This window comes from Impatiens glandulifera, chromosome 9 (assembly GCF_907164915.1).
Source record: "Impatiens glandulifera chromosome 9, dImpGla2.1, whole genome shotgun sequence".
Classification (NCBI taxonomy): Eukaryota; Viridiplantae; Streptophyta; class Magnoliopsida; order Ericales; family Balsaminaceae; genus Impatiens; species Impatiens glandulifera.
The window spans coordinates 23,871,681-23,943,769 of NC_061870.1; the positions used below are offsets into that span (position 1 = coordinate 23,871,681).

The 72,089-nt window shown below is 29.2% G+C and overlaps 5 protein-coding genes across 5 annotated transcripts; 3 read left to right on the plus strand and 2 right to left on the minus strand.

The window, feature by feature from the left end:
* Nucleotides 1-289: 289 nt before the first annotated feature.
* Nucleotides 290-2,869, minus strand: LOC124916496 (putative HVA22-like protein g). The gene is made up of 6 exons (XM_047457217.1): nt 2,616-2,869; nt 2,484-2,529; nt 2,307-2,405; nt 1,027-1,083; nt 684-747; nt 290-591 (listed from the first exon to the last, which is right to left on the minus strand). Exons 2-6 carry the CDS (start codon nt 2,513-2,515, stop codon nt 373-375), a joined length of 471 nt encoding a protein of 156 aa, XP_047313173.1. The 5' UTR covers nt 2,516-2,529; nt 2,616-2,869; the 3' UTR covers nt 290-372.
* Nucleotides 2,870-16,724: 13,855 nt separating this feature from the next.
* On the plus strand, nt 16,725-17,608 carry LOC124915380 (transcription repressor OFP6-like). The gene has a single exon (XM_047456085.1). It carries the CDS (start codon nt 16,795-16,797, stop codon nt 17,353-17,355), a length of 561 nt encoding a protein of 186 aa, XP_047312041.1. The 5' UTR covers nt 16,725-16,794; the 3' UTR covers nt 17,356-17,608.
* A 10,477-nt stretch (nt 17,609-28,085) lies between these two features.
* LOC124915305 lies at nt 28,086-31,657 on the plus strand. The gene is made up of 12 exons (XM_047455999.1): nt 28,086-28,347; nt 28,527-28,624; nt 28,699-28,785; nt 28,866-28,980; nt 29,070-29,597; nt 29,763-29,905; nt 29,992-30,192; nt 30,284-30,374; nt 30,629-30,797; nt 30,887-30,997; nt 31,087-31,183; nt 31,337-31,657. The coding sequence occupies exons 1-12, from the start codon at nt 28,162-28,164 to the stop codon at nt 31,389-31,391; spliced, it is 1,881 nt and encodes a 626-aa protein (XP_047311955.1). The 5' UTR covers nt 28,086-28,161; the 3' UTR covers nt 31,392-31,657.
* Nucleotides 31,658-36,376: 4,719 nt separating this feature from the next.
* On the minus strand, nt 36,377-37,406 carry LOC124916594 (transcription repressor OFP15-like). The gene has a single exon (XM_047457328.1). It carries the CDS (start codon nt 37,231-37,233, stop codon nt 36,442-36,444), a length of 792 nt encoding a protein of 263 aa, XP_047313284.1. The 5' UTR covers nt 37,234-37,406; the 3' UTR covers nt 36,377-36,441.
* A 28,724-nt stretch (nt 37,407-66,130) lies between these two features.
* Nucleotides 66,131-66,595, plus strand: LOC124916051. Its single transcript, XM_047456785.1, has 2 exons — nt 66,131-66,180; nt 66,274-66,595. Exons 1-2 carry the CDS (start codon nt 66,131-66,133, stop codon nt 66,593-66,595), a joined length of 372 nt encoding a protein of 123 aa, XP_047312741.1.
* The last annotated feature ends 5,494 nt before the right edge of the window (nt 66,596-72,089 follow it).

A 72,089-nucleotide genomic window follows, 5' to 3' on the forward strand; every position in this document is an offset into this window, starting at 1 on the left:
TTAATGATGTGCTATAAAATAGTCGTTTAAACCTAAGTTAACAACAAATGCAATACAAAATTACGAGGACTTAATTTGTCACTAAACACACTCGAACACAACGAGATTAATAATGTGTGGAACGAAAATAAAAACACAAGTAAAAATGCTCAAATATAGATAAAGTATAACATTAATGATATTGAAGATTTAAAAATAAAATGAGTTACCTCCACCGATTTTGTCAAATATTTTTTTTTCTAATCTACATTATGATTAAGAATCAAGGTCTCATGGGTTTCTAAATATATTGAAAATTTGAACTCTTAATAAACTTGTTATGGTTATTGTTACAAGATTATGTACAAAAATGAATAAGTAAATGGACAATTATCATCTTTTCTTGGATTTTGCTTGTTTTTCGGGCTGAGAATTAGTCAATCGTTGTAAGATTTGTGAGGTTGCAGCTTCCCCCAACTCAGTGCAGTTACGCCAATAGTAAATGGCTAAATCCCACACCTTGACTCTCAATACCCGCAAGTTTCTATCGAAATCGAGCTCATGCCTTGAAACATAGGGTTGCACGATATTACCGTAGATGTAGTCACTTCCCTATAGCCAATTGTAAAGAAAGTAGAGAAAAAAAGATTGTAAGCTTGTATTTTGGATTTGATCAATGGATTAATTGACTTTAAAGTCTTTACCTTAGTTTTGGGATACCATAAGTAGATGAAGAGTGCCAACTTGAGTTCACCATACATTGGCAACCTTTGAAATAGAATAAGAATCAATGCCCATTTTAAAAAATTGTTATTTAAATTGTGTTCATATCTAAAAATGTATAATTTGCCAGACAAAAGTTTTAATATTGGGACAATGCCTTCATTTAAATATAGAATTGAACTAAAATAGTCACTAAAATGTTTTACTACCATCTTCAAATTGTCCGAGTCTCTCGTTGACAATTTACCCGTAAATAAAATCTCGCTTATAACTAAATCGAAATAAAAGAATAATGAAAGAAGAAGTTGAGATTAAGAACAATACCATGATACGAAGATATCCCCAAACCTCTCCAAGATGGTCAATACAGCTACAATGACCCTGCAAAATTTAATTTTTCATTTTCATTTTGTTATCTGGGGCTTGTTTGGTTTAAGAGGTAAGTCTAACAATGCACAATCTAGTAAAAGTTCTAATTCTAAAAAAAAAACTATTCCTCATTATTATGTTTTTATTTTATTTTCATAAATTTAATACATTTTTTCTTCTTTTAAAAGGTATAATATATCAAAACCAATTGCCATAGAATTGGATTTCAAACGAGGACCAATATTAATTAAGGATTTCTTATACGTAGATGACCAGTCAAATGGTTGCCTTTAATTGGGAGTTATCTGAAAAGACAGATTCTTAACTATCAAAAAGATAACGACTTGTTTGATTCATGTTTTTGAAATCCTAGGGAGACAAGTCATTATGTTTCTAATGCCTGTCCTTCCTAGAATCGACACCAAACAAGTCTTCTTTTCTTTTTCTCTTTTTTTTTCTAATTTTATTAGAAAATTTTCATTGTGTTTGGATTTTAAATAGATACATTTTTTTTATGCCCTTAAAGTTACTTAAAATAAACATTAAAATTTAACTAAAATAATTTATAAAATAAAATTTTAAATAACAATTTTATAAATTTCGACCCAACACTTTTATGTTAAAAATTGAAACTTGAATGAATTGACAACTAATTTAACTTATAGATGCAAGTCCATAAATTATCCAGTTATGGTCGTTCATTTATTTCAAATAGTAAGATGCTTAGTCAAATTTATTGTATTTTTAAATATAAAATATGATAATTTATTAGTTTAAGATAATAAATTAAAGTTTTTATTTGGTTATGAATTCAAATCTCAATAAAAATCATTTTTTATCACTATTTTAAACCAGACTTTGGACAACAACAAATATTTTCAAGGGGACCCAAAACTTAAGTTTCTTATTTAAAGTTAGACGTGCTTTTATACATTTATTGGCTAAACTCTAACTAAAAATCTTAAACAGAATTATTATTATTATCAATGTAAGATTTGGAAAGTATTTTCGTGCATCAATGTTAGTTAAATCAAGGCAAAATAATAATTATGTCTACCCAAAAGTAAAAAAAAAAAAAAAAAAAAAAAAGATAGAAATAAGGTCTTGTTTGAAATCCACTTTTTTTAAAGGATGAAACCAATTCAATTTGAACACCATCTTGAAAGGAAAGAAAGTAAAATCAAAGAATAACAAATAAAAATTGCTTAAAGGTGGATTAGGTTGTAACTAATTACCAATATTGACACCAAAATCTGAGTTCTTCAATGTTAGGTTTCCTTTTCTCCATTGCTTTGAAGCATTCAAGGGCTGGATATGCATAACCCAGTACCATCCTGCATAATTTATACACAGACAGAGATCAAGATCGAAGCTTTAACTAAATTTCATGAATTTTTTTCATGATTACTTACAAGAGTCCTCTGGTGATTGCCTCTCCAAGCATATTAATTAATTTCTCTGTATTATCCAAGATGAACACAAATCTTCATCATCAAGATCCTATATGAATAAGAAGGAGAAAGAGAAGAAGAAGAAGTAATTACTTGAAATGAATCAATCTGAATGATGACAGACTTCAGATTGATTGATCTATCTGAATTGTGGGTTTGTATATGATCGATCTTTCCAGCCAGAGAAATAGAGGAAATTGGATAGATAGATATAGCCGATTGATATCCTCAGCAGATGGTTCCTTAAACGTGAAATGAGTGCAAGGAAAGTGAAAAACAGGGGGAAAGTCAAATGATTTATGCGTGCTGAGGAGGTGTTGATTGTGTCTGAATCAATGATAAAACCAGGATTTGAGTGGCTAAAACTTGCAAGCCAAAGAGAGATGAATTAATAGATGATTAAAGCCAAAGGAGGAGAAGAGGCTTTTGCTTTTTAAACTGCCATTTCTTCTCATCAACGCTTCCTACTCTTCAATTCTTTTTCTGCCATATTTTATTTTATTTCGTCTTTCATTGTTTTAAGTAAAAATAAACCCATGTAATTTGATCTCTTAAGTCGATATTTTGACCATGTTAAGGTTCTGTCATATTTTATTTAAATTTAAAATCACTCAAATTCTATAATTTAGTCCCTGGGTTTGGATGTGATGACGGCCCTCATCTCTTTTTACATGATAAGGGTGTCGCTAGAATTTGAAATATTACTTGTATTCATTGGGTTATACCCGGAACTATTGGTGTGTGTTGCGATGTTGGGAAACGTAGATTGAGCCAGATAGATTTGCGGGCTTAGAACAATAGGGTTATATCCCTATTATTTTCTGGTGAAAATTTGGTTGGAGAAAAATAGTAGAACCTTCAACAATCTCAAGCGATCGTTGCGAATACTTAACAATGTTATCATTCTAACATTATATGAGGTTTGATGTGGGAAACTGACAAATTCAGTCGGAGAGCTCATTAACTTTTTGAAAGATCTCCACACACATTAATTTTATATTATTTATGTGGTTTTTTTCACAAATATAATATTTTTCAGCTGTGCTTAAACCACTGTCAATTTCATAATATAATTGCATGATCATTTAAAAAAAAAGTTGCATCCTCTTTGTGTGTGTCTCAACATGGTTACGGGAAGAATCGGTCTTTAATTACATATATGGCCATTTGTAAATTATTCATGACATTAATTAACTGGTCAACAAACACGTATCTTTTGGCCTCATTTCCTTGTTGTCATTTATTTGATTAGATGCAGAATTATGTCTTTTTCAATTTAATAACTTAGTAAATTATCAACAAATGTATGTAGTAGTAGGATCACATGCAACAATATAACATTCAATATCTCAAGACTGAAAAAAATATATAATTATTGCATTCACCACTACCAATCTGAAATTTATTGTGGATATATTCTATAACTTGACTAGTACTCTGACCTAAGTCGTTATCTCGGCGGTGCTAACCGAGACTCAAATCTGAATAATACTGACTATAGAAGAGCACTCTAAAAGCTTGAGAAGGAAAAAATAACTTAGTTGCGTTATGTTAAAGCGCTCAAGAGACAATTTCGTAGAATTGTCCTTACTTTTATTTAGCAGGATCAACATGACTTCGTCGGGTTGGTCTGATTGGGGATCAAGTCATTTTTGGAGGCATTGAAAAGCCTAGATCTATTATGCAAAAGTATTGCGACAAATAAAATGTGGTTATCGGTCTTATATTTAAAAAGAAAACTAATATAAATAAGGTAACCACAATAATATTATTATTTTTGTGGTGGGTATTGTGTTATATTCCTAAAATTTAAAATAAAAATTATGTTAGAGGGTTAAGAACATGTTAACTATTGGGTTATACAATAATAAATATCAAATTGGTGCATATATTATAAATAACCAATATCGTAATCATCTATGTCACATTTTGAAACTAGAAAATGACTCAATATAAATATTTATATAACAACTACTACAATACCAAATATCAAATACCTTTCTTTGTAGAATAGATCATCCCCACATTTAATTACTATATATATTTTTTTAGGAAGGGGACAACCAAAATAGTTGTTACTGTTAGGTCAACTATATATTTATTTATTTACCAAATACATATTCATTTCATTATCTTAAAAGAAATTGTTTTATATACTTTCTTACATGGGTAGGGTATGACAAGAAAGTATTCGAAGAATTGTTTCAAACATTAACTTTAAAATATTGATTGTAACCTTAATTTTTTTTTTAATTTTTTTTTGTAATAACTTACTATTAAAATAATTAACAAATATTTTTTTTTAATGAGAATTAAACCTACTCTATTAAGGTCACTAAAATAGTTCAAGTGACAAGAGTGATTCTAAAAAATCAAATATCACACCTTCGATTGTAATTAGAACGTTTTAAGTTGAAGTGAGTTGAAGTGAATGTCATGACAACCGAGACTTTTATAATTTATTATTTAAGATTTTTTTAATTTCATTTTAACTCAAGGTTATTGAGGGGGTATAACTAGTACAATCCCGCACGTATGACCCTCCTTAAATAAAAAAAATGTTAGTAATCTATATATATATAATGATGCTTAATTTTTAAAGTGTCCGGATTGCCGGGTCGAGAGCTGTGGTTAATTTGGATACTTGGGTCGGATTGTGGGTTGACCCGTTTTTAAATTTTAAACGGTTAAAAATAAAATTAAAAATGCTAGAGGTATGTTTCGAACTTGCAACCTAACAAAACAAGTACAACTCTTTAACCAACTAGGCTACAAAGACTTTATATTTTAAATTCAACACCAAGTTTGATAAACGCGGGACGTTTGAATATTAATATAAGTTCAACTTTTTAACTAACTAATCTATATATATATATAATAATGCTTAATTTTTAAAGTGTCCGGATTGCCGGGTCGAGAGTTGTGGTTAATTTGGATACTTGGGTCGGATTGTGGGTTGACCCGTTTTTAAATTTAAAACGGTTAAAAATAAAATTAAAAATGCTAGAGGTATGTTTCAAACTTGCAACCTAACAAAACAAGTACAACTCTTTAACCAACTTGGCTACAAAGACTTTATATTTTAAATTCAACACCAAATTTGATAAACACGGGACGTTTTAATATTAATATAAGTTCAACTTTTTAACTAATTAATCTATATATATATATATAATGATGCTTAATTTTTAAAGTGTCCGGATTGCCGGGTCGAGAGCTGTGGTTAATTTGGATACTTGGGTCGGATTGTGGGTTGACCCGTTTTTAAATTTAAAACGGTTAAAAATAAAATTAAAAATGCTAGAGGTATGTTTCGAACTTGCAACCTAACAAAACAAGTATAACTCTTTAACCAACTAGGCTACAAAGACTTTATATTTTAAATTCAACACCAAATTTGATAAACGCGGGACGTTTTAATATTAATATAAGTTCAACTTTTTAACTAACTAATCTATATATATAATGATGCTTAATTTTTAAAGTGTCCGGATTGCCGGGTCGAGAGCTGTGGTTAATTTGGATACTTGGGTCGGATTGTGGGTTGACCCGTTTTTAAATTTAAAACGGTTAAAAATAAAATTAAAAATGCTAGAGGTATGTTTCGAACTTGCAACCTAACAAAACAAGTATAACTCTTTAACCAACTAGGCTACAAAGACTTTATATTTTAAATTCAACACCAAGTTTGATAAACGCGGGACGTTTTAATATTAATATAAGTTCAACTTTTTAACTAACTAATCTATATATATATAATGATGCTTAATTTTTAAAGTGTCCGGATTGCCGGGTCGAGAGTTGTGGTTAATTTGGATACTTGGGTCGGATTGTGGGTTGACCCGTTTTTAAATTTTAAACGGTTAAAAATAAAATTAAAAATGCTAGAGGTATGTTTCAAACTTGCAACCTAACAAAACAAGTACAACTCTTTAACCAACTAGGCTACAAAGACTTTATATTTTAAATTCAACACCAAATTTGATAAACGCGGGACGTTTTAATATTAATATAAGTTCAACTTTTTAACTAACTAATCTATATATATATAATGATGCTTAATTTTTAAAGTGTCCGGATTGCCGGGTCGAGAGCTGTGGTTAATTTGGATACTTGGGTCGGATTGTGGGTTGACCCGCTTTTAAATTTAAAACGGTTAAAAATAAAATTAAAAATGCTAGAGGTATGTTTCGAACTTGCAACCTAACAAAACAAGTACAACTCTTTAACCAACTAGGTTACAAAGACTTTATATTTTAAATTCAACACCAAATTTGATAAACGCGGGACGTTTTAATATTAATATAAATTCAACTTTTTAACTAACTAATCTATATATATAATGATGCTTAATTTTTAAAGTGTCCGGATTGCCGTTTCGAGAGCTGTGGTTAATTTGGATACTTGGGTCGGATTGTGGGTTGACCCGTTTTTAAATTTTAAACGGTTAAAAATAAAATTAAAAATGCTAGAGGTATGTTTCGAACTTGCAACCTAACAAAACAAGTATAACTCTTTAACCAACTAGGCTACAAAGACTTTATATTTTAAATTCAACACCAAATTTATAAATGCGGGACGTTTTAATATTAATATAAGTTCAACTTTTTAACTGACTAATATATAATGATGTTGAGTAAATGGATAATTAGGTCGGATTGTGGGTTGACTCACCCATAAACTTAAAACGATTAAAAATAAAATAAAAAATGTTATCCGTAATTTTTTTTCACGGTTTTTATATTATTATTCGTGCAAATGCACGGACTAAATGCTAGTAATTATTAATATTATTATTCAAACTTCAAAAAGTCTAAACTACCGAATGTGACACAAAAAGTAAAAATATCAAAATCGATCTAAGTTTTAGTTTGGCATATGGATTGAACAATAGCAAAATCAATGTTCCCAGTATGGGACTAAATAGCCCAATGTATTTGCATATGCCTAAAAACTAAAAGCCCAATAAAACTTAAGGTTGTCAATAAATAGAGTAGGCCGGTAGTATGAGAAGATAGAAACTGCATAATTATAAATAAATAACTGTAAATCTTCTAAAACTAGTAGTTTAAGTCATAAAGGCCTTAATTAAGTTGTACCACGGTTAAAAATAAATAAAGGTTTTGAGTTCGATTTGATAAAAACACTATAATTTTTATAAAAAAAAACATGATTGTGGGTCATACTAGCGACCCGAAACTAAACTCGGGTCACAGCAAGAAAAGTAAAAAAAAAGTTAAAATAGTTAAATCTTGTTTATAGCAGTTATTTTGAAGATTAGTATGACCTATGAAAGCATAACATTTTAAAATAAACTTTGAATAATTTGAAATAGACTGCTTACACTTTATAGAAACTATTAGGAAGCATTACATACTAATTCCTATAACCTAATTAATTAGTTTGAAATGAGTAAATTAATGTAATGTTTGATCTCTATAATACAAAGTCATAGATTGATATGTATAATTCAAATATCTTAAGGTATAATAAATTACATGAGTACTGTTTATAATGAGGGAGGGGGGGCCAATCCATTACTGCAAGTCTGGTATGAATCTGCAAAAAGAGATTAAAGAGTCTTTATGAATCACATCTTCTTGACAGTGGATTGATGGTTGAATGTTGAATGCTGATCATGACAACAAAGAAAACCAAATTGTTGAAATATGTGTCATCAATTTTACCCTAATAATAATAATAATAAATATCAATATTTTACCCTCTCCATTTCGAATTCATTGACCTGTTTAACCATTTCAGGTATATTTATTATAAATTTTTATTTTCAATTTACAAATATGTTCCTAAACTTTGGCTGGATGTGTAAATTTGTTATTGAACTTTAAAAAGATAGAATAATATACAATAATATTTGTATAGGTGTTACCGCCATCCATTCTTCACAGTCGATTTAATTAGCTCTTATAATTTGTATTGATTTGGTTATCTAATATGTCTTATATTGTGATAATTCATGTCATTACTTATCTCTTATTCTATATTTGTTGTTATCGAGATTGTGGTTTAAAATTTTCAAAAAAAAAAAAGTTTGGATTTAGATAATGAATGAATAATTGGTACTAGAAGGTTATAACTTGGCTAAAATAATTGGGAAGTGATATGGAGTCCTTCGGAGAGTTATCATTCTTCTTGATAAACTATAAAGCTCGATTGTCTCCCCTTTTTCTTCTTTCTGCATTGTCGTGAGTGGCAAGCATTTGAAGTCTTCATTGGAGCATGACATAAATTCAATGAGTGATGCTAAGTCTCGCATTAGTTGTTGGAAGTTTGAATTTAGACAACAGATATGACAAGTCTAACTCGTTGTGTGACTATCTCTATTATTTTTTTAGTGGATTATTTGGTTGGAAAAAAATCGGTATAGGTTCAATGATTTTATTGATGCGTGTAATTCATAACGTTATTATTACGATACTATCTGAAATTCGTACTGAAAAATCTGTGTAGTATTCTTTTCGTGTTTTAGTGACTTTTTTATTTTATTTTCTCATGTTTTTAATATACATGTATCATTTTAAAAAATAATTACTAAAATAATTAAATTTACGTTCTTTAATTACAAATGTGTTGGCTACAAATTCTTTTTTGAATTTGCTAAGCAATTTGGTTACAAATTCATAAGGCTTACATTTTTACAAAAGGGTTTCTTTTAACTAAGGGATTGTTTGATTTTGGGTTTTATGAGTTTTTTAAAAGACAATTATTTAAAAAAAAAATGAATTATTTGAGATTTTTGATAAATTATTAAAATATTTGTTTATATTTAATGTTTAAAATAAATAAAAATATTTTAATATTTTAATTGATAAATGAAGTTAATGATAGCAGTTATAACATGCGATTATTTTAAAAAAAAAAACTAAGAAAAAGAATCAGACAAACCTAAAGTACCCTGATTCGTATTTTTAAAGGGTTTTACAAAAAATAAAATTGGAAAGAAAAAATTAAGATTCTTGATTTTTTTTTTCACATTGGTCCCGTTTATAAAAAAACAAAATAGTAAGATTTAAACAAATTAAAAAAAAAAATAGTTTTTTGTTTGGACCTGGATTAATAGAAAAATAAAATTAGGAATTATTTCCACCACCCACCCTTTTTTCTGCAAATGCATGCATTTCAGGTGGCCTGTGGTTAGTGGTCATTGAGCAGTTAAAGAACTTTTTTATTTATTTATTTATTTTTAATTGTGTCTATGATTGTCGTGTGTAGTATATAAAGTTTATTTACGGAATATATGTTTAATTCGCGGGAATTATCGGAATTAAAGAAAAAAAATATATATATATATATTAGTGAATTCTTTACTCTCTTACGCATTCCACCTCCATCGCCGCCTAAGGTACCATTTGCCGGCCAATATACGGCGATCAAGATTTCTCCAAATTTGTACACTTTCAATAACTAAAATAGGTAGAATCTAAATTAAAATAATTTAGGAATTTAGGGACTTCATTATATAAAACTCAACTTTTCAAGGCCTATTTTTCAAATAACAAACTTACCCAATAAATAAATTATTATTATTTTAAGATATTTGTAATAATAATAGTATTGTACTAAATCTATCAAGGTAGTCTAGTGATAATAATCACTTAAGAGATTAAAATATTATGAATTAAATTCCATCTGAAAGCGTTTTGAGTTTAAGCGAAAAACTATAACTATGTTCTTAAATATTAAAACTTGAAAAAAAAAAAGTAAATATAAAAATCAAGGTTTCACTCAAATTAATAAAAACTAAAAATGAAGCATTTTTTCTATCCCAAATTATATTGAGGGAGAAAATATATTCGTACTTACTACTAGGTTCAGTGGTAAATTGAGGTAGACAAAAGATTATGGGAGAGCCGTTCGTTTGAAACACAAATAATCAAATAATAATACTGCCAAGTAAAATCTCATAATTGCACTTCAAAAATCTATTCAAGATTGACCTATTCTCACCCGTGATACACTCAATATATTAATTATTGTCTTTTTCACTCTTATTTTATGAACACGTTATTAATATTAGAAAATCAAACTGGGCCATTATTTATTAGAAAATCAATCATCCTCTAAAAATAATATTTATTTGTTTAAAATACTTTAAATTTAAGCCCTCTTCTAACTTAACAGCAACAAGGTATTTATCTCAAGCTTCTTTGTGAGGTTCTGAGTTTGAATCCGTTAGACGTCAAATTCTGCGTCTAGTTAATTGATTATAAATGTGTTTACGGGCCATATGTTTACCCCTTAAAGCCACATTTTTCTTTATTTGTTTAAAATTACTATATTTTAGGTTTTTATTTTGCTAAAATAAATAATTTATTTTTTCGATCACCATTATTCATTTCTCTCTAAAAACAAATAAAAAATTATACATATTCTACCGTACCAAACAACGTATCATAGTAATTTTTTTCTAATATTTTGTTATCAACCTATCTATATAACTGATAATAAAATGAGATTTATGCATAATCACTAGTCATATTACTGTTTATAAATTAACAGCCACAAATAAATATTGTTCTTATGAGGTTTTTTTTAAACTATTATAACGGAATGTGAAAGCTTACATAAATAACATAATTTTAATGTGATTCGATAAGATAAAACTTAATTACCATTTAAAAGAGATGATATTATTAAGGAGATTAAAACAGGATCTATGTTGGAAATTTTTTTTCAATAGTAACTACGGAATAGTTGTTAATTCCCTCTTAGAGACACGTCAATTTTAGCGTGAAATATTCAATAAAAATAAAAATTACGAAACCCATAAACATTTAAAAAATTTTTTATTGATTTACGCCAAAGTCTTCTCTATCACCTTAGAGGTTCACTAATACAAATTCTCAACCCTTAATGGTGGAATACAAACACAATAATAAGAAAATATTTCACCGAAGTAGAATACTCAAACGAGTATCGTAGAAAAGTTCATAAATAGATCTAGACTGGTTAAATTGTAGAAAACTCTACGAGGATTCATCGCCTGTAATTCTAACCAAAACCGATGTTATTCGACTCTTCGATAGTTTCACCGAATTTTGAATATCTAATCCTTATTTTTATTTATTCTCCCTATGTGTGTTTCTTGTATCTATGTGACGAAAAACTCTTATTCTCAATTATATAATATAAAATAATATATTATATATGAATCTAAGCACAATAAATCGATTACCCAACCCCCATCACATAAACGGGACTAGAGATGACAATGGGTACCCATATGTCCGATACCCGTGAATACCCGATAGTCAGATTCAGGTATTTTAAATCGGGTTTGGGGTCGGGTATGGGGAGAAGAGAAGGTACCCGATCAGGTACGGGGTCAGAGATGGAGAGTGTGCGAAGCCATAACCCGATACTCGATACCCGATTATATTAATATTAATATTAATATATATATATTAATTTATTTATTTATTGCTAAATATTAATATAACCTTTCACATCCCATCATTATCTTTATAATAATTACATTAATTGATTTATTTTTATTCACACTCCACTCTTACCCATACTTCATCATTTTCCGTACTTCTTTCCTCCTTAATCACTCTTTTGTTTCTCTCTTTATCCTCAACTATCAAAAATTATCTCTCTCTCATCCTTTTTTATTTTCATCTCTTAATATTTTTCAATCTTTCTTCTTCCATTATAGTAACTAGCATGTATCTCGTGCATTTGCACGAGAAATAATATAAAAAATTGTAAAAATAATATTACGGTAAAAATACCTATAGCATTTTTAATTTTATTTTTAACCGTTTTAAATTTATGAGCGGGTCAACCCACAATCTAACCTAAGTATTCATTTACTCTCACATATATATCCAAATTAATCACAACTATCGACTCGGCAATCCGGACACTTTAAAAATTAAACATCATTATATATATATATATATTAGTTAGTTAGTTAAAAAGTTTAACATCCCGCGTTCATCAAATTTGATGTTGAATTTATAATATAAAGTGTTATTAGTTTAGTTGGTTAAAAGTTGTACTTGTTTTGTTAAGTTGCAATTTCGAACCATATTTATAACATTTTTAATTTTATTTTTAACCGTTTTAAGTTTATGAGTGGGCCAACCCACAATCCGACCCAATTATTCATTTACTCTCACATATATATCCAAATTAATCACAGCTCTCTACCCGACAATCCGGACACTTTAAAAATTAAGCATCATTATATATATATATATATATATATTAGTTAGTTAGTTAAAAAATTGAACTTATATTGTTAAAATGTCTCGCGTTTATCAAATTTGGTGTTGAATTTATAATATAAAGTGTTAGTAGTCTAATTGTTTAAAAAGTTGTACTTAATTTGTTAGGTTGCAAGTTTGAACCATACCTATAACATTTTTAATTTTATTTTTAACCGTTTTAAATTTATGGGCGGGTCAACCCACAATCCGACCCAAGTATCCATTTATTCTCACATATATATCCAAATTAACCACAGCTCTCGACCCGACAATCCGGACACTTTAAAAATTAAGTATCATTATATATATATATACTAGTTAGTTAAAAAGTTGAACTTATATTTTTAAAATGTCCCGCGTTCATCAAATTTGGTGTTGAATTTATAATATAAAGTGTTATTAGCCTAGTAGGTTAAAGGGTTGTACTTGTTTTGTTAGGTTTCAATTTCGAACAATACCTATAACATTTTTAATTTTATTTTAAAACGTTTTAAGTTTATGGGCGGGTCAACACACAATCCGACCCAAGTATCCATTTACTCTCACATATATATCCAAATTAACCACAATTCTCGACCTGACAATCCGGACACTTTAAAAATTAAACATCATTTTATATATATATATATATATATATATATATATATATATATATATATTCTTCATCCTCAACTATAAAAAATTCTCTCTCTCTCATCCTTCTTTATCTTCGTCTCTTAATCTTTTTCAATCTTTTTCTTCAATTATAGTAATTGTTATGTCTTTCGACATCTATAACATCTTATATAGGTAAATAATGTTTCTATTTTTTATATTTCGTAATACTACTATAAAGTTATTTATTGTTTAGTTATTCATAAATGTTTTTTTTATAGTAAAATATATAAATTTAGACTTTATTCGGGTAATGGGGTACCCGTCGGGTATCGGGTACCTGACGAATGGGGGATGGGGAAGATATAAAGATACCCGTCGGGTTTGGGGTCGGGGTCGGTTAGTAAAATAGAAATCGGGTACGAGGACGGGTACTTCACTACCCGACAGATAGAGTACCCGTTGTTATCCCTAAACAGGACCCAACAAACTCATGTCTCTTTACCGATAAGTTTCAAGCTTTTCTTTTTATAAAAGTTTGGTTATCGTCGAATTTATTCTTATTCTCATTCGTGTATAATGAACTTTCTTTTAATTCAATTATTTTGTCTCGACTACGTTTCGAATCCAGTATTTTTTGTTTAGACTATCAGAATTCAGTATTTTTTTTTTTAAATAATTGAAGTACATAGTGTATATAGTGATAGCTAAACACAACTTGAAAATATTATCACATATTTTCTAGCAATTCCTTTTATTTAACTTGGATTAGTTACAAATTAAGGTTTTTTCAAATTATGTGAAAAAAATTGATTGATGGTAATTTTGATCAAGTGAAATACATTTAATAACAAATTTGAAAGGTATTGATATAATAATATAATATTTATAAAACAAAATAGTTTAGTATTATATATAGTCAATAAATTCAGTCATTTAATTAATGAGAAAATGATAAATAATATTTAATTATATTGTGATTATTTAAAAAAAATCTCAGCCAAATAAACTTCATCAATATCTTCTTAAAATAAAATTTTATTTCAGTTTGTACTATTTTTTCTCTTGAAATAAAATGATGGGTAAATATTATACCATTTTTTTATATATTTAGAAGTAAAGCATAAAGAGTAATTCGTTTATAACTTTAATTTAAGATATTTTAAATAAGAATAAAATTTGTAATTTTTTTTTATAAAATTTATTGATATACAATAGAATTTATGATATTTTGAAACGTAAATTAAACAAATTATAAAATTCAAGATTTGATAGAAAAGATTTTTTTTTTGCTAAAAAAAATGCCTTTGAACCATATCAAACAAGCCCTATGTCAGAAAATCAAGAAGCTCCGTCGAAAGGGGATCTGAGCCGTCAATCGTATAATCCAGTGGTTCAGCTTTTATAATAGATCCCCAGGTCATCATCCCTTCTGTCATTGTCAGAGATTGGCGAAATAATCTAAAATGGGGCTTCATCTTTAATCAGAAACTCAATTTATGACTTCAACTTTGTTTATAATCAAAGTAAGATTTAAACTTTATATATAATTAAATCTACGCTTTTAAAGTAGAATTTAACATTATTTCAAAGGAAATGATTACATCTATTAGTAACCAAATTAGTGAATAAGTCGTTAAATTACAAGTCAGTTTATTTAAATTTTATTTGAAAAGTTCAATTATAATTTAACATTGTTATACAAATATAGTCCGTTTTAATTTGTTGATCCCTATTCTCACGTGCAATTGTATGAGTATCAGTATAAAATAATTTTAAAATGTATGCATGTGACACTAGAATGTAAATATTGTTGTTAATTTCTGTCAAAACATAATGAATATTGCTAATCCCTATACAGCAATGTGACAAAGAAACTATTTTATATTGTTTGTAATTTAAATTATTTGAATTGTTTTTATAATCAAAGTATCTCAAATAGTGTACCCATTTATTGAGTAATTTAGCACATCTATTTAATGCCTGGACTCTCGATCCTATCATCAATTAAGCTATTTTGAATGAGCCTATGAGTATTAATTGGGATTTAGTAAAATTAATGTATATTATATATATAATTTATCTTAAATAAATATTTTTTATTTTTGCTAAATTATACTTAAACTTAGTACAACTCTTAAATAAGTAAATAAATTCTTACTTATTTGATATAGTAAGAATAATAAGATTTACAAATGTGGTATATTGATAGTTATAATATATGTGAAGCTCTTCATAATTTATTTTTTTAACTTGCTTTAGACATAAAAGAAATCAAACCATTACAATTAGCCCCTATCATTTTACCTATAGAAATTAATTTCTAGATCATTTTTCATTACTTGGTTTTTAAATTGATTTAGACAACTTTCTTTTATTTGTTCTTTTATCCAAAATTTAGGACATTGTAGAGTTGATTAAATATTATTTGCTTTTATGTCTAATTAAATTAAAATTTATGGAAGTGATCATGTTATAGTGAGATTTTTTTTATAAAGAAATAATTATTTTAATTTGATGTATATATATTCTGGAATTATTTTAATTTATTAGAATAATTCGAGAAACATTTATTGAAAACATTTAAAAATGGAGTGAATGTAATAATCATGTTAATTTTGAATGAAAAAGTATTGTGAATTTATGGGAGCTCATTTGTTATTAGTTTGTTTTTTTAATTAATTTAAAAAATATATATTTCTAGAGACTAATCTACATGGATTGAACCTCACAAAAAAAAATATAAATTATAATTTATCAAGTCTATGTATATCTCAGTCTTTTATTTTAATTATTATTATTAATATTATTATCCGAACAAATTTTTTAATTCACAGTTTAGGTTCATTTCTCCCCTGTTAATATATAATTTTTATTTTCTTCAAATCATCTACAAAATATTTTTTCATTATTTTTAAGCTCCACTACAAAATTACCTTTTAAGTAAAAATTTACTATCTCATTAAAAAATTATATTGTTTAATTAATATTTAAAATTTATAACAAATATAAATAAATTACTTGATTAATAATGAGATAACTCCTAGTCAAATAAGCTCACTCAAATAATTTAAAAACAATTATATATATAGACAAATAAATTCAAACAAAACATTTTTTTAATCAAATAAAAATATTTAAAAATAAATTAAAATTTATTTTCTGACCATTTTAAGTTAACTAGTACAGCAGAAAAAAAAAAGGAAAAAAAACAAAAAAACTTTAGAATTTCAGAAAACAGGTGGATCATTCATTCAATAGTTATAGCCAAGTTTTACCCTAAATGTACCCCACCCATCCATTCTCTCTCACACACTCCATTAACACACACAAATGAACATTTTTAAATACCAGCCATAACCATCTTCTTCAATTCACCATCTTTCATTCTTTCAATCTTCCCCATTACCACAAGTCAACTTCTTCACTCTCTCACTACAAACATGTCTTCAATCCACAGCCGGAAAAAGGTCATCAAACTAAACACAGTCGCCGTAGACCTAGGTTGCAGTTGCCGCCGTTCACGTCTCCTCTCCGCCATTTTCCGGCGCCGACCCAAAAAACAACCCACCACTAGTCATGACTATAATAACTACAATCATAACAACTATTACTATTCCGATTACACTACTCCGACCACCGCCACCACCAATTCCACTTTCACTCCCACCGGACCCAGCTATTTCTCCGACGAAAACTACGAAGAAGATGAGTATTCCACCGACATTAAGAGCCTGAAAGCAGTTCAGGGTTTTGGAAGGGTTGGAGGAGAAAGCGTAGCTGTTGAAAAAGATTCCGACGATCCGTATCTTGATTTCCGCCGCTCGATGATGAGGATGATTGTTGAAAAAGAGATATATTCTAAGGATGATTTAAGAGAACTTCTTAATTGTTTTCTTCAACTTAACTCTCCTTACCACCATGGAATCATTATCAGAGCTTTCTCGGAGATCTGGAACGGGGTTTATTATTCCGGCGGTCGGAATGGAATGGGACCCATGTAGGATGATGACACGTGGCGGGTTTTAATAAGCTAGCTAGAAGTAACGTTAATTTCTGTGTTTTTTTTTTGGGTTGTACGAGACTGATGCGATTGATCAATCTTATTGATGAAAAAAAAAAAATCTAAATGGGATTGAACAATCGCAACGGTTGAGAGTAGTTTTTTTTTTTTACTAATATTAGAAATGTAGGCTGAAAAAAAGCTTGTATTTTTAACTATGTTTTAATGGATTAAGCTTATTTATTGTTAATTTATTTGTTTATTTTTGCTTAAATTAATTTACAACAAATTAAAATGTTTTTTTTGACTAATTTTTGGTGATTTTAAAAAGTAAAATACATCATCATTATGTGTTTTTATTTTATTTTGTTTTTTCTTGTTTTGCTTTTCACTTTTTAGTATTTTACAATTTTGAATGGTAACAAAGGTAATTTTATAATAAAGTGAGTTATGATTAGAATTTTACTTTTTTTTTTTTATAATAAGATTGTGGGCTATGTCTATTAGATTGTAATCAAAAGTGCTTTTTTCTAACAATGAGTTAGGCCTAGATTTGATTGGAGTTTATTTAAATAATTTGATTTTGATTGGATTATGAAAATGAGTTATTGGGTGAATTAGTTTAAAGAGGGAACAAATAATTTAAAATAAATTAACTAATAATTTAATTGATTTGATTATGATAGAATGTGTGAAAAAAGGCCTATTATATATTTGATAAAAAATTAAACTAAAGACTTAAACCAATTACATGAATGTCTTGAAAAAAGGTTATTTTATGAAATGATGGTCAATATCATATTTAATATATATTTATTAGTAAAGAAAATCAAATTCAAGATATCATAATGATAAATTAAATTTACTTTAATTTCATTGTCTATCGGTGCTTTTACTAAAAGATACTCTCTAGTATAATAAGTGGGTAACTTATTTTTTGGGGCTCTTTATTTAGATTTCATCTAAAAAAACTTATAAAAATAATATAAATAGTTTGGTTGAATCAAACAAGTTCTTATAATGTGGTGGTAAAAGATAGACGTTGAGATTTGGGGTGAAATTAATGATGATATTTAATTATGATAAAATTGATGATCGAGTGGTAGATAAGGGGGAAGGATGGGAGGTTTAAATGCGGGGTGGATTTTAATGAGATGAAATGTTAACTCTATTTGCGTGACTTGTCAATTCTTGGTTTCTTTATATTTTTGTCAATTAATATTTTTTGTTTTCAACTAGCCCATTTTCATCTAGCTTTAATTAAACAACCAAACAAAATTGAATTTAAACATATACGTGTACTAGTTAGGTTTTGCTTGTTTTTGGCAGCCACTCTAGTGTTTTCTCACATTTACGGGTAAAATTGTATTTTTTTAATCATTATACCCCTTTGTGAGGGGCACATGGGCGATTCATTCACATAGAACCTTACCTCCGTTTTTACAAATGAGATCCTCTACTACGGATCCCACATGTTCCTATGATCCCTTCAGAGGGAGAGGGCGAAACGGTAATATATATATTTTTTTACCATTTTACCCCTTGTGTGAGGGGAATAGAGGAAACAAGTGGAATCCGTAGTAGATGATTTATTTGCTGTTTTTGGACAATTTTCTATCTCTTCTATCATCGTCTTAATTTATGAGTTAGGTTACGTCTGGTCGTAAACAAAATTACTTACTTTGCTAGTATAAAAAGGATTGAATGGTTAGGGGTAACTTTTTATGAGTAGTTTAGGAAGATTGATTTTTGTATTGGTGGGGGACATCTTTTTGTTGCCACTAAACCAAGCATTGATAACATGAAATAGTATAAGGGCACACCAAAAATACATAAAGGAAATGACAATAGACAGGATAACGCTTGTTAAAGGAAATCATCATTAAGTCCACCACAAATTTAAGGATAAACAACAAATAAGCCCTTCATCTTTCATTAAATATACTAATTAACTTATATATGTATATATATTTCAAATGTTTCATTAGTACACCATAACCAACTCAAATGTGACACATAAAAGAGAATTGCAATAAAATGAACCATCAATAAAACCCAAACAACAAAGTTGAAAAGAGATACAACGGAGGTAAATCCGATAGCTAGAAGTACGAAACACCGAAAACCTCACAAACCAACATCTCAAAAACTATAAAAATTCTCAGAGTTTCATTACAATAGCCTCTTAAATCTGCAAACCTAATTCCATTAAAAATCATCTTAGCATAAACATACTAGCCTCTGGAACTTATAATAAAGAAGAAAAAAAAGTACTCCATATTAACATCAAAGTCAGAGGAAAATTAAAGACTATTAAACAGTAGCTGAAATTTAATATTATATGGAAATGTACAAACAATCCATCAAATTTTGATTAATGATTCTCATGAGTCATGAACACCAACTCAAAATTTTGTAAATGAGATAGAATCATAGAAATCAACCAGTTATAATGTTTTTTCTTCTTTTTATCAATCCATTCCATTTTTTTAAAAAAAAATTCTCCTCATCCTATCTCAAACTAATTAAATTAAATAACATAACTTCTTATAAACTAAAATTATATTCATGAACTTTATACTATATATGTTTTACTAAACTTATTTTAATCATTTAAATTGGGCTTATGATTTGTCTAGGATCTATGGAAGATGATGTCTTTTTCAATCTCCATATCTATGTTGAATTCAATGATTTGAAAAAAAAAATTAATTTATAATGCATTGCAACCTGAAAAAGTAATAAGACATGTCTTACAAGAGAAATATGAATATAAATTAATGATAAACTTTTAATAACATAGTTTAACGATTTGGACGACAATTTAAATAAAAATAAAATAGATGACAACATTTTTAATACTCATTTCCTTATACCTAACATGTTATAAATTAGGTTTTCAGAAATAATGGTATATTTCTTATACGATAAGTTTCTCAAAATTAGTCATCTTGTATGTTCTGATTCCAAAATCTTTACCCCATTTTAATTTATGTTGTTTTCATTTAGAATCAAATCGAACACGAGACCACATTAGTGAGTTTATATGCATTCACTCGTATATTTGAAATTGTAAATAATTCAATTTTCCAAATATATGTAATGTTTTTTAGAACTTTAAAAAATTGAGTTCGATCAATGATCGAAACTTTTCCTTAAGTATCTGTTACAAACACTTTCGTAAACAGTTGAATTCCTACTTGATCGCTTTCAACCCATAGATAAAAAGCTAGATAAATAGGAAATAAGTTCAAGATAAACAACTTTATCAAATAGAAGTACCAAAAACAATGAAAGAAGTGACTTAAAGATCAGTTGGCTATCAAATTATAAGTGATAGTTTAAAAAGCAAATATATATTATTCGCATTGTTTCCTTTTAATGCATGTTCAAGAGTCCGGTTCTTTACTTAAACTTTTTTTCAATGTATCAAAGATGTGACATTGAATTGATTAAGAACTGGGCTTGCAGTTCATGTGTGGTTCTTAATCAATATTTATATTTTATCTTAACTAATATGTCACCCATATGGAATACATATGCATGCCTATTTTCAATTAATTATTAATGTGACAAAATATATGCACACCAAAAGCAACTTACAATAATCTATTTTAAAGTATTTCAAAATTTTGTTAGTCCTTATCAAACTTTAACTTTCTTTATTTATTTAGTTTTTTGAAAGCAAGATAAGAAGAAGTTAAAGTTTGATTATGACTAACAACTTTGTTTTTTATTTAGATCTATTAATAGTTAATATTTAAATAGTTTTGAAATAACCCTTTTTTTATTGAAGCAACTTAATTAATGAACTAAATATTTCATGGTATTTTATTTTTTTTACTTTGTGGGTATTTTTACCAAAGTAGATTTTTTTTAGTATATTTTAAGTTAAATAAATTAATATAAGTTAACTAGTCTAGTTTTTTTTAAATATCATATTAATATTTTCAAATCTTAATAGTGTATTATTTAGACTGAATAAATATTTATTTATTTTTTTTGTTAAAAACAGTATGGTTGAACATGTACACCCAATTCTATTTTTCTAAAGACATGTTAAATTATATTTAATAAAAAAAATGTAAGTTGATTTTTAAACTGGATAAAGAATTATTAGTCATTATTTCCATTATTATTTTTCATTAGTTTCTTAGGTATCTACAAAATTAAAATTTTATTATTATTTTAATATATTATATACAATTACAGTGATAGTATCATTCACAACATTATTATTATTATTATTATTATGTGTATTTTAAGTTTCGTTCTGAAAAAACTATAAAATATGTTGAGGAGTTCTTCGTCCTTTTTTCAAAATTTCGTACTCGTTAATATCTTGTTTTCATGGACTTAAATTTTGAACTTCTTTTGACATAGTTCTTATTTTGTCATACTTAATGACTGTCATAATTTATATATAGTACATGAACTAATCTAATTTACATTAGAGTTAAGTGTGGTTAAAATAATATAGAGTTAAAAATGAATAATATTAGAAAGTTTATAGGCAGAAATATAATTTTACCCCTGTTATAAATTATTACTTGTCTTCCTTCCCAACAAATCCGCAATAATTAAGGAATCTCATTTATAAATGCCCTAGTTTTTGCGGTCAAACGTCACATAAATGTTGGGCAGTTTGGTTAAATTAATGTACTTTAATTTCTCTTATTTATCACTCTTTCAATTTCCAAAACTGCACGCTATCATTAGATGCCATTACTTAATTACCCACTCCCCTTTCTATCTTTTATTAGGGCTCCTATCAGGTTGGTAAGACCAAATAAAAGAACATGTATTAATTCATATGTAATCGACCAAACATGAATTTAGGATCTCATCTTTTTTGGGTTATTTAGATCTAGTCTTCATGTTTAATCATGTTCAATTTTAAGACTCAACGAGTTTTATAACATTTGTTTAATGTAATTGACATAACCCTAAAATAATCTCATCTTCTAATCTAACGACAAAAGATGTGGATATTCTCAGTCTCTCTGAGGTCTTGACTTCGAGTCCGTCAGACGTGTTTGCGACTTATGTGCTTAACCCGCGAAGATTGATCGCACTTCAAAAGCAGTGAAAATCCAGTGTTCTAAAAAAATTTAAAAAAAAATTATAAAAAAATAGTATGTAAAGACCCTCCATGAGAAAAAAGAACCCATTTTTTTTTATTTCTGTCAAAACTATTTAATATAATTGTTTTTAAAATTAAATTAAAATACTTATTATATATAATATGAAGCCTAAAGTATCTTTTAACATATCCATGTATTGCTTTGATGGCAAATATCTGTTGATGTGGACCTATAAAATGAAAGTAATTGATTCGGAATCCAAAAAGCAAGGAACAAGTGTTTTTTTTAATTGATTTCTTATTAGACATAAAAAAAGAAATGATTTTTTTGTTCATCTTTTCTTCTTTTTGGTAGACAGAAATGTTTTTCTTTGTTACAAAGACTGAAACACATTAAAAGATCATACAAATACATAGAAACCCAACACAGCTCACATTGACAAAGCTAAAATGTGAGACATTGAATTATTATTTAAAACTTGTATTAATATGATTGTTCTTAACTACAATTTCAATTATTGCAAGGAACTATTTGTGGGAAGTACAAATAAAAAACAGAAAAATAATAATTAATTAAGTACAATGGAAGTTACTTTACAAAAATTAAAACAAATACTGAAATACCATAATTAAAACCATACCAAATATATCTGGTTGATAGTGACGATTTAAAAATATACTAAAATTTCAAAAATATTAATTTTAATAAGGTTTGACAATAGAAATAATAAGTTGAGTCTAGTTATTTAAGATCACCACCAAATGACAATAAGTTCATCAACAAAAGATAAAAGTACAAATTCTTAATAAGAACAAACGTAAATCTGTTTTCGAAAAGAGTATTGGTTTATTTTAGTATATAAGAAATACTTTCTAATATAATTTTGTAGCAAAAATGATTGCGTAATATTTAGTAGACGATGAAATTTTTAGAAACGTAAAATTTAAATTAATTGTTAAAAATAATGAACAATGAAATAAATTAAATTAGTATAGTTTTAAAATATGTATGCTATTAATGAATAATAAATATATGATAATGATAATATATAATTGAGGAATTTTATATATTTGTTTAAAAAACGGACAATAAAATAAATAATAAGAAGAATAAGAATAATAATGAAAAAGACAAAAATCTAGTTTGTTAATATAGATAGATTAATCTTTTAGAGGGGTTTGTAATTTTTATTTGAAAATGTTTTTCATTAATGGGCCAACATGTTGAAGTTTAGCCTTATTATGTCGGGTGCAAAATGAGGCCCAACAAATTAATTAAAGCCTGCAACATAATTTCATTTCCAAATAAATAAAATAAAAATTCAAAGGGTTATGTATGGACTATGGACTGCATTGCACTGGACTTAAGTCCAGCCCTAAAAACAATATATATATATATTTTTTTACATTTATTAAAATATGTAACATATTAGTCATTTAGTTTTAAGATATTTTTTCCTTAACATATGCATTTGCACGGCCCCACATTAAAAGGACCTATTAAAAAAAATTAAAATATATTTTTGTTAAGGTTTGATCACTAAAACATATAATCACTATGTTAATAAAAAGATAACCAACAACTGAGCAAAAGACAAGAAAACACAGCCAAAATGAGGTTTTCAAAACTTCAGAAGTTTGTCGAGGATCGACGAATTCGGTGGTCCCAAATTCGAAATCGATGCCCCGACATTTTTCCTACTACGAGAAGGGATTGACAAACACAAAAATGAAAAATCTAACCCCAAGGGTCATTATTTGCATTATAGTTATGACCGACCCAATGGTAATGCAATATATGCATTTTCATAACACACCCACCTTAGAGTCCCCTTAAAAATATTAAAATATATTTTTGATAAGGTTTATACACTGAACCTATAGTCACTATACTAATAAAGATGATAATTAACCAACTAAGCAAAAGACAAAGAAATCTCAACAGGAATGAGGTTTTCAAAAATCCAAAACTTTGTCGAGGTTCGACGAAATTGGGTGGTCCAAAATTCGAAATAGATGCCCCGATGCTTTTCTCTACAAACAAAAAATGAAAAATATGACTCTCGATAGTCTCTGTCTGCATTATAATTAAGAACGATCCAAGGGTAATACAACGTATGCATTTGCATGGAGTTCCCACCTTAGAAGACCCTTAAAAAATTTTAAATATAATTCTTTATAAGGTTTAAACACTAAACATATAATCACTATGCTAATAAAGAGGATAACTAGCAGAGACAAAGAAAACACAACAAGAATGAGAATGAGGTTTAAAAAATTCTGAACTTTTATAAATCACTGGGTTACAATTAACAAAAGAAATTAACAAATTAGTGATAGAAGCTGGTGTACCAGATAAGACGGCTGCTTCGTTAGGGGAGAAGCCATTGATGACATTCTTGTAGCTGTAGACAATAGAAGAAGATTTAGCTTGGGATCTTGACCCTTTTACAGAGTGAAGATAATTGTGATGAATTTCTTCTATTTCCTGCTCTGTTTTCTCTCCATTGTGTTCTCCCAGATACACTACATACACCTGCATATTAATTAATTCAATATTATAAGCTTAGTTAATTTCATGTCATCAAATTAATGTGAGTCTAAATCTAAGAACATGTTTCTTCTGTGCAAATGAGGTGAGAAGCTGGGAAAGGAGAATAAGAGATATAATAAACTTCTTCATTGTGATAATCTATTTACTAATTTGTGTAGCTGATCAAGTTTAAGATGGATTTCTATATATATACATTATAATTTTGCAGATGATAGATCTAGAGAGATATGTTTGAATTAGTGGCATGTTTCATTGTTGCGTTTTCTTATGATGGAAAAAAGTCATCACTTAGCAATGGTTGCTTACAATTTAAGCAAGATTTAAGAATAAGATGGATTTTTAATTGGAATGTTAACCTCAAAATCCTTTAAATGGTCTCCCTCATTTGATCTAATCCAATGTGTTACATAATATTATTATTATTGTTTTGTATTAATAGATGATCATTTCCATTCTTTAGTACATGTTAATTTTATTTTTTATTTTTTATTTTATTATCATTTTACAAAAATCATTATTTTCACTGCAATAAGCTCAACGACAAAAATCAAACAAAATGAACAAATTTTAGCGTGCACGGAGATTTTGAAGAAGATCAATGAGTTTTCAACTGGCTCAACTGGTTTATCCAATGAAACCTTCCCGAATGTCATAATAATAAAATTACGAATTAAACTATAATGAAGTATATGGATAAAGATACTTGAGTATTCGTGTTTTTAAAAATAGACATTTTATCTTATTTTAAAAAATACCAAAAAATAATATATGTTTATCTACGGCTAAATTTCTAATGACCAACACTGGCGTGACAACTTTAAGTCAATAATGATACATATGAGTTTATAAACTCTAGCCTCGAGAATTTACTGATTCTTTTTTAGTCGGTGATGTTACTCATAAATTCGTGTTATCTTTTATTGATAATTTAAATAATTCTTTGAATGTTCTCATTAGTGATGGCCTTAGCTACTCTAATTTTCACCTTATGTATAGTTTATATCATCTAGAACTTATTGCAGTTGAAACTATATATATTAATAAATGTGAAATTGATATTAATCTACACCTTTCACAAACTCTCAATCTAGCCTCTTTCTTTGTATGAGTAGTTTTCTAACACCAAATAAGTTGATTTTTTATCTGGAATCTCAAAAATAACAAAGTGAAATGTCAACGGCATCATTTGATTTTTTTTCTTCATTTTCAGTGAAGAACTCATGTCGACAACAAAGAATTTTTCATTGTGAATTTTCTACGGGAATTAATAGATCAAACTCTATGTTGTCACGTCATGGTGACATGTTAGTACTAGTCACCGAAAATTTAGACGAAGGTAAACACATGTAATTTTTTAAATATTTTTTAAATACATGATAAAATATCTATTTTCTAAAGCAAATGGTACTAAAATGTATGTATCACTCAAGTAAATTATGAACTAACATTTTGCTTGACTTTTTTTTTATAAATATATATAACTTGTGAGATTAGATAACACCCTTCCCTCCATTTGAAAAAAAAAACAAATCCTCCTGCCTCCATTTATAAAAAACACACTTTCTCAACTATTAAATTAGTTGACTTTGTACTATAATAAAAATATTTATCTACTTTGATGTATAAAATTATTAATTCATTTTATAGATTCAATCAATCATAGTGGTACCCATATAAAATATAATTTCACAAAAAAGTATGATCTTAATTCATGTCTATCATGATATTTGTTTTCTTTAATGTTAATTGTTTTGATTTTATTAATGTTATTTTATAAATTAATTTTGTATGTGTATTTTTAATTCGAAAGTAAGAGAATTAATTACTTTCCAAACAAAAGAATTGAGCTTTACAGTGATGTTGTTGAAAACTATTTTAAATAAACTTGAAAAATATATAAGGAAAAAATTAAATAAATATTTCAATTAATTCATATCAAAGAAAATTATTGTTTGGTTGGACTTAAGCCTACATAAGCCATAACATTAAGCCCACATAAGCCATATAGCCCATATCTTTATGAAGCAAATTGTTGAAGAGAATCCAAGGACTAGAATGACAAGAAACCACATGTATATCTTAATTAATTAATTAATTAATGTTATTACAAATATGTTTATGCATATATTTTTGGTAATGTCATGAATTAATTAATATATCTTAATTTTAATAAATAAAAAATTTTAAACTAGGACACCATTATTATTTACAGTTAAATATACTTGATTAATAAATAAGATCCTAAAAAATATAAAAATAATAAACACTTTAGAAGTTGGTATTGAGGTAAGAGAATTGGAAGATTATTAATTTGTATTTAACATTTTTTTTTATGTTTTTTAAAAATAAAATAATAATTATTTATTATAAAAAAAATAACTTAGCTAGGAAAGAAAACACAAAAAAATGTTTTGCGAGTATACCCTCTTTCAAAATTTAAATATTTAATTTAATTTACATATATAATAATAATGTTTAAATTTAAATAATTTGAATACTTATATGATACAAAATAGATATATTATTTAATTATTAATTTTTATTTAATAAAAAAATATATATTAAAAACTAAGTAAACATAATTTACTATTAAACTTAAAATAAACAGTATAAAAAAAGTAATATATTTTTTTTAACTTTATTTTATATTTTTTAATAAATAATTATGTATATATAATTATATTTCTATTAATTATTTTATAATCTATATAATTTATATTATATACATAACAAAATTTTAAATAATTTTGTTTTATTATTTGTTATATTAATATTTTTAATTTTCTCTATATTTATTATATAAATTATCATTTTAACTCTTTTTTATTAATTTAATTTTTTAACTTTTATATATATTTTCTAAAATATAATTATAAAAAATTAAGAAACTAAACAATTTCCCTAAATAGAATTAACAATTTAATAGTTTAAAAACAAGGAAAATAAGTGACTGAAAATGAATTAATGAAATTCCTTTTTCAAAGTGACAACAATTTTCATGTTCGCCAAAAATTTCAAATCCCGGTCAATTCCATAATTTGAATTCCCGCCATTTGAATTCCCAAATTCTAACATGTTTTCCTTCTCCCACCATAAAATGAACTGGTAGAACGATTACAAACTTGTATCTTTGAACGATTCCTTTAGAACGATTCTACAAACGATCGGCCATGGCAATTTCTCCAACCCCTGTTTCCCAACAGGAACCTTCGTGTTCGAATCTACCTCAAGAACACGCCTCATTGCAGTCACCAGCGGACGCGTTGGAGAAGAAGAAGAAGAGAAACCAGTCTCCCGGTGTTCGTGTTATCGGCGCTCGTATCTATGATTCCCAGAATGGGAAAACCTGTCACCAGGTTCGTCAAACTAAAATAGATCTTCTTAATCTGATAATTTGATGTTTAATTTTATCTGATTGGTAATAGATCTAGGATTTGATGTTACTATAAAAAAATAGATCTTCTTATTATGAATCGGATATGAAATAGGTTATGCCTTCCCGATCTGTTTATTTGATGAACCATTTTCTTTCCAGTGCCGTCAGAAGACGATGGACATTATGGCACCTTGTAAAAATCACAAAAAGGAAAAACAATGCACTATCAAATACTGCCATAAGTGCTTGCTGAACAGGTTAGATCTTGATTCTTTATTGGTGTTATGTAAAAATGTGTTCTTTCAATTGACTTATATAGTACTTGAATCAGATATGGAGAGAAAGCAGAGGAAGTGGCAGTTTTGGAGGATTGGTTTTGTCCAAAGTGCAAAGGCATTTGTAATTGCAGTTTTTGCAGGTTATATATCTTATGAATTGTTGTTCTTTATTGGAGGTTTAGTTGTTTTTTTAACAGTAAATATTTCCATGGAATGGCAGGAAGAAATTGGGGCAACAACCTACTGGTATACTTTCATATACTGCAAAGTCTACAGGTTTTGCATCTGTTTCCGAGATGCTTCTTGTTAAAGGTCCTGATGTTCAATCAGCAAAGGTAATTCATTAGTTGATGTTCTTTTCTCCTTTGTGCTGCAGATTTCTTATTTCTGAAATGTTTTATTTTGGGGTTATTTTGGTTTTCAGAAATCTACCCATGACAATCCGAAAAAAGGGAAGGAAAACCTTAATGAAAATTCTGATATGAATCTTGTTGAGCAAAAGGCTAAGAAGGTGAAAAAGGGGAATATGCTGGAGGAAAAGGATAAAAAAGATGATAAAGAGATGGATCATGGAGTCATCATATCCAAGAAAAGAAAAAAGAATATCAACACAGATATGGAGGGAATGAGTGATGTACCAGATGCTAAGAAGCTTAAAGTTGAAGGCCAAGTGGAGACAAATCCTATTTGTTCCTTGAGTGATGGAGTCATCATATCCAAGAAAAGAAAAAAGAAGATCAACACAGATATGGAGGGAAAGAGTGATGTACCAGATGCTAAGAAGCTTAAAGTTAAAGGCCAAGTGGAGACCAATTCTATTTGTTCCTTGAGTGATGTTGAAATCCCACTACCTCAGGGATCTGAAATGAGAACTGTGGCTGGAATTGAACTGCAACCTAAAGAAGTTGGTCATGCATTGCAGTTCCTTGAATTTTGTGCTGCTTTTGGAGAGGTAAACTGAACTGCTAAATTTTCCTCAAATGTATAAAAAAGAATAGAAGACACTTTCTTTTCTTAGCAGTGATGCTTGTTTCATATAGGCATAAAACCCAAGTAGTATATAAAAGATGTTGATTTTATTTTGTAAGATTGTTTGCTTATTACTTTTCTTTGATAGATTCTTGAGCTCAAGAAAGATGAGCCTGAATACATCCTATACGAACTAATTCGTGGGGGTAGTGGATGTATTGGACGGTCTTCTCCAGTTGCCCAGTTTTTTGTTCGTCTGTTATCACTGATACAAACAGATTCAGCAGATAGGTAAAGTATCTATGTAGATTAGCTATAGAGGAAATAATTAGGTTAGACATGCTTATGAATTGCTTGTGTATTTTTTCTTATTGCAGCTCTATTGTGTTAACTCATAAACTTAGCCACAAAACCTCATGGATGCTTGCACTCCATAAATGCATCTCTGGTTCAACATATTTATCAGGAAAACTGAAGTTGGATCAACTTGATGGGGGAGTTGACAGTTACAAAAGCTTAAACTCCACAGAAAGGCTTACACTGGTAAACTTTGTATGTGATGAAGTTCTCTGCACCAAGTAAGTTAAAAAATATTCTGCACTTATATCCCAATTCAATTTGCATTCTTATTTTGGTCATTTTCTCAATAACAAGTAATTTCTCTTGCAGTAAGGTAAGGAATTGGATAGATGAGCAAAAACTGAAATGTTCTGAGAATGTGAAGGAGACAAAAGAAAAAGTTGTAGCTGCTAAAAACAAGGTAGTATGAAAACTGCACTATCTTGGGCCTAGTTTGATGAAGGATTATTTGGATTTAATTAAATAACCCTTATCACATCATCAACTAAATTACCCTTATTTTTTTTATAACATTTAAAATATTAAACACAGAAATTATTTTAGTTATTTAAACTAATCAATTCACTTTTTAATCAAGCAATATTTTTTTTCCAAGTAACCCTACATATCTTACATTAGAGATTCATGTGTTCAATCTAAATGGTATTTGTATAGGAAAAACAATTGAAGCAAAAGATGCATAGTGAGCTGGCTGAAGCTATGATTTCAAAAAATGGTGTTCCTCTATCAATTTCAGAGCAAACAGCCATAGTATCACAAATTAAAGTGCAAATAGCTCAAGCTCATGCTGAGATGCTGGAATCAAAAGAGATGCTATGCATAGGTGAATATTCATTATTTTACTATCATGATACTTCCATTTACTAGTTTATCAAAATGATTTCTGAAAATGTTTTATGCCTTTTGCAACAGAAAAACAACAATGCATTTCTGTTAGAACAAAGCCCATCCTCGAGGATAATGGTGGTCGCACATTTTGGAGATTGAAGGGTTGTGGTGCTGAATCTAACATTTTACTTCAAGGTATTGCATTCAAAAATTTGTTCTTTAATTACCACTGAAAATTACATATGAACCCCTAAGCTTAGTTATGATTCTTTTTTTTATGGTAGAAGCAAGTCTCCCAGATGAATCTGAGTTTCATGAAACATGGTTCACCTATGAAGAAGAGGAACAGGCAGACAAGATTAAGAAATACATATCTTCCAAGTAAGTTTATTACCTTAACTAATTTATTCACAATCCTTATTTTGTGACATTCTTGATAAAAAATATGGTTTGGTTAAAATTGCAAAATAATGGACTTCTTTCCTAGATACAACATTAAAATTGATTATTGTATTGAATGGTATGGTTTGACAGGGGAAAAGTGAAGAAGGAGCATAAAAGATTTAAGCCCAAGCTTATAATACTCTGATTATACCTTGTGCCTGGTTTTAGGGAATTGGCTGAATTGAATTAGACTAAAGTTACCAGATAATAAACTTAATTCATTTTAATTTGCAATGTTTGTGTACTTTTGAGTTTGAAATTGGGGAGGTGGTAAAAACTTGATTTTTTTTACTTTTTACTGTATTTGTAAACATTTATTCTAAACAAAATGCTCCATTAGGAAGAAGTATAAATATTATACTGATCCTTAGTGCTTGGGATACATTTTAGAATGACAATTATCTGTCTTAATCTATTGCCTTGAGTTGTTGATTTTGATTTAAAATTGCAATTATTTATAAATTAATCTGAATTATGATTTAAAACTAATATTTTATTTTAATTCTGATGATTTTTTTTATAAGATTACAATTTTGATAATTTGTTTGAGAAATTTGGATGATTCTTTTTACTTTAGTATTTTAGTTTTTATTTATTTATTTATTTATTATATTTTAGTATTATTCTGATTATTTAGTCTTAATTTATTTTAAATTTTAAATTAAAGATATTTTAGTACTTAAATTAATTCAAAATTTAAATCAAATACTTATTTTTTATTTTATTTTATTTTATTGTGTTCCTTTATTATATCAATTAATTTATTAATTAAAATATTAAAATATCTTATATTTTAAATTATTAATTTTAATTTTATTATTTATATATTAATATTTTTTCAAAATTCATATTTCTTTAAAAAAAAATTATTATTAATTATTACTTTTTTTTAAATAACTTAGATTATAACAATCATCCAAATTCAAAATATCTCAACTTTTTCTTTTGACAAAATCTTAAAAAAAATACTTTAAAAGAAAGTTCCACTGATGAAAAATTATAATATAATGGTTTTATGTAGAGAAAGTTCTAGAACGTGGACTTGTTTGGCAAATAATTCAAATATTTTACTCTCAATAATTAAAATATATATTTTTATGTATATACTTTTTATTATATTAATAATTACAATTTAAAATTGACAGTCAGTAAGTTTAACCATATATGTAAATGGGACGTGTTATTAAATAATAGCATGCAACTGCATATAGAAACAAAATTATGGAATTATATTCTGTCTTTTATTGATGTTAAAATATTGGTCACTGTTCCTTCTGAATTTCTGAGCTTACATAATTAATTACATATTTTGTACTCATTTGGTTTTATCAAATAGTGGCGCCAAATTTGAAATAACTAATGCTTTTTTTGAAAATTGTGCAAATCATAGATTCAAGTTTATGTAATTATAATAGTTAGTTCTTCAACTTCTTAATTGTTTCAAAATTAAGTTGAAACAAAAAAATAGATTATGATCTTACTTTAATATTTGTTCCTAAAAGAATCTAGTATAGTATGTTTAATTTTCTTGTTAATTTTGTTTTTTTCTTAACATTAGATTATGACCTTACTTTAGTATTTACTTGAAATAGAATTTCAATATAGTATGCTTAATTTTGTTTTTGCACACCTTATTAGATTGCGAACTTTACATTATGACCTTTTGTTTATACTATTATAGCAAATTTGTCGTCCAAATGCATTTTCATGTATTTGATTATTGTCGTATTACTAAAATTATTTTTTAATCTTCATGTATTTGCTTCTTTTGTCGTATTATACAAATTGCTTTTAATCTTTATGTATTTACTTCTTGTCGTATTACACAAATTATTTTAATCTTAATGTATTTTCTTCTTGTCGTATTACACAAAATAATTTTAATCTTCATGTAATTGCTTCTTGTTGTATTACACAAACGACATTTAATATAATGATTTTAGTTCAAAATTAAATAATAAAAAAACAAAGGGGACATTTTCAAATCACCTCTTACAAAACTTAATAATAATAATAATAATAAAAGTAATATAATGGAATGTTTGCTTTGGTTGATTTAATATTTCTTTTTTTAAAAAAAAAATCAACATTATATTAAAATTATTCTAATTATCAATTCACTTTTCATTAACAAACTAATATCGAAATACAATTACGTTAATTTTAGTAAGTTTAAATTTTAAATACGAAAAATATTTCAATAAATTATCTTAAAAAATCTCAAATAATTTACAAACAAACAATTTTTTTTTTAAAACCCATAAAAACTTTAAAGAAACCAAGATCAAAAGTGTTAAAAAATTCAAAAGTAGTAACAAGTATGATAGATTCTCTATTTATGTCATTATCATGTAATCAGAAATAAAACATTGAAAAGTATAATTTTACAGTAGCTAGCTAGGACCATCACTTGAAATATGCCTATTCTCTTTCCCTTTAGCCAATTGCCACCAAAATCATGTATGTTTGCTTAATCTGTCTTTTAGTCATCTGTCACACACATACATACACACAGAAGAACAAAACAAATAATTAAAATGAAATGAAAGAAAGAAAGTAAGTAAGAAAATCAGTGAATCATCAGAAAAAAAGGCAGATGGGAATCTGTTTTTATTTATAAGGATTTTAGCATTCAAACACATATTTTGAAAATTAACCTTTTTTACATTTAAAAAAATAGTTTTTACCTATATTTTTTTTTTTAATTAGGTAGCAACAACAAACATTCAAAATTTACACATTGAGAAGCAAATTATCCAACAATTAAAAAAAAAACAACAGAAATCATATTGGAGTATGATTGAATTGGTGTTACAAATTTTAATTTGACAGTATTATTTCGATTATACTTTATTAACACAACCAAAGTTTCGACCCTCTACATAAAAATAAAAAATAAATTCATATTCGACATAATTTTAATTCATTTATTATTAATCAAACCAAATTAACTAGAAAACACCAACATAAATACATAACAATTTCAATATATTATGCCAAATTTATTCGCAGTTATTTAAATAAACTAAGTATGTATTCATCAAAATATATTGATTTTTAATTATGAAAACCCTATTTTCAAAAAAATTAATGTTTTTTTATTTGGATTGATTGAGATCGGTTCAATTTTAATGTTTTATTTTGTTCGGATTAATCGAGATAAATTTGAATGATGAACTTATTTGATTTGCTTCTATCCTAATTATCTCTCACATTAATTGTGAGCTGTTTATATATAGAAAATGGATGGTTTTCATTTTTTTTATAGGCAACTCATATATGATAATAATTAAAATTTGTTTTCATATGAATTTCAGTAATTTTTAAGATATGAGATAATGTTTGCAGATATGGGATTTGGACCACTCCATACTTTCTCCATAGAATGGTAGCTATCAAGATTTTAGATCCAAATTATAATCATGATCATCATCTTCATCATCTGGATCTAGTTATATATGATCATCAACTATTCTAAAGGTTAATATATATGATAAGGTATGACCAGATGCAGAGGATTATTTCTCTTGATCATGTAAAAATTAATTACTCATAACCAACCAAACTTACCGAACCCACTTTGGATTCATGAAGCCATAAATGAATACAATGCCGTTGAAGCAATCTCTCTCCTAACATTAAATTTAGAGTCATGAAAAGGACACACACAAAAGGAGTGAGAAGATGCAAACTAATTTAATTGATTTGAAAGGTGAATAGTATTTTTGTATATTTCAAATAACCCATTTTTAAAAATAAACTATTTTGTGTAAAATTAATAGACCCATTTAAAAAAATTGTATATGTTTATCATATTTTTTAAGTCTATATCTATAGAAGCATATCTAGATTCAAGAATGTGTTTTGAAATTGACCCATTATTCTAAAGACAAATGCTTAATGAAGTGCTCCATGTTATATTTTATACAATGATACTATTATTTGAAAAAAGAAAAAGAAACTTTTTATTATTTAAAGAAAAAAAATCAAATTTATATGTTAATGCCAGTGTATGTATTGTCAGTAGTATGTATCTTTGTGTTGCATTGATGTGATTATGGTTTGTTTGTCTTTCCTAACAGCTCATTATTTTTCATTTTTTTTACTTGAATGGGAAATAAAGACAAAAGCATAAGAGAGGGAAAATGTAATTGACAAACTATTTCAAATTCTACTTACAATTCTTGACATGTATTGTAACACAAATAATGGTATGTTTGGAAACACCAAGTTGACATGTATTGTAACACAAATAATGGTATGTTTGGAAACACCAAGTTTCATATATAGAGTTGGATTTTGAACGATGTTTTAAAAATATTTTATTGAGGTATTGATTTATATGAAATAATGTTATGAAATATACTTTAATTATATATAGTAAGAAATTTAATAACATTTATTCGTTCAAATTCAGATGAAACTCAGCTGCTTCTATGTGTTTTCAAACATGATCAATATAATAATTAATAACATTTGAAATTAAATTAATCTATTATTAATAATAGTTAATATTTTTAATAATTTATTAATAAATCTTTAAATTCATAATATTTTCTCGTTATTATTAGTTTAAGGTGTGTTATGACATTATTTATCATTATCGGTATAAGGTTATAGTTTTTGTTAGTTTAAACATTTTGTCAGTTTAAACGTTTTGACCGATTTCAGTAGCATTGAATTGTCAAACCTGTTAGAATTGTTCGGTAAAAAAGAAACTATAATGAATTCGATTTGGCTAAATCAGTCTGATATACGATTTGATTTGAGCGATTTCGGTTCGATTTATTTACTTTCTTAGTCAAACAATTGCTCAACAAGATATGCTTTAACTATTAGTTTTATATCATCGATCATATTAGTATAAATGCGCATATGTCATCTAACAACCTTGTAAGTAAAAATGGAAAATCAACATAGTAAAAATTAATATTCCAATCCCACGCAATCCACACGTTTATGTTGATTTTAGGTAAATTAAACTCAAAGAAGCAAATGTAATGTTTAAAAATTCAGTTAGGTATAGAAGGATATTTAAGCAAAAGTTAATTTTCTTTTAAATAAAGTAATTTAAAAAAATTAAAAAAATAGGAAAGATTAATCTCATCCAACAATGGAAATGCTATCCTTTCACTATTCCAACCAAAATTATTATTTTTTTACACATCCAAAAAAAGTTACTCCCATTAACTAAATTACTGATGTGATGTTGAAGCCGATGATGCTTTAATCTGAATCTCATCATCTTCATCATCATCAGGTTCAATCAAAGCCAAACTACTCTGAACATTTGAAGAACTTGAAGAAGACGAGAACGACATTGCAGATGTTGGAGAACATGACATCGATGTCGACATAGATGAATTACGCCGATCATCTTCTTCCTCAGAACCTATTCTCAACGATGACGTCATCGCCGGCGGCGGCGGCGGCGGCGACGACGACGACGACGGCGCGAAGCAAATCCCGATTAGCAAATCGGCAAAAGCACCTACGATATACCCATGATTTGACTTTTCATTCACAGTCAAATACAAACCCAATAATTCTTCAAGCTTAGTCCAATCAGTCAATCCATGAGCTTCCACCATTTCCTCCATCGATCTCCGGAAATCATTCAAGGGTTCCATCGAATCCATGGGTGTTATTAAACTACCCTTGATCAGAGCATCATCATCATCATCATCATCATCAGCCGGTGAATCTTCCACCGGTTCATTCTCCATCACTGGTGGATTGAGAATCGAACTCGTTTCTTCTGGTTCGAAGAACAGCCTGTCTTTTGCCTTGAGACCTCTTAACACCGCAGCCGCATCTTCATCAACGGAATGCCCTTCGTCGATGGTAAAGTCAGCGGCGGGGACGACGGCGACGGCGGGTGCGGCGGCGCGGAAGGATAGGGTTTTGGGTTGACTGGAACATAAAGGCCATGAATCGGAAGAAAGGGTCTTGAAGAAGAAAGGGATGAACTTGAGTTTCTTCCCCATTGAAAGATTATGATAAAGGTTTGAATGAGAATAGGTTAATGAATGTATATAATAATGGGTTGGGTTGGGATGATCTTGAATTTAATTTTGAAGGTGGTGATTGTTGGGCGAATGAGAGATTCTGCGCTTAATCTGGTAAGCATTCAATGCAATTCATATGAGAGAGATTTTAAAAAATGTGTAAAAGATAGTGAGAGAGTAGAAACAAGGGAAGGATCAATATATAAAAAAAAAATTATTTGAAATTGACTACTTTGTTTTGAGTGTGAGACAAATGTAAGTCCCACAAATTTAATAATTAACTTCATTTATGTAAATATATATTTTATTATATTATATTATCTATATAATAAATAAAAAGTAAGTTATAATATTAAAGATTTCAATAATATTTAAAGTCTTCAAAGTTATTTATTTGAGAATATTAAATAAAATAAAAAAGTAAACTATAATATTAAAGATTTCAATAATATTCTGGTCTTCTATATTATTTATTTGAGTATATTTAATAAAATAAAAAGTAAGTTATAATATTCAAGATTTCAATAATATTCTGGTCTTATAAATTATTTGAAAATATTTTTATTATTTATCTATATTTTTAATTTTTAAATGTTAAAATACTTTTACTTTATTTTTTAAAATTTTTGATTATTAAATAAATTAAAATTTTAAATAACTAGTAAAAATTCTTAAATAAGGAAAATATCAAACAAGCCCATTAAAACTCTCATATGATCACTAAACTAGCAAAACTTATGATATATCATATGATGTGATAAATGAGATTAGCATTCTAAATGAAAAAAATTATGTATACAATTATTGTTTTTAACATTAATATTTGTCGTACTAATTTAAAATTTGAGGCGTAGATAAAAGAGAATGTTAGAATATTTAAAGGTGCGACGTGAACAAAATATACTTTGTCGTTTGTCAAAATTAAAGATATTAATATATATTTTGTCGTTAAAGACATTAATGAAGAATATAATTTTATCGTATGTCAAGATCATTACTAACCGACTACGCACGTGGGGATAAAATCGAACATGCCAACAAACATGGCTTACTTCCGCCATCCAAAATAGACAACATTTTGGAGATTTCATAGAATCTTCTGTTATTCCTTGACAAACCTTAACATGGTATGTGTTCAAGTCGACTTATAGTTGATATGATTGTTGTGTATTCACACATGTATTTATTTTAAAGATTGTTTGATGTGGGATCATTTAGATTTAATCTTTATATTATCTATTTATTTATCAATAAAAATTATATACATTAATCAAACCATCAAATTATCCCTAATTATTAAACAATACTTTCAACTAATCCTAACTAATCTATTTAAAAGAGCGACGACGTCACCAAGCTATGTCGTATGTCAAAATAAAGATATTAACATGTATTTTGTCGTATGTCCAAATAAAGACATTAACGGAGAATCTAATTTCGGGGAAGTTTTTTTCAGATACAAAGGAAATGATTTAAATCCAGAGTCAAAGATCGCATGTCAAAATCATTGCTAACCGACTACGCATTTTGGTATAAAACGAAACATGCCAACCAACATGGGTTACTTCCTCCATCCAAAATAGACAACATTTTGGTAAGAATTTATCACTTATTCGATTCTTCCTTCTACAAACCTTAATATGGCGTGTGTTCAAGTCGACTTGTATAGTTGACTGTTAGGACCTGCTGCAACAATAGAAGGGGGTTGAATATTGTTGAGCTAAATATCACTTTCAATTCGATTTTAATCCTGTTAGAGAATAAAATCTGTTTCTATTCTTCACAAATTGTCACAAGCTCTTGAACGGATTCAAGTGCGGAAATGCTTGCTAAATTTGAAGCGGCAGATGCAAGACGGAAGATGCAGAAAAGAAATAACACAAGAGTTTTATGGATGTTTGTAGATAAAACTCTTACGTCACCCCTTCTTCTATTTTCAGAAGGTTTTTTACTAGAAGATTTTGATTCGTATAACAACTACACAAACCCAGTTAGAAACATAGGACTTAACAACTGTCTGTTTTTGAACTCCTAGCTATCACTATGTTGAGCAGACAACCTCTGTTCAACTTACAATATTGATGATACACTTAGGTGGTATAATAAATTAACGCCCAGCTTAACTTAGTGAATTACAAAGAGATCTGAGAGAGAGTAAACACAGATCTTAGCAATTCGTAATTCGTGTAGAGATTGGAGAATCGAGAGATTCACCGTTGTACTCTGCTGCTCTTTTATAATGAAGTGTAACAATAGTCGAATTCATCTATTAGATACGTGTCAGCTTTTTGATGTATGTATGTCAGGTGTACGAGATCATACACAAGAATACATTCGTTGAATCGTGGCGTACCGAATTGTACTGCGAAATATTTGGTAGCACGTTGTGTACTAGAAGATACAACGTGTTCTAAAGGAATAATTGAGTACTTAACATTTAAGTGTATTGAGGTGACTTGACAGACGACTGATAACGAACACTGCTGTTCGCTATGCTGATGAGCTAAGCAGATAGACAAACGCTTCTTCAAACGACTGTTGAAGCAAGATGTCTACTCGCGCTTCTTCAGACCAGGGGGTCTGTTGAAGTGAGACGTCTGCTCGCACACTTCTTCAGACCAACACGTCTGTTGAAGCAAGACGTCTTCTCGCGCTTCTTGAAACGTACATGCGCATACATTTACACAACTTAGTTTTGTCCACGAACACATCATTACAACTATGTCGTATTGATTTAAACTTATTCACCTAAGTTCATTTAAATCAATTAAAGCATTTTTCCTTAATTAATTATTTCTCTAATAATTAATTTTCATTTTTTTATTTAACTTAATCTAACAATTGGTATTAGAGCCAAGTTTTCTATTCTTAAGCATCTTTAGATATCTAAATTATGTCTATCCCAAGAAAAATCCCTATGTTCATGAAGGAAGACTATGATTACTGGAAGATAAGAATGCAAGCTCATTTGGCTGCTCTAGATGATGACATGTGGTATGTCATCACCGATGGTCCAATGAAAATTATGAAGGTTAGCACAACCACAACCTCAACCGATGGTGCTCATGAGATGAAGGAGAAACCAAGATCTGAGTGGACTGCTAAAGAGAAGAGGAAAACCAACCTCAATAATATGGTCAAAGGCATTCTTTACAAGACGCTGGACACGAATATGTTCAGAAAAATCAAGTCATGCTCTTCTCACAAGGAGATTTGGGAGAATCTGAATCAACTATGTGAGGGAAACGACCAAACAAAAGAAAACAAACTCATAGTTGCCACACAAAAATTCGATAGCATCAAGATGCACCCTAGAGAGAAAATGATTGAATTCGATGAAAGACTCAGTAACATTATCATTGAACTCTCCACTCTGGAAAAGACATATAGCAACATAGAGGTTGCAATTAAAGTCACGAGAGCTCTTCCCAAAGAATGAGACATAAAGACGATGACGATGAGAGAATCTAAAGACCTCAACAAAATGGAGTTGCATGACCTGTTCGTCGATTTGAAAGCCTATGAGTTTGAGATAAACGCAAGGAATGAAGAGGAGCCATCCACATCTGCCATCTCAACCAAGGCGCTAGTGACTGCTGAAGAGCCACCTATCGCGACATCTATCAAGTCGGTTGAGCAGATCAACAACGATGCCATGACACTCTTTGTCAAGAAGTTTGACAAATTCATGAAGAAGACTCACTCTAACTCTAATTCTAATAATAATAATAATTATAAGAATGATTCCAAAGCTAACTTGAAGTGCTTTAATTGTGACAAACTATGTCACTTTAAGGATGATTGCAGAAAGCCAAAGAGGGATGATAAAAAGAACAAAAGAATCAAAAGGCTCTCCTAGCTGAGGAAAGAAAAAGTAAATGGGTTACGACATCTCATCAAGCGAGAGTGATGATGAAGTCGTTAAATGCTTCATGCTGACGATTTTGAGGTATTTGACTTCTCCTCAGACGAGTTCACTAGAGATGAATTAACCACTACACTCAATGACATGGTCATTGAGTACACGAAGCTATTAGACTCTTTTAATGAACTAAATTTGAAAAACAAATCTGATAACACTTCTTCATCTCAGAACAACGAACAAGAAGTTTTGAAAATAACTGAGCTCTCATCTGAGGATGAGAAGCTCAAGGAAACAATTAAAACTCTTTCTGCTTAAAACTAAAGACTAAACTATGTGATTAGTTATTAGACAAAGTCTAGAGTAGCTGTCAAACAGATGATCTCTCAGTAAAGACTTGCCAGATACAAATTTGGTCTAGGATTTGATAACAGTTGTTCAGATGAGTCCAACAAAAAGTTGAACCCAGTAAAAGGCGAGCTTAAGTGCATAAGCTTTGTCAAGGGACATTTAATTAAAAGTGGAACTAATCACATCTGTGATAATTTAACTTCAAAAGATGAGATTAAATATGTTAAGCCAACTTCAAGCTGGATTAAACCCAAGAAGAGAGTAGTCATCAGGCCTGGCAAGAAAAAACGTTATATAAAGTCAAGAAGTTCTTTTTCAAAACTCATCTTCTAAAGTTAAAGGATCAACAACAGGCAAAAAGACGTTTGCCAAGCCTAAATCATTTGCTTTGTTAACAACTCAAAATGGGAGATCCATAAAAATAACCCAAATATGCATCTCCAAAGGACTTATCAACCATGGACCCAAGTGAATTTGGGTACCAAAACTGTAAATATGTTTATTTGTAGGTAAATTAGGACAATTTCCTAGAGGAGTCTGTATGGTATCTAGACAGTGGCTGCTTCAAACATATGACATGCAATAGACGACTACTAACTGACATAACCAAATGCACATGACCTAAGATCACATTTGGTGATAAAAAATAAAGGTAAAATCGTGGGTAAGGGTAAAATTATCTATGGTAATCTTACTATCAAAGACGTGCTGCTAGTAGAAAATCTTTGCTATAACCTAATTAGTATTAGTCAAATATGTGATAATGACTATACTATAGACTTTCAAAAACATGCATGCATAGTTAAAGATCAACATGGGAATACCCTACTGACAAGAAGTAAAGTAGGAAATTCTTATAAGATGAACTGGAAGAATAAAACGTATGATCCTGTTTGCATGTTAACTAAAAGACTAAATCATCTTAACTTTAAAACCATTAACAACATCTGTTCAAAAGATTTAGTTACTGGAATACCTAAATTGAAGTTTTCTAAAGATAAGGCCCGTCCTACTTGTCAGATGGACAAATAGGTCAGATCAACTTTTAAAAACAAAGGGAATACTCAATCCGACAAGTGTCTGGAATTATTGCACATGGATCTATTTGGTCCAATCCTAGTCACTAGTCTAGGAGGAATGAAATATACCCTTGTTATTATTGATGATTATTCTAGGTTTACTTGGGTTATATTTTTAGTATCTAAGGATCAAACTATTGAAAATTTGATTAAAATACTTAGAAGACATCAAAATGAAAAATCTTTAAGTGTTATAAATAATAGAAGTGACAGAGGAACTGAATTTACAAACAAACATCTACCGTCTTTCCTTGAGAAGTCTGGTGTTAGACACAAGTTTTATAGTGCTAGAACTCTAACACAAAATGGTGTTTCTGAAAGGAGAAACAGAATACTGAAGGAAGCAACGAGATCTATGCTAGCTGACTCCGGTGTTTCTAAAAAATTATAGACAGAATCCATTATAACATCATGCTATACTCAAAACAGATCAATGCTTAATAAACTTTTTAATAAAACACCTTATGAAATTTATTATGCTAAAATTCCTAAAATTTTATATCTTAGAATATTTGGATGTAAGTGTTTTATTTATAACCATGACAAAAATCATTTGACTGTTTTTGATGCTAAAGTAGATGTTGATATAATGTTAGGCTATTCTTTAGTTAGCAAAACTTATAGAGTGTTTAATAAATAAACTCTAATTGTTGAAGAATCTACCAATATTGTCTTTGATGAATCTGTTGAAAGCAATTCTAACAAAGTCATTGAAGTAGCTAACAGGTTGGAAGCTGCTACTCTCCAATCTGATAGTGACGATGAAGTTCATGTCATCAGAAGAAGCACGTCTGGTCAGCCAACTGATCCGGTTGATGTCCAACCAGACAACTAGACTATAAGTTAACAAGCTATTGACAGTCCGAATATCGCAGAGCCAGCTGACCAGTCGTTTGACCCTTTGGGACCAAACTTCAAATGGAACAAAAACCACACACCTAAACAAATAATAGGTAATCCTAATGCACCTCTTAGAACAAGAAAACAATTAATGGAAGAACTCGCAAACTCTGCTTTTATCTCTCAAATTGATCCAAAAAAGATAAATGAAACATTGCTTGATCCATACTGGATCAATGTTATGCAAGAAGAGTTCAATCAATTTGAAAGAAATAAAATGTGGAATCTAATGCCAAGACCGGATGATCAATCGATTATTGGAAATAGATGGGTTTTTAGAAACAAGTTTAGTGAAGATGGCTTAGTTGTGAGAAATAAAGTCAGATTAGTAGCTCAAGGCTATAGACAAGAGGAAGGAATTGACTTTGAGGAGTCATTCGCCCTTGTAGCTAGACTTGAAGCTATTCGAATATTCCTATCTTATGCAGCTTTTAAAAAAACTTTAATGTTTATCAAATGGATGTTAAAAGCGCTTTTCTAAACGGTTTATTGAATGAAGATGTGTATATAGAACAACCGCCTGGTTTTCAAAATCACTCTCTACCTAATCATGTTTTCAAACTAGACAATGCTTTATATGGTCTTAAGCAAGCTCCCAGAGCTTGGTATGACATCTTAACTAAATTCTTGTTTGAACATGATTTTATTATTGGCACAGTAAATAAAACACTCTTTAGATTTGTTAAAGATTCTCATATTTTACTTGTTCAAATTTATGTGGATGATATCATATTTGGGTCAACTAACCCCAAATTATGTGAGAAATTCTCTAAGTTGATGCATGATAAATTTGAGATGAGGATGATGGGTGAGCTTGCGTTCTTCTTGGGTCTTCAAGTTCGTCAACTTGAAGATGGAATCTTCATCAATCAAGCGAAGTATACCAGGGAATTACTGAAGAAATTCGGCATGGAGAACTGCTCAGCTGTTTCTACACCCATGAACTCGTCTAGCAAGCTAGACAAGGATGAAGATGGCCAGAATGTCGATATAACTACCTATCGTGGAATCATTAGATCTCTGCTATATCTAACAGTCAGCCTACCAGATATCTTGTTTGCTGTCGGCGTCTGTGGAAGATTTTAGGCTAATCCTAAACAATCTCATTACATAGCTGCTAAGTGTATTTGAAATATTTTAAGTGAACTCAAAATATTGGATTGTGGTGTCCGAAGGATTCCAGTTTTAACTTAATCAGTTACTTTGATGTAGACTATGCAAGTTGCAAGATCGATCGAAAGAGCACCAGTGGAACTTGTTAGTTCCTTGGTGATCGTCTGATCTCTTTGTTTAGCAAAAAACAAACGTTTATCGTCACGTCTATAGAGAAAGAAGAATATCTTGCCGTAGACAGCTACTATACTCAATTGTTGTGGGTACAACAACAATTGAGAGACTTTGGCATCCAGACAGACGAATCTCCCATCTTCTACGAAAACTCTAGTGCTATCGCGATCACATATAATCCAATGTTGCACTCTCGGATGAAGCATATCATCATTTCATCCGGGATCATGTTGCTTATAAACATATTTGGTTGGAATATGTGCCAATGGATCAGCTAGTGACCGACATCTTCACGAAGCCACTCCCCGATACTAAGTTTTCTTCTTTTAGAAATATTTTGGGTCTTTTAGATCTAAATTAATTTAATTTAGTATGCACAAATTGAGAGGAAAATTTGTTGATAAAGTGATAAGATAAACGCGTTAAGATGGATGTCTCAAATCATGCTGAACAAAACAGTCATCTGAAGACACTGTGCATCAGATGGACTGTGATTAAGCAGCTTGCAATTTATGCATAGACAAACGTTAAGTTGTTGGGTAGACGTCTACTGACACTGTTGTTGTTATAAGTTAGTAGACGCCTTCCGAACAGATGTCATAATTAGCCTAAATGCAAGGTATGCGGACAACACAAACATACATTTATCTACTAGTTCTTTTTAGACGCCTCGTCTTAACTCGAGTGGGACAACTGTATTAAGTTTATGCGCTGTCGTTTTATATTTCCTCTCAGATAGTCAAACGATCACATTTCAAATTAATTGGAGGGAAATATTTATTTGATCTTATCTTATAAATACCTTCAATTACGAATAACATGAAGACACATGTCTATCATGTCATTAAAATGTGACATACACGCCTGCCGGTTCATTACTACACGCATATCCTTAATGATGTCTTTTAATTTTTAATTAGTGATGTCTTTTAATGATGTCTTTTAAAACATGTGTCCGTTAGATTCTATATAAAGGGTGCTCTGCACGCCTAAAACGCTTTACTATTCCCTTGCGTTTTCTAAACCCTAAAAGCTCTATACCTTATTTCTAGAAAATCAGTCTCTTTCTTCTTCATCTAATCTCTAAACCCTAAGATGTCTAAGGTAATCTCTTTTTCTCAAACACAATGCAAGTAGATTTCGAATTGGTGTATTCGTTAGGGCTGCCGGCAATGGTGGCGATGTTTAAAACCCTAGAAGCCCTTTTATTCTTCACGAGCAGGAGGTTCGTGAATTCTTTAAAATGGAGAAGTTGGTCGAAGACTCCATTATAGAAACGGTGAAGGATGCTGAAATATCTATCTCTAAAGATCTCTTTGCCCAGATTCTTGGGCTTCCGAAGGAAGGTCTTACTACTCTTGAAGAGATTCCTACCGAGGACATCTCGGAAATGCAAGTCGTCTTCTCAAACATCTATGGTCTCGTTGATACTCATGGGAAGAAGAAGTATCTTAAATGTGAGTTATGTCTTCTTAATGATATTGTATCCAAGTCTTTTTAGGCGAGGGCAGGGTCGTTCGATGCCTACACCCAAGAGAGATTTGAGATTATGGTGAAGTCAACTACAAGTTCAACAAGCCATAAGAAAACTTCTGTCGGAGAAACCGCTGAGGTTGTCTCTGTTGCGAAGAAGGCTAGATTGGAGGAGTCTCTCGCTACAAAGGTGCCTCCCTTGGTAGCCCCTGTTTTGCCTCTGGTCGTAGCACTTGCTGAGGCGTCTATTGTGAATCAATTTGAAGATTCAGCGTCTACCGAGCCTGTTGGTCAGACTATTGTTATTCCTACAACAGAAACCTCTTCTAAGGTAACCTCCCAACCTATTTTGGCTGTAGAGCATACTGCTGTTCCCATTGTGGAACAAACTACTGAACCGGTTGCTGAGTCAGCTAGTCCTATTATTGTTGATAAATCTGTTGAGGCCTTTACTGAAGAGCTATTCAAGGAGCCAGCCGGTCCTATAGCCGAGATAACAACTATTCATACTCCTACTGTAGAGTAGACTACCGCCCCTCAACTTGAAACTATTGCTTCGAAGGCAGTAGTTCCTTTCTCCTACTTTTCTCCAGCAACAATTTTGAGAGAAGTTCGAGCTGCACAGGGTATCGTCTTCAGGGAACCTGTTCCTACTGCCAAGCCTGTTGAAGTTGTAGGTAAAGGACCCTTGGTTGATATTCTCGAATCTCTCTTAGAGGTAAAGCAATCTCTTGACCTTATAATGGAGGAGGTTGAGTCTACTGCCTCTGAGAGAATAGAATCCTTAGACAAATTATGCAGCATAAAACTCCATACGAAGTTCAATGAAGTTATTCAAGGTGATAATTTGAGTAAGTAGTGGAAGGCGCTGCTCAAGTTGGAGAAATTAGTCATCATTTGGACCCACACCAAGGATGTTCATGAAGCTCTTAAGAGAAGAGAGCTTGTCGATGTAGTCATCAGAGGGTATGCTCTATTTCCAATTCTCAGCAAAAGGGAAGCCCACTTCAACCCTCTAGAGAGAACGACTGAGGTAGACAGAAAAGTTAATAAAAGTTTGCAATTAAATTTGGACTCCTACAGCTCAACAACTCTGTGCTTTATTCATTGCACGGAGTCGTCCAAGATTGAAAAGCTTCGTAAGAAGGCGTCCAATGCCGAGCTGAATAACGGGGGGATAAAATTCATTGAGAAATGGCAGCCTCCTCCTGCTCGGTCTGTTGAGGAGATTCATATTCTATATCTTCTCACTGCTGAGCAGCAACAAGCTCCTTTAGTTGAAGAGCATGGAGCTCTTCACACTGCTGAGCAACATCTTCCTATCACTACTGAGCAACATCATCTCCCTATATTTGAAGAGAAACAAAAACTTCCTTCTATTGAGAAGGAGTTGTCTCAAACTACTGAGCATCAGCAACTCTCCACCGTTGTTAAGGAGCTAGTTTCAAAAGCTGCGGAGAAGGAGTTCTCTTATACTCCTAAGTAGCTCATCCCGTTTGAGTAGAAGTTGTCTGCTGAGAAAGAGCCTTCCACGGCTGCTGAGCAACTCTCAACTCCTGTCTCGGCCTCTTTTGTTCAATCAATCTCATCAGACAAGAGACGTCTGAAGAGAAGCGAAATTCTCCTTATTCATTCAAGAAATCCCTCCCTAATAACTCTCTTAGTTCTGAAGAGGCGTTAGGATTTATCAAGGATCTATATACTGAAACTGAAGGAGTAGACGACAAGTCTCAAGCTATAATCAATGTGCCTTTATGCTCATCTCCCGATAAAGAACCATAACCGTTTTCCATTCAAGAAAGTATTCGAGCCTCCCCTATTCGCTCTGTTCCAGATGGCTCTCAAATTGTCTCCTCAGATCCCACTTCCCCTAAGACGTCCTCTAAGGGAACCATCAATCTTCGGAACTTCATTATGGAATCTCTTGCGCCTATACAACAGAGAATCAATTTAATCTTGAATAAGTTGGAGACTCTGGAAGAGCAAACTTCCTCGAACGCAAATGCTACTACTGATGTAGCCCTGGCTTATGGAAATACAATTAAAGAGTCATCGAGGACTTTGGGTGAAGTATCGATGATCATTAATTAGTTGACCAGGATGAAGACCACTCTACTCAGGAACAACTTCGACCTCCATAATGAGACAATGTCAACAATGAGTATGTTTGGCCATCAGATGCTCGAAATATCTAAATCCCTCAAGATAGCAGAAGTTGAGTGAATCGAAGATATTGATGCAGTCGCTAAACGCTTTCAAGCTGAAGAAGATAATGCTAACCCAACTGTTAATAATGTTAAAAAGGGGAAAGTAGCAATCGAGGAGGAAGAGATGGTTAGGGTCGAGGCACTCGATCCAAAAGGAAGCCAGACCAAGGAATTCGAGGAGGTGGCCGAGGAGGAGGTCAAGGTGTAGACCGTGGAGGAGGTCGAGGAAGAAAAAGTCGATGGCAAAGTCTTCTCTTCGGCGAAGACGATCAAAACGAAGACCAAAGCTTCAAGAATTAAAAGGGGGAATCTCAAACTTTGTATATTTTATGTTTTTTTCATAATTATATAAATATATTATTTATCTTTTAATTTCTTGTTCTTAATTTAATTTTAACTTAGTTTTAACATCATAAAAAAGGGGAAATTTTTAGATTTAGTTAAATCAAGAAAAATGAAAATTAATTATTGGAGAAATAATTAATTAAGGAAAAATGCTTTAATTGATTTAAATGAACTTAGGTGAATAAGTTTAAATTAATACGATATAGTTTTAATGATGTGTTCGTGAATAAAGCTAAGTTATGTAAATGTTTATGCGTAGCTACGTCTCAAGAAACGTGAGAAGATGTCTTACTTCAACAGACGTGTTGGTCTGATGAAGCGCGAGTAGACGTTTCACTTCATCAGACACTTTTTTCTGAAGAAGTGCGCGAGTAGACGTTTCACTTCATCAACCACTTTGGTCTGAAGAAGTGTGCGAGCAAACGTCTCACTTCAACAGACGCTTTAGTCTAAAGAAGTGTGCGAGCAAAATACTAAAATACCCTATATTTTAAATAATTATTAAATTTTATTTTATTTATATATGTATATATATATATATTAATATCCTTTAACTTTTTTTACCAAAAATAATTACCACTTCCTCAAAATCTTCAAGAATTATTTTTTTTTCTCTCTAAATTATTTAAATAACCTAATTCGAACAAGAGTTAAGATGGTTGTTCACACATGAATTTATTTTAAAGCTTGTTTGATGTGGGATCATTTAATATTTAATCTTTATATTATCTATTTATTTAACAATAAAAATTATATTCATTAATCAAACCATCAAATTATTCCTAATTATTAAACAATAATCCTAAATAATCTACTTTTCATTAAGATTTTTTTTTTCAAATCTCTGAAAATATAATAAATTGATTATAAAATATTTAAATTCAAATTAATAATTATAATTATTTTAATCTATAACTAAATAACAAATATTGTGTATACTCATTAATTTTTTGAATTTCTGGTTAAGAAGATAAATAAAAAATATAGATTAAAGGGTAAAAACATTAACAAACTGTCTTGACAAGGACTAAATTATAGCCCGCTTGTACCTATTTTTTTTATTGTTAATATAAAATAGTATAATTAAATATTGATTGCACTATATTATAGAGGCTTGTACCTATAACCCAACACTATTTGCCTATCAGAATATATAGTATACCTTTAATGTTAGGTATAAAAGGAGAAAAATCTATTAAAGAGAGAGTGATATATTTTAAAAGGGAATATATATATATATATATATATATATATATATATATATATATATATATATATATATATATATATATATATATATAATATAATATATATAAAGAGAATGATTCTTTTCTAATTATAAATTTTAAAAGTCTATATATATTTACATTGTAAACGAGTTGTAGAGAAGGGTGAGACTAAAACCTATAATATATAGAGAGTTAGAATTTGTAATTATAACTTTATTGAATCGATTCTCCGAAATTAGGACGTAGGACATTGTTGGTCCGAACTTGGATAAAACTCTTATGTAGTTGTTCTGTTTATTATTTACTTTTACGTTATTGTTTTACATCCATTACGATTGTTATATTACCGCTTTTTTCATTCTCCGGGAGATAGTTTTCACAATAAAATGTTATTAGAGCGAGGTTGGTCTAAGGCGGTCGCGATTCGATTTCTTTGACTTAAGATGTGGTCGACTTCTAGAGTGGATATCGAGAAGTTCGATGGTATGAATGATTTTGGGTTATGGAAGATGAAGATGAGGGCACACCTAGGCAACATGGGAGTCGCTAAAACACCCAAGGGTGAATCAAAATTACCAGTCTCGATGGATGCGGAGAAAAAGATGGAGGTGTTGGAAAGGGTCTATAATATCTTGATTCTTAGTCTTAGTGACAAGGTACTGCGAGAAGTTGCTAGTGCCACAACGACAACAAAGGTGTGACTTCAGTTAGAATTTTTGTATATGACTAAGACACTGTCGTCTCAGATCTACATCAAGTAGAGATTCTTCAAGTTTAGAATGACTGAGGAGAATGATTTGTAGACGCATCTCGACGATTATGTCAAGATTCTTCTTGATTTAGAAAACATCGGGAAGAAGTACAATGGTGAGGATAAGACACTGATGTTCTTGAATTTTTTACCGAAGTCGTATGAGACATTTATAGACATACTCAAGCATGGGAGGGAGGAACTTACCCTCGATGATGTAATGAGTGCGTTGAGATCGAAGGACCAAAAGAAGAAGAAGAAAGAGAGCAATGTGAGTGGAGATGGACTCTTGGTTCAAGGGAGAACCGAGAAAAGAGACAATAAAAGTAAGAAGAAGAGGCATTCGAAGTCTCTCGGGAAGAAATCTACTGAATGCTATAATTGTGACAAGGAGGGGCACTTTAAGCGAGATTGTCCATATTTGATTAAAGACGTGAAGAAGAGCGGAGAAGCGGTAGTTGTTCAAGAGGTCGAGAAAGGGTACGAACGTGCGGATGTTCTCATTGTCTCCACTAATTAGTCTAGCAAGCATTGGATTATGAATTTCGGGTGTTCGTTCCAAATGACACCTAACAAGAGTTGGTTAGAGACCTATGAGAAGATTTCGGTGTGCGAAGTTTTGTAAGGTAATAACAAGTCTTGTAGGGTGATGGGGATCAGAATAGTGCGTTTAAAGACGCATGATGGAATCAAGAGGGTATTGACGGAAGTACAACATGTTCCGAATCTTCGGAGGAATTTAATCTCTCTTGGCTCACTAGACCAACTTGGTTTTGCATGGAAGAGTGAGAAGAACGTATTGAAGGTCATAAAAAGGGTCTTTATTGGTAATGAGGGGTGTACAAGAGAAGAGTCTTTACGTCCTTTAAGGCAGCACCTTGTTGGTGATAGGGCATTAGTGGCAGAACTTTGAGATGTATCGTCCACAAGTCTTTTTTTTTTTTTTGGGAAAACGACTTAGCGTCATTTCATTAAAAATTCCCAAAAACGGGAAAAAAAACCACGAGTTTAAGAGATCATTCTAGACAGGCCTAGAATGATTTTGAAGTCGTAACATTCTGAATAAAAGCTAAAAACGTAAATGAATTATCTGTTTACAATGCTTTTAATTCTAGTGAGTTTAAAAAACGGTAAATTCCAGTTCCTGCAGATATTCCAGTTCTGCTCCGTGCTTGGAATTCCTCTCCACGTTCCCGCGAGGGCGCTGCAATCCGATACAATATCTTTCCATAACTCGTCAATGCTCCTGCGGGTTCTGTCATATACCCTTGCATTCCGTTCTTGCCAAATGTTATACACCACTGCTCCAAAGCCGCACTTGAACACGCTTGTTGCAAATCTATTTCCCTTGGCTTTGAGTAGTGCCGCTTCTTTGATTTCATTCCATTCGCTCGGGAAACTGATCAGCTCCAGGCTTTTATAGAATCTGTCCCAAAGCTCCGAAGCAATACAACAGCTCCCGAATAGGTGATCTATGGTTTCTTCATTTCCTATGCATAGAAGACAGCTCGCGTCCGGGATGCTCATATACTTACTGATACGATCACGTGTGTTGAGTCTTTCCCGGAAGGCGAGCCATAGGATGAACTGGTGTCGAGGGATAATCTTGGTTGACCATACAAGAGGAGCCCATTCTACTTTCTGCGCTTTTTCCCGGATTACCTCCCATATTTTCTTCAATACCAGCTTCCCATTGTCCTCAGCTTTCCATTCATGAATATCCGGTCTGTCGTGTAGTTGTATGTTACTTATATGTCGTCCACAAGTCTTTGGCATAAAAGATTGTGGCATGTGAGTGAGAGGGGTTTGAAGGAGTTGAGTAAAATAGGCTATTTTGGCAAGGAGAAACTTGATGATTTTGGAGATTTGTGAGAACTGCAATACTGACCTCCACCTGGAGTTGTAGTCCTTTCCAGCCCCCACAAGTCTAAGTGACCATAATTGAGCGTCTTTTGAGTCACCTCAACTGATCGCCCAAACTTCACCCTATATGTAGTTCTCGCAAAACTCTAAATCATTAAGTTTTTCCTTGCCAAAATAGTCTCTCTTACTCAACTCTTCAAACCTCTCTCACTCACGTACCCTAATCTCTTATTCCATAGACTTGTGGACGATACATCTCGTGGCTTCTCCAATGCCGCCATATCTCCAACCAATGTGCTTCCTTGAAAGACGTAAAGACTCTTCTCTCGTACGCCTCTCATTACCACTAGAGACCATTTGTAACTCTCAATACGTTCTTCTCATCCTTCCATACAAAACCAAGTTGGTCTAGTGAGTTGAGAGAGATTAAATTCCTCAGAAGGTCTAGGACAAGACGTACGTCTGTCAATACCTTCTCGATTCCAGCATGCATCTTCAAATGCACTATTCCGATCCCCATCACCCTACAAGACTTGTTGTTACCTAATAAAACCTCTCCCACCAAAGTCTTCTCATAAGTCTCAAATCAACTCTCGTTAGGTGTCATATTGAATGAACACTCGAAATCTATAATCCAACGTTTGTTAGACTAATTACTGGAGACAACAAGAATATCCGTACTTTCGTACCCATTCTCGACATCTTTAACAACCGCCGCTTCTCCGCTCTTCATCATGTCGTTACTCAAATCTGGACAATCTTGCTTAAAGTGCCCCTCCTTGTTACAATTGTATCACTTAGTAAATTTCTTCCCGAGACACTTCGAATGTCTTTTTTGTTTGTTTTTATTGTCTCCCCTCTCGATTCTCCCTCGATTAAAGAGTCCATCTCCACTTACATTGCTCTCTTCGTTCTTTTTCTTTTGTTCCTTCGATCTCAACACACTCATCACATCATCGATGATAAACTCCTCCCTCCCATGCTTGAGTATGTCTATGAACGTCTTATATGACTTCGATAAAGAATTCAAAAGCATTGTCGCCTTATCCTCATCCTTGTATTTCTCCCTGATGTTTTCCAAATCAAGGAGAATCTTGACATAATCATCGAGATGTGTCTACAAGTCCTTCCCCTCAGCCATTATAAACTTGAAGAATCATTGTTTGATGTAGATTCGAGATGACAATGTCTTAGTCATAAACAAAGACTTCTACTAAAGTCAGACCTCTATTACCGTCGTGACACTAGTAACCTCTCGCAACACCTTATCACTTAGACTAAGAATTAATGTATTATAGGAGACTAAGAATTAATGTATTACAGGACTTTTTCAACACCTCCACCTTTTTCTCCGCATCTATCGAGGCCAGTAATTGTGATTCCCCCTCGAGTGCTTTAGAAACTCCCATGTTGCCTAAGTGTGTCCTCATATTTATCTTCCATAACCCATAGTCCTTCGTCCAATCGAACTTCTCGATATGAACCATATATAGAAGTCGACCCCATCTGAAATATTTAAAATAATTGACCGAATCAAGAAAATAAACTCACCAAAAAAATAAAACGCAATCGCCTTAACCCAACTTAGCTCTATACCAATTTGTGGTGAAAACTATCACCCTAAGAATGAAAGCAGAATAATATCAACCGTAGTGGAATGCAGAACAATAGCACAACAATAAGAATGAACGAAATAATGACTCAAGAATCTTACCTAGGTTCAGACCAACTATATTCTACGTCCTGCTTTTGGATAATTGATTTAATATAGTGATAATAGGAATTACAAACTCCAACTCTCTCTGTTTGTTTTAGGTTTAGTCTCACACTCTCTTCTCGTTTACAATGTATATATTTAGGCTTTTAGAATTCATAATATCAACCGTAGTGGAATGCAGAACAATAGCGCAACAATAAGAATGAACAAAATAACGACTCAAGAATCTTACCTAGGTTCGGACCAACTATATTCTACGTCCTACTTTTGGATAATCGATTCATTATAGTTATAATAGGAATTACAAACTCCAACTCTCTCTGTTTGTTCTAGGTTTAGTCTTACACTCTCTTCTCGTTTACAATGTATATATTTAGGCTTTTAGAATTCATAATTAGGGTAAATATCATGTGATATTTTTGACATCTCCACCATGATATGATCTCGTGGCGATTTAGTTGAAATTTTCATAATACGATTTGATTGACATCTTCACCATTATGTGATTTCATGTATTTTTGAATCCAACAAATAATCGCACATAACATTAAGGCACACCAAATTGGGACTCAAAACCCTAGGCTTAATTCCACTTACATGAATTTTAAACACCTTCGAGATATTTTATGGTAATTCGGTGCATATTCTGGTCTTCTAGTTAATCTAAATATGTTAGACATTTTTTTCTTAAATTCTATTTCGAATAGAAGAAGGACGATGTTGTCAAATGTGTTGGGGTTCAGAATTGGTGGTCTTCCATCAACATATCTTGGTAAATATTGGGTGTTAAATTACGATCCAATGTTTCTTAGGACCCAATTATCACTAAAATAGAATGTAAACTATTTAGATGGAAAAATAAATAATCTTGAAAGGGGTTGGATAATCCTCATTAATAGTGTATTGTCATTTATGTCTACATATATGATGTCTTTATTCATTCTCCCCAAGAGTGTAACGATGAAAATTTAGAGAATAATGTGTAAATTTATTTTGAGATCTTCTAATTCATCGTTTTGTCATTTAGTTATTTGAGATAAGATTAAATATTTTAAAAATCAATGAGGTCTGAATATTCGGGATCTTATTTCCTTTAATAAGGATCTTCTATCAAAATAATGTATTAGATTTTGCTAAGGAGCTTAATAGTCTCTGGGATACGTTGATCATATGTAAGTATGATCACGATTGGTCTGGTTGGTTCACCAAAATATCTAATTATCCAGTGGGGTGTAGTATTTGGAGGGAAATTTATTTCATGTGGAAAAGTTTTCGTGAGTAGTCTAGATTCATTGTTGGGATGGTCTTCAACCAATTTTTGGGATGACATTTGATATAGTGTCAAAAGTCTAGCTATGATGTATTCCGAGCTTGTTTCCATTGCTATATGTAGAAATGTCATAGTTAATGACATATTTGATCTTCAGTCTAGTGGTTTTGCTAGCCGAATTAGATACAAAAGGAGATTAAACATTAATGAGAGTTCGTCCCATAATAGAGTTTCACTTTTGGTAGGACATAAGCAAATGTCCCTATCTGAAGAAGTCGTTATGCGTTGACAAGACATGTATAGTTTTCATGTGAGGCATTGTACAAGTTGTCCGCTAAAATGATTCCATATAATTTTTGTTGGGAGAAACTTTGAGAGTCAATTTTTTTTATTAAAGATCTCGTTCTTTGGATGAAGCGTTATTCACGGTAGAATTCTAACGAATTATATGTGCATGAAAAAAAGTTGTATTATGGTTAATCGTTGTCATATGTATCACGATGAGGTTGAATCGAAGACCCACTTACTTTTGCATTATCGATGGGTGACTAGCATTTGGAGCTATTATTGGTATTAATGTGATTCAAATTTAATTTTAAATATATAAAGTAAAAATTTAATTTTCAATTAGAATAATATATATATATATATATATATATTTTTATTAATCTTCATATAGATTATGATAATATATATATATATATATATATATATATATATATATATATATATATATATATTGCGTAATAAGCTGTGTTTGAGGGTTTGCGTAATAATCTGGTAATAATCTGCTGATATAGTAATTTTGTGTAATAAGCTCACTCAAAAAAATTATAATTAAACATATTTTGTATTTAAACTCAATTTTCTCTTTACCTCCCTAATCAACGTTTAAGTTTTATAACTTTAACGTTTTTTTTTCTTAAATCACTTTTAATATTTTGTATTCATTCTCTCTTACCTATTTCATTAAATTTTAATTATTTTATTCATCCTCGCTCATTTATTTAATATATTTTAATCATTTTATTCATTCCCTCTCATTTATTCAAACGATTTCTAATATTTGTATATATTTATATAAAATTATTATAACATCAAAACATAAATTTAAATATATTTTTATTTATTATTTATAATATATATCTTAATATATATAATAATTAAGTAAAATATGAAATATAAATATACTGTGATTTTTTTATTATTATTATAGTTATAAAAATAAAACTAATTTTAATTAATTATTTAAAAGTACCGATTATAATTGAGATGTATCAAATGTGAATGATAATACGGAGATGGTGAGAGAGTCCGAAAATGAATTGACAATTTAAAAATTGAGTAAAAAAAAAGGGAGTGTATAAAAGTGAAATGATATATAATAATAATAAATTGCTTTTCTTTATAGACTATGATCAATTTATATAACCATGGAATAATAGGTACATAAATAATCAATTATCTAAATATTTTTTTTTGAAAAAAATAAAAATGAAAATGAAGAAAAAAAAGAAGAAGATTTTCAAATAAGAGGGAGGAGGAGATGATAATTTTATAATATTATTAAATATTTTTTTATATATTTATATATTTTTTATATAATATTTATTTTAAATATATTTAAAATTATATATTTATAAAAATTAATACATTCATATCATTTATTTTAAAATATATTATTTTTTTAATTAAAGTCATTTATTTATATTTAAAATTATATATTAACAAAAATTTATAAAAATTAATATATTAATATAATTTATTTTCAAATATACTATTTTTTAATTTAAATTATTTATTAATATTTAAAATTATATATATATATATATATTTATCATTATATATATATAATATTATTAAATAATATTATAAATATAAAAAAATAAATAAACTTAGCGTATAACAGTATAACCTGAATCATGCACAAATTTAATAAATAAACTGAGATTATATTCAAAGACCTGCGAATAAGCTGAATTAAATTAAGTAAAATCACTTTTTCTTTTTAAATATCAACTAAACCATGTTAAATTTAATATAATTTATAATTTGATTTTATATATTTAATTTAATATCAAATAAAAATATACAAGTCTTTCTTGGAGGTTGTATTAATTCATTCAATTGTAAATATTAAAATTAAAATTAATTTAACAGTTTTATATAAAAAAATAAATTTAATAATTACTTTATTCATGTATATATATTATAATATATAAAATAAAATAAAAAGTAAGTTATAACATTAAAGATTTCAATAATATCCTTTTATATTAGAGGTCTTCTAGGTTATTTGAGAATATTATTTTCTAAATGTTAAATTGCTTTTATTTTATTTTTATAAAATTTTAATAATTAAATAAAATTAAAAATTCAAATAACCATTAAAAAATCTTAAATAAGGAATATCAAACAAGCCCAATTAAAACTATAATATAATCAAGTAACTAGTAAAACTATCCTATGATCATTTGAGATTAGCATTCCAAATTAATGAAAATAATTTATGTATACAATAAAGTATTTATAACATTAATATAATTTAAAGAGTATATAAGAGAGAATGTTAAAATATTTAAAGGGATGACCTGAATAAGATATATTTTGTTCCTATGTCAAAATAAAGACATATTTTGTTCGTATGTCAAAATAAAGACATTAATAAAATAACTAAATATGTCAAAATAATTATTAACCGACTACTCACGGGGATAAAACGAAACATAGCTTACTTCTGCCATCCAAAATAGACAATATTTTGGTAAAATTTTAGGGATTTTCGATTATTCTTTCGAGACAAACCCTAACATGATGTGTGTTAAAGTCGATTCGTATATTTACATAAGATTGATGTGTATTCACAAATGTTTATTTTAAAGCTTGTTTGAAGTATTTCATTTCCTCTCATATATATATATTCAAATTAACCACAACTCATTCGGACAATTTAAAATTAAGCATTATTATTTATATATATATATATTAGTTAAAAAGCTGAACTTTTATTGTTAAAATGTTCCGCATTAATCAAATTTGGTTTGGTGTTGAATTTAAAATATAAAGTCTTATTTAGCCTAATTGGTTAAAACATTATACTTATTTTGTTAGGTTATAAGTTCGAAGCATAATATAACATTTTTCATTTTATTTTTAACCGTTTAAAATTTATGGGCGGGTCAACCCACAATACGACTCAATTATCCATTACTTTCACGTATATATCCAAATTAACCACAACTCTCGACCCGGTAATTTGGACACTTTGAAATTAAACATCATTATATAAATTTATTCTTTTTTGCTATAAAAAAAGTTTATTACTTCAACTTGAATGACACCACTATTATATGTATGATATTATTTTATTGGACGCATCTTGTAAAAAAAAAGGTTTATTACTTCAACTTGAATGACTTGAAGAACTTTTATTTGAATTATTGCTACACCATTTCTAATAAGACAGTGTCGCCATTGAAACATTGTTGAGATACGTTTTGAGACTCTTTATGAAGAGCTTCTAATTGAAGACATGTAAATGAGAAAATGCATCAATATTATGTTTAGTAAATGTTTGATAAGGTGTAGCAGTTAAATTGACGGGAATAAACAATGGACCTTCAACAATTGATTATCTGGTAGGAGAGAAATAATATAATATTTTAAGACCGAAAACTTCGATATGTTATTATTATAACTATTTCTGACATTAGTACAAATCATAATGAGAAGTGGCAACAATCTTAATTATTGATTTATTGAAGTTCGACCTTCTAATTATGTTTTGTTATTATTATATTTCTTACATTTTTCTAGTAGTGTTTTGTTATCTTTCCTTGTTAGTATACTTAAACAACTATAATCTCATTTATCATTATATTCATATTCAAAGAAAATGGCCGGTCTAGCCAACACTGAGAAATTAATATTATTATCTAAAAGAATAAAATAATATAAAGCTAGTTTTCTATCCTAATAATTAGTTTGGAACCTCGTTTCTCTATTTTCCTTCTGCAGGCATATTGTGAAAAGTTATATATAAATTGATGCATAAATATTTATGACAGATAATACATATGCATATGTTTTCAATGAGAAGAACCCACAAGACAGACCTACCCCACGTTACAGGACAAATTCAGGGTAAGTTTGATTCCACCTTAATTATTCTGTCTCTTCTGTACCAATAGTTAATTAAACCTTATCATTTGGTAAAATTAATTAATATTTTCAGCATAGTTACTAGTCAATGTTAATTAATGTTATTCAAACTAATTAATTAAGCCAGTCGATCGATAGTATTAGGCAGACTCATGTTAATTTGATTTTTTTATACTAGTTAGAGTAATTTTTGGAACAAAATCCCTTGAGGACTTGTATTTTTCCTTTACAGAAAACATATGGGGCTCACCAAACATTGTTGTCATCATTCTGTTTCAATCACGAGACATGCACCATCTCCCATCCAACAGTTGTAAGACAAAGACCCGTCCAATTTTGACCGACTAGGGCTAGCTAGCTAGCTCAAGTTTGAAAGACTATTAAATCGATTTTATGATTCGGCCCAAAAATTCGATACCAATTTTATAGTTAAGAGATGAAAATGTCACGGATTTCATCTGAAAACGATTTGAGTTTAAGAGGAACCACATGACTATAGGGTTAATCAATCACATGTTTGGGTTTAATTGGGGTTGGGCATGCAGTGCATGATTTCAACCGTGCATTTATGGAACAAAATCATCTCATACATAGGAATATAGGATGGTGTATTTTAAGTCAACAAAATACTAAGATCTTGTCTTCCTCTACATTTCTGGAAATAGGAAAAGATGGAAGAAAACTTAACAACTCAGTGGTCCCCGGCTCTGCTGCATGCCCTAGCTAACTAGCTACTCCTGTAATTTCATCCTATTCTTGTCCAAATGAAGTTTAAATCATGTACATATATATATATATATATATGCTTCACCTCACCACAATTCACAAACTAAGACAAAAGGGTCTATTTAAATTGCAAAAACCAAACATATATTGTTGACTGATTCAATTGAGAGAGAATCTATGTAAACAACTGAAAAACACCAAACATGGTGCATGTGGGTGGCAGATATGGTGTTGGGGATAAAGGTAACTAATTATGTTCGGCTTATCCACCTGCATTTTATCAACTTTCCAAGAGGACTGGAATTGGAATTGTTTGTTTTCATTACAGAATCTTCACTGTTTCTAGAAAAATAAGACCTTCGGATTGGGGTTTTTGAAAAAAACCTAGAGACAGCGGATGATTTTGAGAATATGATGATTATTATTATTATTATTTTTTTTTTTTTTTATTTTTTTGTTAAAAAGACTAAAGGATATTGATTTATATGAATAAAAAAAAATTAAAATAGATGGTATTTTAGTTAATGAAATGAATGATATGATCGTTAGAAGTGATTGATTGAAAAAATAATTTTGAATGAGTTTTATAAAAAAAAAACAAACAAAAAAACCGAGCCTAAAACTAGGCTAAATTAAAACAACAGTATACAATAAAGTATACAATAATAGGATTCTTAGAAGCCCATTACTAAAATAAACATTATTATTCTAAGCCAACAACTTATTATTTTTTATAAAAATTGTTAAATAATTTAGAACCGAATTATTTTTTTATTTTTTAAAATATGGACTGATTAAATATATATATTTTAAAAATAATATATAAAATAAATAAAAATTATTTACATGAAGATAAAAGAAAAGAGAGGAGAAGCTAAGGGACTTATATACACGAGAAGGAAAAGGCCAGAGGCCTCTCTGTATTGCTTCCAAAAAACAAAGAAACGACGCCGTTTTAGAGCGCCGTTCAAAGATTCCCAGCCGCTCGATCGAAGAGCAACCTCCCTGCGTGCCTCTCGTTCGTTGGATCGAAAGCAAAACAACAATTCGAAAGTTCTAATTTTTACCCTCCAGCATAGAGTTCAAATTTGATGTTGATATGTTTTATTATGTACCACCTTCACAAAAATTAATTATTTTAAAAATAAGTCAAAATTAACGAAGAAAAAAAAGAAAAACCCATATATTTTGTGAACTAAGTACATAAATTTTAGAACAACAGATTTCATCCAAAGTCTCCCAGCAAACACCATCTAACCGGGGCGCACAGAACTCAACGGTCTGACGAGTTCGAACCCAAGACCTAAACCTATTGAGGTATAATTTTTTTGGCATAAATTTTTCATGTTAAAATCTTTCACCTGAAATGTGGCTTTCGATTCTAGTTGTTGAGGGAATTTTGATTCGAGAGAGAGCAAGTGGAAGAGAATTTTTGTATTGGGAATGAGTTTGAGATTTGCAGTTGAGGAAATTATACTCCGGCGAAGCCCGTTTCTTAGGTAAATATCTTGTATATCTATCTCTACACTCTGTTTCATTTGGTCAATCTGGATATGATACTTATTTCATTTTTTATCTAATGTTTTCAGTTTGCATTCCATTTCACAAAAATATATATTTCAGTTTACAAATGATCTTAGACTGACTGTGACTGTGAGTAGATTACATCCTGATTCCAGTTTGTAAGGAGTTACCATCTGTTTGTTTATCATATATATATAGCTCAAATGTTTGTTTACCCAAATAATTTATATCAAAAAAAATTATTTGAAAATAATCACTTAATTATTTAAATAACCCTATATCAATGTTGACTGATTTGTGGCAATATGTTATCTCAATTGATGTGGAAATCGTTTTCCACTTATTTTCTCATACTTCTGTCAATAGTTATTAACTATTTCCAAAAAATACTACATATACATTATAGATATGTCAAAGTGGAAGAGAGTAGCCACCTAGGTGAAAATGGAAAAAAAATAGATGAACATAACTTTAATTACCATCCTTTTAAAATGTATATATATAAGAACACAACCAAGTGACTCTAAATCATTTCTCCTCTGTTCTCTATAACAAAGGATTGTGAAGAATTAGTCAACATCAAAACTATATTTGACATTAAATAAATAAATTTGGGGAACAAACAATTCATACCAATTCCCATATGAATGTTCATACTAGTGTATCTTGCAATTTCAATCAAATTTTTGTTATCTCTTGGTTAATTATCATTTTAAAGTAAATGCATTTTATACCACTTATAAGTGAGCTCAAAGCAAGCTAAATGTAAGGTACTTTACTCTCACAATATACGAAGATACAAAATGACAAGCAACTAAGAGATTAGACGATAGTTAGCAAACTACAAACAAGACATTATTTATGAGATTTCAAAAGTTTACACATTTTATTTCTCTACAATTATTTACTAACAAAACTGAGTAAATCACTTGTCAATTATTCATTGAACGATAAATTACTATAAGTGAGGGGATACGTGATTTAAATAACAAAAAAATTAATATTTTAAAATTGTATATAGAATTACTGAAATGAAAAGGTGAAAACAAGAACAGATAGAATTTGATCATAATGAACAAATCTAAAATCAGTACAACAACATAATTAAGATCGCAACTGTAACCATCTATTTTTAACATGCACTATCAATTAGAGCTCACAATAAATTTGATGGAGAAAACTTGAAGCCAAATTGTAACTTCTAACCATGTAAATTTTTCAAAGGAAGCAAATCAAACTAAAAATTATGGTGATTGTGGGAGAGTATAAGAATTATAGAACTAACATTATAAAATATATTACCAATATCATAGCTCAATCTTTTCATCTCCTCCTTCGTTCTTGATCGTCATGGAAATACCAACTATCTCCTTTATCCTAGTACGTAATTAGATATGCATGTATATAATATCATCCTATATAAGTCACAGATTTGATTCCATCTCAAAGTATTTTGAATTTAAACGGGGACCATTGTGGAGTGTCATACTAATTCTCCTTTATTTAAAAAAAAAAAAATCACCCTAAATATATATTGGTGATTATATTTAAAGACAACCTTCTATTTTATAATTTCCTAACACTTGCAGTATTTAAAGATTATATTTAAATTTGTGATACGATAATTAAATGGATAACTGTATCTTTCATAATATTCATCGAATTTTTTAGCATACATCTTCCTTGACCAAAGGAAATCAATTATACTCTTTAAACTAATAGATAATTATATTGAGTTCAAAATATTTTTTTAATCAAATGAATTTCCATTAATAAAACAGAATATTTTAATATATCTAGACATGGAGCATAAAAATAATATGAAAGTTTGCTTAGATAACACATATTTTTTAATATAATTATTATATAATAGGAAATCATTTAATTTTTATCAAACTTCAAACTAGTACCCTTAAAAAGACTTGAAAAAAAGACAATATTAAAATATGACATCCCTTAATAAATTGCGATAAATAAATTATGCGTCACCACAATCTAGGAATCTATCTTCTCTTCTCGGCGGCAGTAGGGATAGTAAAGTCCACCAATTCGGGGTTCTTACATTTAGGGCAACAATCATTTTTATCAGCCACCAAGAAATAGGTTTGGCAGGTTTTGCATCCCACCAAATTCAAAGTTTTCGGAACCTCTCTATGAGCGCAATTGGATTGAGAAATACATTGTATCGGAGGAGACTCCTGCTCCGATACAAATGCATTTGTCTCCCCCACATGACCATTGCCCGCAAGTACCTGCCTTTGCAGGAGCAGGTTGAGCATCAAATTAGAGTTCGATGGATCCTTGCTATTCATCTAAAATCATACCAAAACACAATTAATATAGCATCTATATATATATTATTTAAAAAAATCAAAATATTTTCATTCAAAGAAGAGAAACATGAAAATTAAAAACAGAAAAATCGAGTTAACCTTGACCGGAAGAGCTCCCAAGGTTGACTAAGTTGGTGTGTAGGGCAAATGGTTTTGATCTTCATATGTATAGGAGGCCAGGAGGGCTCAAGAGGGGGTGATTTAGGATAGATTTTAAAGCTATTAATTTTAATTAAAACATTCAATCCTTATCAAATTTATGTTGATTATCATTCAAATTAGTAATTAATATTTAAAGTTATTTTCTTTATTAAATATTAATTAAAAGAATCTTTATTAACTTTTTACATCATAATTATATATTACAAAATAATCAATTAGTTATTCAAATAACTTTACCAGAAACAAGCATAAATATGTAATATTAGTTTGGAAGGATATATAGTCAAAATATTATCATTGGATATAATTCAATATTTTGAGAATGAGTAAGTTTTCCCAAAACAAATAATTACACCTTATCACACAATTTAGACTACTACAATCTAGTGGCCAATGTAATTCAAATATTAACTTTTACATTTTATTTTGCAAGCAGCTTATAACCCTGTACAACTTTACTATGTTTTTTTTAATATAAATTGATTTAAAAAAGCATTTATCCATATATATATATATATATATATATATTCAAATGAATTGGTTGATTATCTTACATATTATGTGTACAATTTTTTTTTATATCAAACAGAACATAACAATACACATTATTAATAAAATATATACAAATAATTTATTATTAGTAATAATATTTATAAATATTCAATGGGCCTGCGGTATCTTTTATATTTTTTATCTTAAATATTGGATAATCGTTAATTTATTTCTTAAAATGTGTTAATCATAATCAATTGTATTTTGAAAGGACAATACATATTTATTGGCGCATCTTAATTTTTATATGGTTTATCTTATTAGATATGCATCGATTAACTTTTCAGATATTTATAGAATTAAATATGTTTATTACTTTTATTAATTTATTTTATATTTATGTTTTTTTTTCTCTTATTTAAGTTTTGTGTTTTATTTCATATTGTGACAATTCTTAATATATTTACTCTTTTAACTTATAAATATTACAATTACAGTAAAAACTCTATAAAATAGTAGACTTGGAACGAACAAAATTTATTAATTAAAAGAGTTATTAATTAATAAATAAATTAATAATTATTAATTTATATATTAATTAATATTTTATTAATTTATAGTAAAATACTTAGTTTATAAACACCTAAGTTTCCACTTAATTATTGTATACAATGCATATACTTTATATCAAATGAATGACCCAATTTGAAAAAAACATTTAATCTCCCACCTTATTATGCTTCTTGTGTTCAATGTATCACTTTATGGACATTAAAAATATTTTCTATATAAACAAGATCAAAATACTGTAGGTTAACACAAACAAATCATACACACAACATGGCTTCCCATTTTAAAGGTGTGAAAAAAACAACAATGACAGACGAGATTCGAAGAGCATTATGCAAGCACAACAAGGATAATCCAAGTCTCACTCAAAAGCAATTGCAAGAATGGGTTCATATATAGTAACTATGGTTTGCAAGTGAGTCAAGCGACAATATCGAATATAGTTAAGCGGTCATTAGAGTATCTCTCACTTGCTCCCGAAAGAGGCGATGTTAAACGACACAAACTGGCAAAATTTCCTAACCTAGAAAAATCTCTCTATGAACGGATTCTTCAATATCAAGAACATGTGAATATGACAGGTGAACTAATCATCGAGAATGCGAAAAAGTTCATGAAAGATATGTATCCAGTGGATGCTCCAGACTTTACTTTTTCTATTGGTTGACTTGGAAAATTCAAAGCAAGATATGGAATTAAAAATTTCCGGTGTTTCAGAGAGAGTGGATCTGTTGAAAGGGAGGGCATGGAGGACAAATTAAAATCCATAAGAGACAAAGTTCGCAATGCAATGGATGTCGAAGATGTTCTGACTTACCCAGAAGAAAATGTAGTTGCACAGTTGTTGACTGATGAAAAAATTATTGAAAACGTTATTGGAATTAATAAAGATGATATCGATGAAGAAGTTGATGAAAGTTCTACAATGGAGCCCCCTTCGCGAAACGTATCTATTAAAGCGGCAATCACATTGAACAATTTCTTGTTGAGCTATGAGAAAATAACACCAGAAGTTCTTACCATGTTAAGGAAAATTTGAGACGACATTCAAGGGGAAATTGATTTCAACAAAAAACAAAAGACAATTGAGTCATTTTTCAAGAAACCTTCATAAATCATTCATGTAATATGCTATATATAAGAAATTATTAATTTATATTTTATATGGGGTCTAAATAAATTATCAAAAATGTATTATCTTATAATTTTAGCGAATTATTAATTTAGCACCCTATCCCCGAGTCGGGACCGGCCAAAAATATTATCTTAGAGAGTTTATTAAATAATTGAGTATTAATTTATCGAGTTTCTACTGTATAGAGTTGATAACTCCAAATTAGCGACAATTGAATTTTCATGTAATATCATTAGCGACAATTGTATCTTTCAAAGCATAACAAACTTCGCTAAAATTTTTGGGTATCAAAAACTCGAACATAACATAATTACAAATAAAGCAGACGTACTTCATAATCCATTTTTCTTGATAACATAAATGGGAGCCGAGCCAATATGACTGTCGTCAAAACTAGTAACGAGAAAAAAAAAACGAAAATTAAAGATAACATGAATTAAAGAGAAATTTAGAACCAAAATCTAGCTACAAAACTCATTCTCCTCATTGTCCAGGTCCAGCGGCACAATTTTCTTACAACTAGGGCAACGAGGATCGGCCTTAGGGAACATGACACAAATGGAGCACATTGGGCACAATATGACTGCAATCTTTGCGGTAGTAAGCGCAGGGCTGTACCTAGTTGGACTCACTTTCTCCTCGGACAAAATGCTTGATTGTAGAGCAGACTCCGTTATAGATATAATTGATGGCTCCTCTTTGTTGAGAATCAACTCAACATGAAAGTTGCGACTGTTATTGTTATTCATTTGAAATTATACCCAAAACACACATTAATTAATATTATAAAAAAGATTATTTATATGTTTAGATGTGTTATGCTCAGTTAAACGTATGAATTAGTAATAGTTCATTTAAACGTACTATTCAAAATTAGTTCAACCTCTATTAGTAAGCATAGTTAACTTTTCTTTAATCTAATATTTATTAATTAAATATTCATTTTTTTCTCTGGTTATTTTTTATTAATTAATTAATTTATCTATTTTTCTTTTAATATGTTCTTATACTTATATATTTGATTATTTTAAATCTATTTCTTTTAACTATTTTTTTATTATATATTATTAATATAGATATTTTAAAATTATTTAACCTTTTTAGGGACTAATATTTTAATATTATAATGTATAAAATAATTTAATGTTTACTGTAATATTTACTTCTATTAAAAATTATAAATCTTCCATCAAATATTAAATAAAAGAATTATTAATTTTATTTTTTTTATATTAAAAAAAACTTTAAAAAACATTACAGTAAAACAAAATTTACAAATAAATTATTAAATATTTTTCACAAAAATAGAAGTCCTATTGCAATAAAACAAACCCATGACAAAATATTACAGTAGAACTGATTGAGGAAAGAAAATAAAAAGAAGGAAGATAAATATAATCGATAAAAAAAAGAAATAAAGAGATAAAATAAATATTTAATTAATAAAAAAAATAATTGTTCACTATAAGAGTCTACATCATCTAATTTTTAATAATATTTACGTTTAAGTGAACTTTATTTCATAGGTCTAATTGATCTACTGTCATAAAAAGTATATAGGTCAAAATGAGTTTTTTTTTTCTTATATTTATATATATCATTAAAATTAAAAAACTTTTCATAAAAAAGAAAAACAAGATAGAGGTTGAGCTAACCTTGATTTGATTAAGTTGGTGAAGGGTTATGTTTTTATCTCCAAATATGTTTACATATTTATAGGAGGGTTCAATTGGAATGGGATGTGATTGCTTTTAAAAATATGGAAAGTTAACACACTGATCAAATCTACAATCAAATTAATATTATTTAATTTATTTTCTAATAACCCAGCCAGATTATAAAAATGATCCCTCTGCTCAGCAAAGACAAAGAAGGCAGATAAGTTTTAGACAATAAATCAACCTCCATCAACATTACAATTAAAAAAAATAAGTTTTTAGAAAATCATGTACATAGGTTCTATACACAATTTTGGTTTTTCCAAAAGTTTCAATAATATAGTGTTCTCTAACTCACATAAAACTATCATTAACAATGTAATTCATGTTATTAACAAAAAATTTTTTTTTTTTGAACTTCTTGCATTTAAGTTCATGCATTCTTCAATATTGTGTGATTATCCAATTTATTGATTTGAATTTGATCGTAAAATCATTTATAAATTTTCAAAGACAAATTGAAACAATCAACTCGAAAAAATACTCAATTTTAATTTTAAAATTCCAAAACATGGAATCTCTATTCTTGAGCTTTAGCTCAAGAATGAAGATCCAATAAGATGCTCAATTGTTTGTAAATGATGTTGAGAACATTTTTAAATAAATCCCGAAACATTTAAGACATGTTTGTCTAAAATTTAAAGTTTTTCTAAAAAGCTTGGGATTTGAGTTTGAAAATGGCGAGAACACGGAGTTAGTTGAGTTTAAATGAATGGTTTTGATTCTAATCGACATAGAGAAGCTTTCTATAAGCTCAAAATTTGAACTAAGGTATCTCCACAAGAAATCTCATTTTTTAAAGCGTAAATGTTTTTACAGGAACGCATAAATATTATTACATAAATGTGTTCATGGTTTTAGATGACATATATATATATATATATATATATATATATATATATATATAATATATAATTATATAAAATAATTTAAATAATTTTTTTTAAAATATCTTACAAATAAATTTTAAAATATTTTGTTTTACAAATTCATTTAAATATATTACAAAAAATTAAATATTTTGTTTTATAAATCCATTTAAATATATTTACAAAATAATTTAAATATCTTTCAAAAATAATTAAAAATATGTTGTTATATGTATATATTTAATATTTAATATTTAATATATAATTATATAATTATATAAATTTTTAAATAATTTGTCAAAATATATTTTAATACATTACAAACATAATATTTAATATATAAATATATGCATTATGAAATAATTTGTACAAATTCATTTGAATATATCACAATTATAAAATATAATTATAATCATTCATAAAAATTAATTTAAATATCTTAAATCATATAATTTATTAATATTATTGTGAACCGATCCTTAAATAAAATTATATCAATTCATAATTATTATTTTATATATATCAAAAATAAAATTATATGAATTATTATTTAATTATTTAAATATATTATAAATAAATTTATAAACGTCATTTATAAATTGGAGTCAAATGAATTTCACAACTTTATGTCAATCAGTTTTACATGGACAACTTTATGTAAAACGGTGTAGACCGTCTCTTCAACGGGTCATGTAAAACGGAGTGAAGCGAAGGAAGCTTCACTCATTTCCGCTTCTGCTGAACCCGGAATGAAATACTGGTTCTGAGTTTTCTCTCTTCTTTTCAACCCAGTTTTCATTTATTAATATAATAATGTGTTAAGTTTTGATTGGTCTGTAACAGGGGAACACCCCATTCTGTAACAGAAGATCTAATATGTCCCTTTTGATAGAGAAATTCCAACCTAACTTGATTTTCGACTGAGAAAACTAGCAAGATCCTCCTTCTAACCAAGAAATTTCGACCCGCCCTGGTTTTCGATAAAGAAAATTAGCCAGACCCTCTTTCTGACCAACTAGTTTTCGATAAAATAAAAACTAGTCAGACTCTCATTCCAACCGAGAAATCGTGCACGCGACCGAAGAAGTCCTCCCACATTGAGTGGGCTCCCACACTTGTTGACCCGGCCGAATTACACACAAACTCGCTTGTCCGACCCTTCTTGTGACCCGAATAGCTGGTTTGGTTTATGGCCTGTTTGTTTAGTTTCAAACATATTTTATTCTCTTGGTATTTTAAAGCTCAATCTATTTTAAAAATAAAATATAGGAAACACCTTTAAAATATTTTTAGAAGATTTAAAAATAATATTTTATTAAAGACTCTTTTGAATTTATTTCTTAAATCTAAGTTTTTGATATGGTTCAGGTGTCATTATCCACTATTTTCAATATCAATAGCAGTTATTGATGTTAATTTAATATTTTAAAATTTAAAATGTGAAATCTAAATATATTTTTAAATTTGAAAAATATAATTGAATAAATAAAATGTAATAATCAAATTGTCTAAATAGTCAAAAAAAAAAAAAAAAAAATTGTGAAGTAAAACTTTTTTTAAGGATATAGAAGACATGACGCTTAAGCCCTTTCCTGAGTATCACCAAACAATGAACTCTAAAAAATATATAAATTTACGTTTATACACGTATAATACTTTCTTGATTTTTAAAAATTATGTGACAACTATAAAAATTAAAAAAATTAAACATTTATAATTTATTTTATTTTTACAACTAAATTTTTATCAAATTTATTATTGTGATAACTTTTTTTTATGAGATTCGAGAAAAAAAATAGTAAAAGATTTCAATAAATGGTTACCCCGAGAATAAAATTAATTTTATTTCATTACTTTGAAAAATGGCATATACACATCAACACAAATAGTAACCTTTGGTCGCTTATAAAATTAATATGTTTATTACTTTTTATTTTATATTATTTCACATTTATGTTTGTTTGAGCTTTGTTAACTTTTGTGTTTAATTTCACATTGTGACAATTCTTAATATATTTACACTTTAACTTATACACTATAGCAATTGTATATATTCAAATTGAGAAATGCTACTAATAATTTGAATTTTGATTTCAAAATTTCAATTTTCTCTAAATTCATTAGTGTTTAAGAGTTGATGTCGCCAAATTAGTGACAATTGAATTATTATTGCCGCTATTGAAACACAATAAACAAAAATATTAATATGCTGGGGGAATAGCAACATGAAAAAACTTTGCTATTTCTCAAATTATGGTCGCTAAATATATAATTGCTTTCATGATTAAAGCATTATTGCTAATTGTAGTCACTATTGATCTCCCATGGGAGAAAATTGTAAAAGCAAAAGAATGAAATTGAAATTGAAATTCTAACATGTGAATAGAAGAAATGAAATAAATATTATTAACTTACCTTTCATTCTTTTCTTTTATTGATCCTATTTTGAAAGTGAGATCCTTTGTTTCTGAATATACGTGCTCCTCAGGGAAGGGGACAATTATGTAAAAATATGTTTTGAAAATGGGATTCGTAGTAGAGGATCGCATCTTATTTTGAAAATTATAATTTTGTACAATCACTTCCAACAATTTCATTATAAAATAAACAAAACTATGAATACAAATTTTTAATATTTTGTATAAGATTTAATTTCTGAATTACCAACTAAATTGTTGTAATGTGATTGATTTACTTCATTCATAAATAATAATTTCTAAATATAATATTTTTTTGTTTCATTTAAGATATATAATAATCATTGTATCTTTGACAAGCATAACAAATTTAGACAAAGGGCATCACAACCGA

Coding starts and splice junctions, on each gene's coding strand:
- LOC124916496 (XM_047457217.1), bottom strand. CDS start 2,515: ATGCTTGGAGAGGCAATCACCAGAGGACTCTT. Junction 2,406..2,483: donor GCAATCACCAGAGGACTCTT/GTAAGTAATCAT, acceptor TAAATTATGCAG/GATGGTACTGGGTTATGCAT. Junction 592..683: donor TATGGTATCCCAAAACTAAG/GTAAAGACTTTA, acceptor AATTGGCTATAG/GGAAGTGACTACATCTACGG.
- LOC124915380 (XM_047456085.1), top strand. CDS start 16,795: ATGTCTTCAATCCACAGCCGGAAAAAGGTCATCAAACTAAACACAGTC.
- LOC124915305 (XM_047455999.1), top strand. CDS start 28,162: ATGGCAATTTCTCCAACCCCTGTTTCCCAACAGGAACCTTCGTGTTCG. Junction 30,375..30,628: donor TTGTAGCTGCTAAAAACAAG/GTAGTATGAAAA, acceptor GTATTTGTATAG/GAAAAACAATTGAAGCAAAA. Junction 31,184..31,336: donor AAGAAATACATATCTTCCAA/GTAAGTTTATTA, acceptor ATGGTTTGACAG/GGGAAAAGTGAAGAAGGAGC.
- LOC124916594 (XM_047457328.1), bottom strand. CDS start 37,233: ATGGGGAAGAAACTCAAGTTCATCCCTTTCTTCTTCAAGACCCTTTCT.
- LOC124916051 (XM_047456785.1), top strand. CDS start 66,131: ATGACAGGTGAACTAATCATCGAGAATGCGAAAAAGTTCATGAAAGAT. Junction 66,181..66,273: donor AAAAAGTTCATGAAAGATAT/GTATCCAGTGGA, acceptor CCGGTGTTTCAG/AGAGAGTGGATCTGTTGAAA.